The sequence below is a fragment of the Pectinophora gossypiella genome, unplaced genomic scaffold (assembly GCF_024362695.1).
Source record: "Pectinophora gossypiella unplaced genomic scaffold, ilPecGoss1.1 Pgos_56, whole genome shotgun sequence".
NCBI classification, from domain to species: Eukaryota; Metazoa; Arthropoda; class Insecta; order Lepidoptera; family Gelechiidae; genus Pectinophora; species Pectinophora gossypiella.
In genome coordinates this window covers 237,419-309,507 of record NW_026063266.1, presented here as the reverse complement: position 1 = coordinate 309,507, position 72,089 = coordinate 237,419, and the positions used below count along the sequence as shown (strand labels likewise).

The 72,089-nt window shown below is 40.2% G+C and overlaps 3 protein-coding genes across 3 annotated transcripts; 2 read left to right on the top strand and 1 right to left on the bottom strand.

Annotated features, from left to right (window-relative positions):
* Positions 1–690: 690 nt before the first annotated feature.
* LOC126381473 (uncharacterized) lies at positions 691–4,599 on the top strand. The gene has a single exon (XM_050030957.1). The coding sequence runs from the start codon at positions 691–693 to the stop codon at positions 4,597–4,599; it is 3,909 nt and encodes a 1,302-aa protein (XP_049886914.1).
* Positions 4,600–25,578: 20,979 nt separating this feature from the next.
* LOC126381472 (uncharacterized) lies at positions 25,579–41,718 on the top strand. Its single transcript, XM_050030956.1, has 2 exons — positions 25,579–25,951; positions 41,714–41,718. Exons 1-2 carry the CDS (start codon positions 25,579–25,581, stop codon positions 41,716–41,718), a joined length of 378 nt encoding a protein of 125 aa, XP_049886913.1.
* A 9,190-nt stretch (positions 41,719–50,908) lies between these two features.
* Positions 50,909–55,898, bottom strand: LOC126381471 (uncharacterized). The gene is made up of 3 exons (XM_050030955.1): positions 54,703–55,898; positions 51,858–54,259; positions 50,909–50,921 (listed from the first exon to the last, which is right to left on the bottom strand). The coding sequence occupies exons 1-3, from the start codon at positions 54,757–54,759 to the stop codon at positions 50,909–50,911; spliced, it is 2,472 nt and encodes an 823-aa protein (XP_049886912.1). The 5' UTR covers positions 54,760–55,898.
* Between the last annotated feature and the right edge of the window lie 16,191 nt (positions 55,899–72,089).

Genomic DNA, 72,089 nt, shown 5'->3' with positions numbered 1-72,089 from the left:
GCATGGGACATTCTAACCAAAAGATTCAATAATAAGAGAGTTATAGTGAATTCTATTCTTACGAGATTATTCAATCAGAAGAAGTTGATTGCGGGAACAGCAAAGAATATCAAAGAGCTACTAGATACAACAGTTGAATGTATGCACAATTTAAAGAGCAACGAGGTCAACATATTGAGTTGGGACCCTTTAATAATTTTCATTGTGGTGAACAAACTCGATGATGAGTCGCATAAAATGTGGGAAGAAGAACTTGGATCTTTATCTACAGACTCGCTTCCGTCCTTTGACAAATTCGTCAAATTTCTAGAGACACGTTTCAGAGTTTTAGAGATGATTAATCCATCTACCTCCAGAGAGAAGGTAGGAACAAAGACAAAAACGTTTCTCACTACGACCTCTACTTCATCAAGCAACATTACCTGCACCATGTGTAAAGAGAATCACGCTCTGTATTTATGCAAAGAATTTGCGAAATTGAATGTAAATGAGAAAGTACAATATGTCCAAAAGGAAAACTTGTGCTTTAACTGTCTTTCACCAAAACATAGTGCGAGATCCTGCAAGAGCAATTCATCATGCCATAAATGTAATAAGAGACATCACACACTGCTGCACTATACGAGAGCGAGAGAGAATCACGGAACTTCAGAGACAAATATATCATTAAATGAGAATGAGACGAGTACGATGCCAGCTATTCGGTCACACTTTGTAACTCAAGGTCAGAATGCTCTCATGGCTACTGCTCTAGTGAATATACATACAGGCAGAGGTTTACAACTTGTTCGAGCCTTGATTGACCCATGCTCACAAGAATCCTTCATCAGTGAAGCTACCGTTAAGAAACTTCAACTGCGACTAGAACATGTGGAAGGTCATGTGATTGGAGTTGATCAAATGTCAGCACGAATCAACCACGCTTCTAAATTTCAAATATCATCCAAAGCGAATGACTTTACATGCCCTTGTACTGCTTATATGGTGAAGCAAGTGACTGATATCCTGCCTGCTCAAAAAATCAATCACGAATCGTGGAGTCATCTACAAAACTTGGTATTAGCAGACCCTACCTATCACAAACCTGGTAGCATAGACATGTTACTTGGAGTGAATATTTACACAGAGATACTAATGAGCGGAGTTTTAAGAGGAGAACCAGGGTCGCCAATTGCGCAACAGACCCAACTAGGTTGGATCATATCTGGAGGAGCTTCTAAACAGAACAATCCGCATGGTATTGTCACCATGCACCTGAGCGTTGCACTGGATACCATGTTACAAAAATTTTGGGAAGACGAGTCATTGCCGAGTGAAGAACACTATACTCTCACTGATCTTGAGACGCGAGCTGAGAAAATTTACGAGAAGACTGTGGAAAGAGACACTGATGGGAGATACGTTGTGGCACTTCCATTTATGAGTGATAAACCGACACTTCCTGAAAATTCACGACAAATTGCAGCACAGAGATTGAGTCATCTTGAGAGAAAGCTATCTAAAAACGAGAATTTGAGACAAGAGTACAATGAGGTAATGAGAGAATATATCACATTGAGACACATGGAGCCTGTGGGTGAAAACGAGAAATATGAAGCAGCAACTTACTTACCTCATCACGCAGTGATAAGAAACGACAAACATACTACAAGGGTACGCGTAGTATTTGACGCATCGTGCAAAGGCACAAACGGAGTGTCACTCAACGATGAGTTGTTGGTTGGCCCACCACTTCAAGAAGAGTTACGCAATCTATTATTGAAGTGGAGATCACACAAAGTTTGCTTTGTTGCCGACATTATCAAAATGTATAGGCAAGTGCGAGTGAGGAGTGAAGATACAAATTTCCAAAGAATTCTTTGGAGATTTAACACAGAGGAAGAGGTAAAAGAGTATCGATTACTTACCGTCACCTTTGGCATGGCTTGTGCGCCATATCTAGCCATTAAGACATTAAGACAGATCGCAAAGGATGAAGGTAAAGAAGAGAAGTTTTTTCTTGCAAAAGAGATAGTAACTGGAGATTTCTATGTCGACGATTGTTTATCTGGAGCAGACGATGTAGAATCTGCAATTGTGGCACAAAAACAACTAACAGAGATGTTAAAAAGAGGAGGGTTTGAACTTCAAAAGTGGTCGTCAAACAGTACACACTTTATGACAGAAATAGAACCAGAAAAAAGAGCAAAGAAAACAGAGATAGATCTTAATAAGAAAGAGACGATCAAAACACTCGGTATAATTTGGAATGTGAGAGAAGATGACCTACAAGTGACAAACAAGATAGAAACTTACACTGACAAAAGTATTACGAAGAGAAATGTGCTATCTGTTATAGCATCCTTATACGATCCTATGGGTTGGCTTGCACCGACCATAGTAGTGGCAAAAATCTTCATGCAAAAATTGTGGATTCGGAAATCGCAATGGGATGAAGATCTTACTGAAGACTTACGAGACGAATGGATAAAATTCCGATCACAAATCGATAAACTTTTTGAGATAAAAATTCCGAGGTGGATCAAGGTGACCAAAGATTGCCAAGAAATACAGCTTCATGGATTTGCAGACGCCTCCACAACGGCCTACGCAGCAGTGATTTATGCTAGAGTGAAACAGAGCGACGGAACGATAAATACATCTTTATTAATGGCAAAGACCAGGGTGGCACCTGTTAAAGAGATTTCACTACCACGTCTTGAGTTGTGCGCAGCGGTCTTACTTTGTAAGCTGTTAAATCATGTTGCAAAGGCAATGAGAATAGATCCTGTCCATACTTACGCGTGGTCAGATTCCAAGGTGGTACTGGCTTGGATAAAAGGCGAACCGTCGAGATGGAAACCCTACGTCAAAAACCGAGTTATAGAGATCAGAAACACAATTGAGACAATCTGGTCGTATGTTAGCACAAAAGAAAATCCCGCTGATCCTGCGTCACGAGGAGTGTCATCTGAAAAATTGAAAAACAATAGGCTGTGGTGGGAAGGGCCGTCATTCCTGAAAGAGAGAGATCTTAAACTACTTACCTGTGATGTGCCTGAAACGAATTTGGAGAAACGAGAGAGTGTTCTTTGCGCACACATAATCAACCCAAAAGAAAATGAGTACTTACTTACCTTACTCCAGAGATACTCATCCTTAAAGAAACTGCTCGCTGTAGTGTCCTGGATCCGACGATGGCTGCACCTGAAAAATAAAAAGGAGATAAATAAGAACTTACCTACATTTATTACTAATGAAGAACGCGAAGAAGCACTTACCACATGTTTGAAGATTTCCCAGAGAGTTGATTTTCCCGAAGAGCTTGAGAACTTAGAGAACGGGAAGCACATCAAACGAGGAAGCCGTTTGACTTCACTCAACCCTTTTCTAGACGAAAATGGAGTTTTGAGAGTAGGTGGACGCTTAAAGCATGCAGACATAGAATTTTTGCGTAAACATCCGATAATTCTATCGAAAAACAACGTCTTGTTGTCTTTGATTTTAAAGGAAGCGCACGCAAAAACCCTGCATGGTGGACCTCAGATGATGGTAAACTATCTTCGTCAGAAATATTGGCTAATTGATGCTGGAAATGCAGTCAAGAGATTCGTGCGCAATTGTATGACATGTGCCAAACTAAAGGCTACTACGAGAACACAATTGATGGGTGCACTTCCAGAGTGTCGAGTGAAGCCCTCAAGACCCTTTTCAATTAGTGGAGTGGACTTTGCTGGACCCATCAATGCGAGAATGAGTAAAGGGCGTGGAGCTAAATCATTTAAGGCTTACATAGCTTTGTTTATTTGCATGGTCACCAAAGCCATACATATCGAATTGGTGAGCGATATGACTACAGACGCTTTCATGGCTGCGTTTAAAAGGTTTATTTCAAGGAGGGGTCCATGCAGGGAGATGTGGAGCGACAACGGAACTACTTTCGTGTCAGCTAGCAAGGAGATTCTTAATATTTGGAAAGAGGGTAAATCGAGCATTCCTGATGAGCTTTCTTCCTTGCTGGATAGTGAAGGCACCAAATGGAAATTTATACCTCCGGGAGCCCCTAACTTTGGTGGCTTATGGGAAGCCGGAGTTAAATCGACGAAATTCCATCTGAAACGAATAATTGGGGAATCCACCCTCACATTCGAAGAGCTGAATACACTATTGACACAGATTGAGGCTTGTCTCAACTCGAGGCCACTTTCACCTATCAGTGACCATCCTGATGATCTAGATCCGTTGACACCCGCACACTTTTTGGTTGGAGAATCACTTATTATTTTACCTGAGAGTGACTACACAGACCTGAAGGAACATTCCTTAACGAGATGGCAGTTGACACAAAGAATGATGCAATCGTTTTGGAAGAAATGGCAATCGGAGTACATGTCAAGATTGCAACAGAGACCGAAATGGAGGAGCCGACAAAAAGAGTTTAACATCGGAGATTTAGTCCTCATTAAAGACCCGAGGTGTCTGCCAAGTAAATGGCTTTTAGGAAGAGTGATGACTAAACATACAGGACAAGACAATTTAACCAGAGCATATGACATTCGCACGTCGACCGGAGTTGTGACGCGTGCTATTTCGAAGCTTTGTCCATTACCAAATGTGTGAAAGGACATGTTGTCCTTTGGGGGGGAGTATGTTGTGGTCGATGTTACCAATAGTTACCGCTAGATGTCGCTATCCAAAATTAGAACGCGGTATCGTTTGGACGCATTGATTCTTATTAGATTATCAAGCATGTTTTTTTTTTGAGTTTCGTGAAGTTAATAAATCCATCATATAGTGTAACAGTGGTTTCAATATACAGTCCATTCCAGTGTGAACAAAAGCCAAGTTAGTGGTTTGTGATCTGTTACAATTTTGAACTTCCTACCAAAGAGATAAGGGCGAAAATGTTTGACTGCCCACACTATTGCAAGCAATTCTCGTTCGATCGTGGAGTAATTTGATTCTGCTTGATTCAAAGTTCTAGACGCGTATGCTATTAGCAAATCTTTACCAATTTCACCTTGGGATAAGACAGCGCCGATCGCGTACATTGATGCATCGGTTGTCAAGACGAATTCTCTATTGAAATCAGGATATTGTAAAATTGGCGGGTTGATAAGTAGGTTTTTACACTCATCAAAAGATTTTTGTTGAGATTCGCCCCAAATAAAGGGGACGTCCTTTTTAAGAAGGCTTGTTAATGGTTTTGTGATTTTACTGAAGTTAGCAATAAAACGACGATAATAGCCGGTGAGGCCTAAGAAAGCTTTGATATCTTTACAATTTTTGGGTATGGGAAAGTTTTTGACTGCTTGAATTTTATCAGGGTTCGGCTTTACTCCTTCGCTAGAGATAATATGACCTAAGTAAGCAACTTCTCGTCTAAGAAACTCACATTTGTCAGGTTGAACTTTTAGTTCATATTGTCTGAGTCTCGAGAATACTTCGCGGAGTTTCTGATCATGTTCTTGAAGACTGGAGGCAAAAATAACAACATCGTCTAAGTACACAAAGCATCGTTCACCTTGAAGACCATACAGGACTGAATCCATGACACGTTGAAAGGTGGCAGGCGCGTTTTTTAAACCGAATGGCATTCTTTTGTACTCATAATGACCATAAGGAGTGCTGAATGCTGTTTTGGGAACGTCCTTAGGGTCAACTTCTAATTGATGGAACCCGGAAGCTAAGTCGAGAGTGGTAAAATACTGAGAGTGTCCCAGCTTGTCAAGTATGTCTGTGATATTAGGTAAGGGGTAACTATCTCCGATTGTAACCTCATTAAGCTTACGATAATCTATTACGAGCCGCCATTTTTGTTTGCCTGAAGCGTCTATTTTTTTTGGAACTACCCAAATGGGGCTACTCCAAGGTGAGGAGCTAGGTTGGATTATGTTTTGGTCTAACATTTTCTGTACTTGACTTTTAACTTCTTGTTCATGTATTTGAGGAAAGCGGTATGTTTTAGTATGAATAGATGTTTCCGATGTTGTCGGAATTGTGTGTTTAGTATGATTGCTAAAAGTGGGGGAATCGCCTTCTACGTAAAATATATCTGAGAATTCGGAAATTGCGTTATCTAATAATTCTATTTCTTCATTGTTTAAATGTTCTTTCCTGATTAGATTAAGGACTTGGTTCTGTCTGTCTAATGAGTTGCTTTTGTTTGAGCTACTAGATACGTAATTAATGTTATTTATTTGTTCTATTGAATTATCAAAAGGACTAACTTCAATTGTTGGAGTCGTAATTAACATATCGATATTGTTCGTATTGACACAAGTAATTAGAAATGAATGGTCTTTGATATGGACCAGCGCATGGGGAATGACAATACCGTTATCGAGATCTTGTTTATTTACAATAGCGGTTCCAGTTTTTAAATTTTTCGCTGTGCAAGTAATTACGGTTTCTGATCGACCATTAAGGAATTGTTTGTCAGTGTCTGTCTTGTTTGTTTGTTCGTTAAGGAAATGAAGTTTGTATGATTTGTTTCATACCAGTTGTTTTAGATTGGATATAGATGTGAACATTGAATTTGGACATGAAGTCATTGCCTAGAATTCCGTCAGCTTTTATATTTAGATTAGCAACATGAAAATTGAATTTAGGGAAGTCATCAAGAGAAACGTCTGCAGTGCCAAAAGTGCGAATTGGAGATTGTGAATTTGAAATGCCTACAATAGACACTATATTTGACGAGTTAAGTTTAGATGCGCCAATCTTGTCTCGACGTAGGATCGAAATACCTGCTCCAGTGTCTATAAGCAGTGTCACTGGATGCCCTTCGATATGAAACGTGCAATGTAAAAGGTTTTCGGGAGGTATATCATTTAAGGATGAAAGAGTAAATGATTCGATATGAGTATTAGGAACTTGAGAATTGGATTTTGAATTAGACTTGAACTTGGATTTAGCTTTTGATTTCGGTTTTGATTTGGGATTTGACTTATGATTTTGTTTGGATTTAGAGTTAGTAGAATTGGATGAACTAGAGGTTTGGGGCTGGTTACCCTGTTTGTTAGTTCTAGATTTGGGATTTAGTATTGATTTAGAGATTTGTGAGGAATTAGAGGAGCCGAAGGTTTGGGGCTGGTTACCCTGTTCGTGGGCTCGAGATTGCAAGACTTCAGTTTGAGTACTAGCATCACATACTCGTTTAGGACCTGTTGTGTGAGTCACCTGTCCTCGATGGACTGAATTGGGTGGACTACACGGAACATGATGCGATTTTACAACTGGATGTCGATGTCTAAATTCTGAGTAGTACTGCATGAGGCCTGGGTCATCATCGGGTAATGGGCTGTATCGGTTTCCATGCAAGGGCCCATTTGCATGGCCGGCTCGGAGTTTAAATTATGAATACTAGCGGATGTGTTAGTATTGGGCGGTGCGGGTAAAGCACGCTGATTTTGTGTGAAGTTTTGTGTTTGAGATAGATTTCGGAGGTTATTATTGTATGCTCTCTTTCTACATTCAGAGATAAGGTGACCTGGGTTTTTGCAATAGTTGCACACCTTATGCGCAGAGTTGGTGATAATTGCCCTTTGAGGTAGAGTCTGTTGTGGTCTAGGGTTAAATCGCGTCGGAACTGGGGCTTGTAGAGGGGGCTTAGATACAGTTGATCTAGATGCATTAGGTATGGTAAAGAATCTAAATAAGTTTTGTCGTGCAGCGTTCATACTTCTGATCTTTTCCTCGCGGATAGCGAACTGAGCCGTTTCATTTAGCGTTTTGAATTCGCGAGTACGCAACATCATCCCTATTTCGGAACTTAATCCGTTAACAAACACATTTAGTGCGGTCTCTTCTGTTGTGATTTTCCTACCTTCAAGCGACGCGTCTGTGATTTCAGTTGTCAATTTTTCTATGATTTTACTTCGACAAAGATCAACTCTATGGTAATAATCAGTAATGGATTCGTTCGTAGTTTGGAACATTGACTGTAGCTCTAGGCTTAAATGAGCGATCGTTTTTATATTAGAAAACCTTTGTATGAGATAAGTCTTAAGGTCTTGCCAGGTTGGATATTGTCTACTGTGCACATCGGATGCACCGCATCCGGTGATTTTATTAAGTGCATAAATTAAAAGCACTGATGTTTGGTCAGGTGAAGCAAGATCAAAGGCGGAGTCGCAAGATCTAATGAATCTATAGATCTGATCTGGAAATGTTGTATCAAATGTAGGAATAAGTTGTAGCAAGGTATCAATTTTAAGAGTTGGGGCCATCTCTGAGACTTCAAATGACGGGATTTCGGGATCTTTCTTTAATTCTAAAGGCATTGAATATATTACTGATAGGTAGTTAATATATATAGGTATATAAATACGGTGATATGGGAACACGGGATGAGATTTAGAGCAAACAGTTTTAGCCACTTACCACAATAACATGTACAGGATTCGCATGGTCTGGCGAAGTCTTTTGAAAGCCTGCAGCTACCGTTGACGCTACGCTGACCGATGGGCGATGCTGTCCCGCTGGCTCGAGGAGCGTCGAACGTTTGACTTCGACTTATCGGTGATCACTCTTCAAATTCTTATTGCAGTGGATCACGCGAGATCCTACCGACTGCGCCAAATTGTTATGCGGTGGAAGCAAAACTAAGCTTTTTAAAAACTAACTTAAATTTATTACACAAGAAATAGAAGAAATAGATGTTAACAGTCAGAAATTCGGGATAAGAGTGAGTCAGGATACAGGAACGTCTGGTTTTTATAGGAAGGGATGTTTACATAGGAACTTATTTATTAATGATACTTAGGACAAAGTTCTGTGGGAATAACATACAAAATTACTAAATGACATGCTTATCTCTAATTACTAATGTATAGGGTCATAATCTATACTTATAATAAATCTGTAGAGAGGTCAATTCTGTACATTAAATATTTTTTCAAAATAACTATCAGGGGGTGATAAGTGGTCGATACTGATGCCAAAAATGCAATCAGTAAAATTTTTGTCTGTCTGTCTGTCTGTCTGTCTGTCTGTCTGTATGTTCCTTATAGAAACAAAAACTACTGGACGGATTTTAATGAAACTTGGTACAATTATTCTTCACACTCCTGGACAGGTTATAGTATACTTTTCATCACGCTACAATCAATAGGAGCAGAGTAGTGAAGGGAAATTCTTTTGTATGAAAAATCTAAACCACTCAAGTTAGACGTTTGAAATTTGGCATGCAGGTACCTTAGATACCGTAGAGGTGCACTAAGAAAGGAATTCCCGAAAATCCTACGGGAACGGGAATTAGCGGGAAAATCCTTTTGTATGAAAAATCTAAACCACTCAAGTTAGACGTTTGAAATTTGGCATGCAGGTACCTTAGATACCGTAGAGGTGTACTAAGAAAGGAATTCCCGAAATTCCCACGGGAACGGGAATTAGCGGGAAAATCCTTTTGTATGAAAAATCTAAACCACTCAAGTTAGACGTTTGAAATTTGGCATGCAGATACCTTAAGTACCGTAGAGGTGTATTAAGAAAGGAATTCCCGAAATTCCCACGAGAACGGGAATTAGCAAGAAAATCCTTTTGTATGAAAAATCTAAACCACTCAAGTTAGACGTTTGAAATTTGTCATGCAGGTACCTTAGATACCGTAGAGGTGTACTAAGAAAGGAATTCCCGAAAATCCCACGGGAACGGGAATTAGCGGGAAAATCCTTTTGTATGAAAAATCTAAACCACTCAAGTTAGACGTTTGAAATTTGGCATGCAGGTACCTTAGATACCGTAGAGGTGTACTAAGAAAGAAATTCCCGAAAGTCTTACGGGAACGGGAATTAGCGGGAAAATCCTTTTGTATGAAAAATCTAAACCACTCAAGTTAGACGTTTGAAATTTGACATGCAGATACCTTAAGTACCGTAGAGGTGCACTAAGAAAGGAATTCCCGAAATTCCCACGAGAACGGGAATTAGCAAGAAAATCCTTTTGTATGAAAAATCTAAACCACTCAAGTTAGACGTTTGAAATTTGGCATGCAGGTACCTTAGATACCGTAGAGGTGTACTAAGAAAGGAATTCCCGAAATTCCCACGGGAACGGGAATTAGCGGGAAAATCCTTTTGTATGAAAAATCTAAACCATTCAAGTTAGACGTTTGAAATTTGTCATGCAGGTACCTTAGATACCGTAGAGGTGTACTAAGAAAGGAATTCCCGAAAATCCTACGGGAACGGGAATTAGCGGGAAAATCCTTTTGTATGAAAAATCTAAACCACTCAAGTTAGACGTTTGAAATTTGGCATGCAGGTACCTTAGATACCGTAGAGGTGTACTAAGAAAGGAATTCCCAAAATTTTCACGGGAACGGGAATTAGCGGGAAAATCCTTTTGTATGAAAAATCTAAACCATTCAAGTTAGATGTTTGAAATTTGTCATGCAGGTACCTTAGATACCGTAGAGGTGTACTAAGAAAGGAATTCCCGAAATTCCCACGGGAACGGGAATTAGCGGGAAAATCCTTTTGTATGAAAAATCTAAACCACTCAAGTTAGACAATTGAAATTTGGCATGCAGGTACCTTAGATACCGTAGAGGTGCACTAAGAAAGGAATTCCCGAAAATCCTTTTGTATGAAAAATCTAAACCACTCAAGTTAGACGTTTGAAATTTGGCATGCAGGTACTTTAGTAAACTTAAAGCTTAGTTGCAACAGGATATTACAAAATTCCCACGGGAACGGTAGTTAGCGGGAAAAAACATTTGTATGAAAAAATCAAATCTAAATAAAAGGAGAAACTGACTAACTCAGTGACTGACATATCAACGCATAGCCTGAACGGCTAAACGTAGGCATTTGAAATTTGGAAGGGACATAGCTTAGGTACCGTAGAGGTGCACTAAGAAAGGAATTCCCGGAATTCCCACGGGAACGGAATTAGCGGGAAAATCTTTTTGTATGAAAAATCTAAACCGCTTAAGTTAGACGCTTGAAATTTGGCATGCAGGTACCTTAGTTAACTTAAAGCTTAGTTGCAACAGGATATTGCAAAATTCCCACGGAAACGGGAGTTAGTGGGAAAAAAACATTTGTATGAAAAAATCGAAACCGCGTAAGATAGATATTTTCAATTCAATTCAATTAAATTATTTATTGCATTCCATGTAGTACAATGGGGTGTTACATAGGCATAGGAACTAAAACATGGACCCTGTAGGGCACAGCAACGTTGAAGGGAAGAGAGAGAGAGAGAGAGAAAACGTTTATTCAAACAAACAGCACACAAAACAAAAGCATAACATTAAAATAACACTTATAGGCTATAAACATTTACCAAAAGAAAAGAAATAAAATAAAATTAATAACAAAAGTGTTGTGTGAGATAGTGCGCATTTATTTGAAAAGGTAAAACGACTCAGCATGTGTTTGCCCCAAAGGGAAGCAAACGCTGATTTTCAGTCGCACCTACATCATTCGACAAATCCCGGGGAAGCAGCTATAGATACAGTTAGATACATAGGTATAATAATATGTTGGTTTGAATATGTAAATAATTAACTTAAACGTACAAACTGGATAAACTAAATATATATAGCTAATTATGATACTTTATTTTATAATATTTCATACTTTTATAGATATGTATTATTATATACTTATATAGTTATTCAACGAACAATGCATAACAACAAAATATATGTCTATATTTATTTATTTTTAAACATACAAGTATGTAGGTATTTTTTTTTAATTCTAAAAACAGGCCAGTTTCATTGTATAGTATAAATAAAAAACTTCGAAAGAATAATAAGTTCATTAATAATATGTTTTTTTTTATAATTGTAATTGTAACCCATTCCTGGAGTCCTAGGCCATCAGAGCAACATTTGCTTTTTGAGCAGAAAGACTTTTAATATTTGTTTGAAACGAACAGAACCCATGGAAGGTTTACGAAGTGGTGGGGGAAGATCATTCCAGCATTTAGTGGCCTGATGGCGAAAACTCCCCTCGAATGCTCTTGTTTTGTGGAAAGGTGTTACAAGGAGGAAAGTATTTACGTACCTAGAGTTAAACCTGAAAGATTTCCATGTGATTTTATCAAATAGGTATGGAGGCTTTTTATTTTTTATCACAGACAGAACTAACGAGGCCAAGTGAAGATTTCTTCTAGATTCCATATTGAGTAGTCCTTTAGTATTTAGCCACGGCGTAATATGACTACGGGGGGGAACCTTGTAGCAGAATCTGTAGTAAGACCACGGTAACATGATCATTATCTAACATACGGATACCTGGATATACATAAAGCTGCCTCAGGTACATGCTCTATAAATAAAACAACCATTGAAATAATAAATAATAAGTATATTGGTTACTTACTCCAAATTTCCAAAACGCACGCGTGCTCAAACACAAGTGTACACGTGTTCAAAATGGTACGTCTGCCTTCGATGCGTGCTCGAATCAAAAAAAGCCCCAATGAAAGACAAACACGCCTTTTTATACCCTTTCTCCTAGTGTTGCCATATGAAGGCAACACAAATTCGCACAAAATTACAGAAAACCTAACATTCGACCATCCTGACGTCGTGCATGTCCTCATGCACGTAGACAAAACGTCTAATGTTCAAACCTAACATTCGGCGGGCCAAGTGATTCCACACTCATCGAGAACAGTTACAAAGCTTCACTTAAAATCTAAAAGTACAACGACATTTAATCACATTTACGGGGTGAAACATCAGCTCTTCTTTCTAATCATAATATAAAGCTATTCAAGTTGTCAATAGTTCGCAAACCCTTCCTTCTCACGAACCATTGCAAAGCAATTGAGTGTGAACCTTCTTTCTCACACTTGTAATTATCGTATACAAACCTTCCTTCTTATATACGATAATTAAAATAATCATAATATAAAGCTACTCAAGTTGTCAATAGTTCGCAAACCCTTCCTTCTCACGAACCATTGCAAAGCAATTGAGTGTGAACCTTCTTTCTCACACTTGTAACTATCGTATACAAACCTTTCCTTCTTATATACGATAATTAAAATAATCATAATATTACAAAGCTATTCAAATTGGCAATAGTTCGCAAACCTTTCTTTCTCACGAACTATTGCAAAGCAATTGAGTGTGAACCTTCTTTCTCACACTTGTAACTATCGTATACAAACCCTTCCTTCTTATATACGATAATTAAAATAATCATAATATTATAAAGCTATTCAAGTTGGCAATAGTTCGCAAACCCTTCTTTCTCACGAACTATTGCAAAGCAATTGAGTGTGAACCTTCTTTCTCACACTTGTAACTATCGTATACAAACCCTTCCTTCTTATATACGATAATTAAAATAATCATAACATTATAAAGCTATTCAAGTTGGCAATAGTTCGCAAACCCTTCTTTCTCACGAACTATTGCAAAGCAATTGAGTGTGAACCTTCTTTCTCACACTTGTAACTATCGTATACAAACCCTTCCTTCTTATATACGATAATTAAAATAATTTTGTACCCTCCTCACAAAATTGAAAGTCACCTTAACTAAATAGCTATGAGCCCTCCTTCTCAAGCTATTACTAAATACACATCTTACAGTTTCATCCAACAAACAGTACCTCTACTTACTTTCTTTTGATTGTATATAATAATGACACAATCAGTCATCTTCATCACTACTTTCTTTATCATCATTAACGTGAATCCAGGGTGACATTCGATTTGTTAAATGAAGTAGTCATCAATCCCAACAAATTCAAACTCAAAAATATGTTTATTCAGTAGGTAACATTGTTACACTTTGAATCGTCAATTTTTACATCTTTAAGGGATTCCCGAACTGACAATAAAGTATAATTTTGCGTTTCGCATACTATTTCGTTCAACATAGGATTAATTTCCGCATCCATCTGAAGTCCAAACATTACCTCAGTCCGTCCCGTTGTCTTCCGACGGGTGTTGTTCATGCCCCATTGGACTCTACCTATCTTGTCATCCCAGACGTTCTTGTCAAAATTACGATTTTGCGCAGTTAACGACCCTAACATCGTGCGATTACACTGCTCTACTTGTCCATTGGACCTAGGACTTGCAACTGCGTACAACACGTGTCTAATACCTTTATCCGAGCAAAACGTTTGAACACGTACGATGTGAAGAAAGTACCGCGGTCGCTAATAATTCGATCTGGGTTTCTGAACGTATAGAAAATATCTTCTAATTCTCGCGTTGTTGTAACTGTTTTTGGTATTTCTGACTGGCCTGATAAATTTAAATTTCGTAAAGGCATCTACGACTACCAATAGGTAAGAGTTTTCCTCTCTTTGATCGCACAAAAAGGTCCAAGGTGATTGATGTACAGGGTGTGAAAAGGCACCTCGACTTTTCGTTTACGTGGAATAGGCCCTCATTTGAATTAGTTTTCTGTTATGTACTTTAACCCATCTGCATCAATATCAGTGGTAAGAAATTCCCGAATGCGACCCAGTTCACTATCACCTAATTGAAGAGTCTACAACCTGTCCCCCTCATTGATTGACATAACCGTCGGGTAAAGACCAGCGTCAATTTCCATTGAACTAAGATCCTCAATTGGGTTCCGAAATAGAAGGTCCACGTGCGTCATTTTCGTGCCAGCACGATATTCAAAAAGCAAAAACAGCCACCAGCGGGCAATACATCTAACCAAATCGCGTTTGGAAAGCATGGAGCGCAACGCACTACAATCGGTCATGATTTTGAAATTCTGACCCAGAAGATACACCCGAAACTTTTGAGCGAACTTACTATAGCAAGAGTCTCAAGTTTATAAACCTTTTCTCTTCTGGAGATGTCTGGCGACTATAGTACGCTACGGGATGGTAGGTGTCGTTTCCATTACGTCGCTGCATCAATATTCCACTGACGCCCACTTCACTGGCGTCAGTGTGCAACTGTGTTTCGGCGGTCGGGTCGTAAATGGCTAAGATTGGCCTATCTATCAGACTACTCTTGAGATCAACAAATGCGGCTTCTTGTTCCTCAGTCCAACACCATTTCACATCCTTCTTGAGCAACTTATTCAACGGATGTGATAAAGACGCGTAATTCCTTATAAATTTTCCGAAAATATCCTACTAGTCCCAGAAATTGGCGGACGGAGTGTGGACTGGTGGGACGAGGAACATCAAACACTGACTGTGTCTTTTTGTCAGCCGGCCGCACCCCAGCAGCGCTAATATCATAACCCAAATAGTTAATAATTCTGCTGTAAGAAATTACATTTTGCCAAATTCAGAGTTAGGCTTGCCTTTTCTATCAACTGTAAAGCCCTTTCTTACCTATCCAAACACTCTTCTACATCCTTTTCGTAAGTTAATACGTCATCGATGTAAGCAGTAGCTTCTGAGAACCTAGCGGAAACCAATACCTTATTCATCAGCCTTTGAAATACAGCTGGTTCGTTAGCCAACCCAAACGGCATACGATTAAATTCATATTGGTCGTCTGGGGTGATAAAGGGAGTTAAGGGTTTCGATTCTTCTGCAATAGGCACCTGGTAGTATCCAGATGCCAGATCCAAAGTTATAAAGTAGGCCTGCCCCACTAATCGAGCAATTTCGTCTTCAATCACTGCCATCAGGTACCTTATCTTAACTGTCATTGAATTCAGAAACCTATAATCAACACAGAGCCTCTGTTTACCGTCCTTCTTACGAACCAACATAATTGGACTCGCATATTCCGATACAATTTCTCGTACAATCCCCGCATTCATCATCTCACCAACCATTTCTCTTACTTGTTGTCGTTCCTTGTGCGACAATATGTAAGGCCGGTAAACCACAGGACGCTCAATATTCAATTCAATTTTCATTTTAGTCATATTTGTACATCCCAACTCCTCTAATGATTGCGCGAAGCAATGCTTGTATTCGTTCAAAATGTTAAAATAGACGTCGTTTATGTGGCTCTTCAAGCGTTTTTGCTAAAGTTAACATCTTTAGGCTCTATACCTAAATGCTCGCCAACGAGGTCTGTGGGTGATGTACAAATATGATTGACAATCTGAACTCTATTTCATCCACCCATAATATCACCTTCATCAATATAACAAAAGCTGACAATGGGGTAATATGAACAAAGAGCTGACCTTCCTCTACTTTGTATAACCCGCCGGCTATCGTGAATTCTCGGTTTGGCTTCCCCACGACTCTTCCGCTAAGCCTAACATATCAATTAATCACAACATCAGTATGAGCTCTGATAATCGCCTCTCCACTCAATCTTGCGCATGAAGCGGAGACGACCTTTACACTCGCAGTATCACCACTACCACCGTTAGCAAAAGGGAATTCATCATCATAATAAAACCTCAATTCGTTGGCATTCTTGAATACCAGCACCTGATTCTGTTCGGTGAAGGACTGTCCTACTAATATCGGACAATTGAGCAGATTACTGTCAACCACGTGACACAAAACATCCGCACTAACACCGTCGATGCATAAATTAACCTGTGTCCTGCCCATGGACAAAATAAAATCACTACCAAAACTTTTAGTGGAGTCGGGGATTGATCACAAGTCTACCCCAAAATCAGTGTCGTTGTTTGTTTTATGAGCGAAACTTCGCTACCGAAATCTATAAACGATATCATAGAGGTGTCATTTACCCTAACTGTATTGAAATATTTTGAGCCCGACTTAGAGGTAAGTATGCGCATGATTTTAGGAATGTTACCTAGATTATCACGGTTTTCAAAAAAAAAAGGGACTCTGCAAGTTTCCATTTTATGACCGAACCTACGACATCCTGTACATTGGACCAGAGGTTTGGGACATTTAAGATACGGGTAACCTTTTTCCCTACAGTTAAAACAAAATAATTTGTAAGTAACTTGAATTTTTTTTTTTTGAAGTCTTAACTGATTTATCCCTATTGTCATTATTACTTCCCGCTGTGGATTCAGTCGACTACTTTGTTTTATTAAAATGAAAGCGATCGGGCGGCGGTTGGTTCTCCTTATTACTCATCGGAAAATGGAGTTGATCAGGCTGCGTACATCGTAACGCTTATCGCTGGATCTAATTGTCTTGTCACTTAATCCGTGGATAATGCAGTCCACGGCTCGTTTCCCTTCGATGTCACACCGATTCACGATAGCTAATTCTTCATAATAATAAACCTCTAGCGGTTCACCAAACCTACTCTTTCGCCTAAACGTATCCTCCAGGGATTGGCCATAATCATGTTCAAAAGGAAATGCGTCTAACCACTATAGCTGCCATTCTGCCCAGCTGTACACAATAGAATTGAAGCTTTCATACCAAACTTTGGCCAACCCCTGCAGTTTCTGCATTGCGAAGTGGATAACGGTTGTTCTCATCCCATCCGTAAACAGTGGCACACTCATTAACTTCCTTTAACCAAGTATCAATCTTTTGACTTTTCGATGAGGGTCCAAATTCGGGTAACATGGTTCATAATACTACTGGAAGGATGTGATGTGGCGACTGCTGTCGGATTAGGTTAAGATCTTAAGTTAACTAATGATTCAACAATATTAAGAACATCTTTAGATGAAAATGTAGGGCTATCTGACCTTTCTATTCCCTTAGCTGCCGACGAACGTCGCACCTCCTGCCCTTCGCCGCGACGTCGTTGGCTGTGTCGCTCGTTGTGCCGACGCGTGAAGCGACGTCTCTCTCCGGCTGCACTCCCGGCTCTCTCTCCGGCTGCGCTCCCGGCTTGTATCGGCTCGGCTCGGCTGCGCTCGGCTCGGCTCGGCTCGGCTCGGCTCGGCTCGGCTCGGCTCGGCTCGGCTCGGCTCGGCTCGTCTCGGCTCGTTTCGGCTCGTCTCGGCTCGTCTCGGCTCATCTCGGCACGTCTCGGCTCGTCTCGGCTCGGCTCGGCTCGTCTCGGCTCGTCTCGGCTCGTCTCGGCTCGTCTCGGCTCGGCTCGGCTCGGCTCGGCTCGGCTCGGCTCGGCTCGGCTCGGCTCGGCTCGGCTCGTCTTCGTGGAACGATCTCGTCTTCAAGAGGCATAATCTGGAACTCGAAAACATTGGAACATGTAAATATTCTTCAGATAACCCTATATGTATATATTTATACAGATATATTTCCAAAGTAAAATATCTCAAAAACGGTGTATCCTGATTAACACATATGGATACGGTCCCACTTCTGAAATGTAGTAAGACCACGGTAACATGATCATTATCTAACATACGGATACCTGGATATACATAAAGCTGCCTCAGGTACATGCTCTATAAATAAAACAACCATTGAAATAATAAATAATAAGTATATTGGTTACTTACTCCAAATTTCCAAAACGCACGCGTGCTCAAACACAAGTGTACACGTGTTCAAAATGGTACGTCTGCCTTCGATGCGTGCTCGAATCAAAAAAAGCCCCAATGAAAGACAAACACGCCTTTTTATACCCTTTCTCCTAGTGTTGCCATATGAAGGCAACACAAATTCGCACAAAATTACAGAAAACCTAACAAATCTAATACATGCATTTTGTACTCGTTGTAGGGCGCGCTTCGAAGTAGACAAAAGACATGGACCGATAACTACGTCGCAATAGTTTAATTTTGATAAAATTAGTGATTCACATAACGTCAAACGTAGTTCTTCATTAAGGAAAGGACGAATTTTATATAATATTTTTAACCGAAACATACAATTCTTTACAACACTTAGTACATGGTCTTCAAAACGTAATTTACTGTCCATAAGTACACCCAAATTTCGCGCCCTAGCAACACACTCTATGGGAGTACCGACAACTTCTACTCTGGGATTCTGTTGAGTTGTTTTATCCACCTGATTTTTGGAACCTAAAATCATAAAATGAGACTTACTTGAATTAAGTAATAAAGCATTGTGAGCAGACCATTGGCTTATACTATTAAGGTCTTCATTCAAATTGTTTAAAGCAGGAGATACGTCATTCGGGTCAACATGTATGTATACTTGTACATCATCTGCATAGATGTGATATTTGCAGTATTTGATGTGCTTAGTTATGTCGGCAGTATAAATAATAAAAAGAAGAGGGCCCAGTATAGATCCTTGGGGCACCCCTCTATTCAGAGGTTCTACTTGAGAGCGGACAGTCTTCCCGTTGCCTAAACGTATTTGAACTAATTGAAATCTATTGGTTAAGTAACTGGAGAACCAAGATATTGTTGTAGCTTCAAATCCGTAATAGGACATTTTGCTTATGAGCAGAGGAATACTAATTGAGTCAAAAGCTCGTGAGAAATCTAATAAGGTAAGCAGAGTAGCCTGCCCTATTTCTTGTGCTGCCAAAACATTGTCTATAACATCCAACAGTGCAGTACTGGTGCCAAAACCCTTACGGAAACCAGATTGGTTACTAGGTAGGATGTTATTATCATTAACAAATTTTGACAGTTGCCAGAAGACAATTTTCTCAAGCACCTTAGAGAGAAAAGGTAAGATGCTAATCGGTCTAAGGTCTTTAAATTCGTTTGCATTACTATTCTTGGGGATCGGTGTAATGAGAGCAGTTTTCCATATGGATGGAAATGTCCCAGAAGTGATTGATTTGTTTATAATGGCCGTGATAAAAGGTAAAGTAAAAGGTAGTGTCATCAACACCATATCCGTGTTAATATCATCGTAGCTCTGAGCATTAGACTGTATCGACAAAATAGCCTTAGTGACATCACTTTCATCCACCTCACTCAAACAAAAGGTGGCTGCACCAAAAGTATGAGAATTAAAAAAAGAAAATTCTGTATCGGGGATATTTTCACAGTTGGGAAGTTGCAATTAATGCTTATTTATCTCGTTGGGGTCAGAAAATTTCGCAGGAAGACTTTCCTTATTTGAGGAATCGGGCAATATATTCTTTTTAAGATTCTTCCACAGGCTCTTTGGGTCTGCAGCATTACAATTGATAGACTGATTAAAAAAAGCACGTTTATCATTAAAAAACATAATGTCCATTTGTTTTTGCAACTGTTTATAATATAGTTTGTCACAGTCACGATGAGTGGAACGATATTTTTGTAATGCTTTGTTTTTCATATCCATAATTAAATTTGTGTTATCGGTCAGCCACGGGATTGGTTTATTTTTCAAGTAGACCACCTTTTTAGGAGCGTGGCGATCGAATATGTCTAGCACAAAAGTATTAACATGTCGTCAACTGATTGAACATGACTCAGAGAGAACCAGTCATAAGTTTGCAAGTCTTTATCAAACACTTTAACGTCTATGTCCTTAATTGGCCTGTTAGTAATATATCTGGGCACGTATTTGTCTTTCTTTATGTTCAGAGACGCAAAAACCATAGCGTGACCACGTAAACCAGAAGGGTAGCACAGCTCAACCTGCTTGTATTCTATATCAGTACATATAACATCCACAAGAGTCGCGCTATGATCTGTAAAATGTGTGGGTTCCGTTACAATTTGGGTTAGATTCACGGCTTGTAAAAAATTATGGAACTTTTTAAACTTACTATCCGCAATGGTCAGCTGATCAATGTTAAAATCACCCAATAAGATAATGTTATCGAAGTTCGCAAGAGTGGAGATTGTACACGATAAAACATCCAGAAGAGCATCGACAGTTACCCATTCTGGCCGATATGCCGTGCCAATTGCTATTTTTCTACCATTAATATTTGTTCTGAGCCACCATTGCTCAATAGAAGAGTTATCGTGCTTAATAATCCTAGTATTAATACCTTGCCGAATGTAATAGGCTAATCCCCCACCACGGCCGTTACGCATGCTTTGGGGTCGAGGTACCATTTTAAAGATATAGGATGGAATAGCAGGTGCTAGTTTTTCACAGCCCGTTCTCAGCCAAGATTCGTTAATAGCGAGGATATCAGGTGAATATTGTTGAACTAAAGCAACAAACTCATCACCGCATGTATTCAGAGATTGCGCATTGTACAGACCGATTTTAAAATGTTTATGCTTCTTAGGTAACATCAATTGTCAAAAATAATACGGAGAACTTTAAGGAGAACCATGCAGAGAACCAGTGCGCAATCCAATATACTAAACCTACCTGGTTGAGGTGACACCTTTTGCGGATATAAGAAACAAATAATATTGTTAAATGTGTGTATGCTAATGGAAAATAATTTGATAGGTATAGTATGATATAGTATAGCATGCAATATAATAAATATAATAAAAGTTATACACTGAATAAAAAACAACAGATCCGTTTTGAAGTGTTGAACAGACAGACTAAAATAAAAGTTTACGATACCTTTCAAACAAATAAATGCTGTATCTTTCACATAAGAGAGGAAGTGTGTATTAAAATTAAAACCCAATGAACAATCAATTAAAAAAAAACAATTCAATCAATTGATTCAATCTACCATGCATGCATACCTTAGTAAATATAAAGTTTATTTTTGGCTGTATTTTGAAAAATGGGAGTTATTGGGAAAAAAAAAATGTACTTATGAAAAAATCTAAACTGCATAAGTATGCACTCCCACACACACAAAGATCTCTCTCTTATATAACACGCCACGCGGACGAAGTCGCGGGCAAAAGCTAGTGTCCATAATATAACACTGTGGAGGCCTTCCTTCAGTGTACTTCTGTAGTTCCATTCCATAGATAGGTACATTACTTTTGTAGTAATTTTAAGTTCTTCAGGTCAAAGGGATAAGAAGAAGAAGCAGGCAGTGCAGCCTGCACTGCCTGCGCGCCTGGTAGGAGTCATTACAGTTTTGACACACACAGAGCTAGGTATGTGTTGATGTTACACGTTAATCGTTAATATCACTGGCATTGCATTGTTTCAAGCATCCACCACACGGTCGAGTAGTGTTTAAGATTGAGACAATTAGATTGTCCTCTTAGATAAATGTTTGAATTAACTTTGAAGATGATACTCATGCCAGAGATCATCATACCGACTAAGAATCTTTTGTTTCGATGGGGCCTCCTCGCCGTCTTCTTTCTTTTACTGGTCTTGGGCGGTAAACGACGTAAAACAAATATTTCTCGTTGATCCTTCTATTCGTATATTTAGAAGATTCTTTATCGCTATTTAAGCTATTTTGAGAGTGGCAAGGTCTTCCGCATGATCTGCAGGTGAAATCAGTGGCCGGAATTCACAAAAAGCGCCCAAAAAGTGCCGAAAAACTGATTCATGTACTTAATTTTAAGAAGTTTAATTTTATCCGGCAAGTTTAGAAAACCGTATAAAATTAATTTAGAATAAGAGTTTAACGTCAAATTTAATGTTTGCTAGAATAGCTTTTTGTCGCCTAAACCTAAATTGAGTAATTTAGAAACGTCATTCCTAAATTTAAGATTAGGCGTCAACTAAAATGTGCCGCCAGAATACAAATCCAGTTTTTGACATTTAAACCGTAATCTTAGCTAATTTAAATTTAAGTTTGCCTGCCGGAATCGGCACCATTGTTTAATTATATAAAACTACTATTATATACATTTTATTATTGCTATTTATACACTGTATAATACACTTCTCATCAAAAAAATCGAAACACTTCCGTTTTCATTGTTTCTGTCCGAATTTAACACAAAAAAGAATTCATACGATGAAAAAAAATACATAAATGTATAGTTGGCAGTTTGGCCATTACAGTAATAAGCGAAAATTCTAAATTCAAAATTAGAATTTCATTTGTTTATCTTATAAACGAAATGAATCACTGTTTTGAGACAAATGTGTGTTTAGGGTTGGAGTACATTTAGCGTTTAAAAACTAAAAATTGGCGCCTATCCTTAAACTTTTTGTTTTTTATTTCAATACTGTGACTTTGGGACGTCTGAAAAAAGGTTTTTTTTCTAAAACGTATGGATACTTCGCCCACAGAAGCCGCCCATGTTGTGGCATTGCTGGATTCTGGCCTTAGTCAGCGTGTTGTGGCTGCAAGACTGCATCTAAGCCTGTCATCTGTTCATAGAGTCTATAAACGTTATCGGGAGACTGGTTTGTTCACGCGCCGTTCAGGATCTGGCAGGAATCGGGTCACTTCTGAGCGAGATGATCGATTTATTGTAACAACTTCTTTAAGAAATCGACGCCTTAACGCTTTTCAACTGCAGCAGCGGCTTCGTGTTGTACGAAGGGTGGCTGTAAGTGACTCTACAATTAGAAGAAGGTTGAAGGATCGTGGACTGGTACCGCATAAGCTAGCAAATGGGCCGAAATTAACTGCAGACCATCGAAGAGCGCGCCTTAACTTTGCACGTGAGCACCTAAATTGGTCATACCTACAGTGGAGCAAAGTTCTCTTTTCTGATGAGTGTAAAATTATGCTGTATGGTAACGACGGAAGGAACAAGGTCTACAGAAGAGACGGAGAACGCTATGCACAATGCTGCATTGAAGAAAAGGTCAGCTATGGTGGCGGTTCGTGGACGGTTTGGGGAGGAATCAGCGCCGACGGTAAGACAGAGCTTGCTTTCGTGTCTGGGCCACGTCTGCCTGCACTAAACTGTCATCGGTACGTCGAAGAGTGTCTCGAGCCTCATGTGATGCCCTATGCACATTTTATTGGCAACGGCTTCATATTCATGCACGACAATGCTAGGGCTCACACCGCGGGCGTCGTACGAGATTATCTTAACGAAGTCGATATCTCTATTATGGAATGGCCAGCAAGAAGCCCGGACATGAATCCCATTGAACATCTGTGGGATGAATTAAAGAGACGAATTGGAGCAAGAGATCCTGCCCCAGAAACACTTAGCCAGCTGCAAGATGCAATCCAAGAGGAATGGGACAATATACCACAGCATGTGATCGTGACTCTCATCCGATCGATGAAGAACCGTATGGAAGCAGTAATTAGAGCTCGGGGAGGGAATACAAGTTATTAAATAAATGTATTTTAGCTTTTTTTTCATTTACGTGTGTTGTTTTATCCATTTCCTTTATACTCCATACGGAATAAAAATGACTCATTTAACAAAATACGAAACCTATGAAAAATTCATTTAAATTTAGAACATTAACATTAAGATTTGATAAGCTCATATTACTCACTATTAAACGACATTTAACATTTATTCCTAAATGTACACATTTTTCTGATAATCCTGACAAAACGTAAACTTGCAAGGTGTTTCGATTTTTTTGATGAGAAGTGTATATATATGTATATGTTTGTTTTAACAATTCTAATTTATTAATCTATATCAACAAATATAAAATGTAATGCACATGTTGAATAGTGGAATTCCAGTTATTCCAGACAAAAGTCAAATTTGGAATTCCATATTTTTCATGTGGGATTGTTAAATCGCCACAGCCTTACTAAAATCGACCATAATGGCCAATAATGTTTTCTTTCATTTAAGTGTTTGTTACCCACGACGGAACGGAGCAGGTATTTGACCTCGTCAGTTATCATGGATAACAATTGCGAAGTACTCTTCCCTCTTTGAAAACCGAATTGTTTCGCGTTAATGATACGAAATCGTTTATCTCGCGCCCAAAGTATTTCTCGATAATTTTGTCTATACAAGATAATATAGTAATTGGCCTGTAGTTGTTGGTGTCTGTATAACTTCCTTTTTTATGTATATGGCGAATTATGCCAATTTTTAGCGCATTTGGATATAACGACTTTGTTATACAGGCGTTAATGAAGTGTGTTAATTAATACAGGAGCTATTTGTTTCGAAATTAATTTGATATGTTTAGCGCGAATTTAGTCGTAGCCGGGGCTTTTTTATCATCTAGGTTGATTAATATTTTATATAGTATTTCTTCTCTAATTTTGTTTAATTTTAACGTTACATTGGGCGCGTTAATATACGATCTCTCATCCAGCAACGGTTCGTTACAGTTGTGCATAACATTTTTTACGTTAGTGTTGAAATCGTTGGAAAATTTATTTGTCAAGTTCTTAGGGCTTAATTTGAATGATCTAAGGATTATGTCATCTATTGCCTTTGTAGGTACACATGTGTATGTATACAGCAAATGCATGCGGTGACGTAACCGCGCTTGCAATAGCCCATCACCTATATAGCGATAATTATATGTCTTAATAAAATGTATGTAATAGTTAGTTCTTGCTATACTGAAATACAGTGCAGACGTATTTACATGTTTTATTTACTGGACCTTCGATTAGAGATAAAGAGTTGGATATTTGGACTATTGATCAATCAATATATTAACTCTAAAGTGGTGACCCCGTGGAACATTTTGTTGGTAAAATCAGTGCAGTGAAACTTTTTGTGCACGTTGGCGATTTCGATATAGCAAGAACTCACGTGGCGTGCCGGAAATAAGGAGTGACATCATCATGAATCCTCCAACACCAACACCATCAGCGGTTCCTACAACACCACCACCGGTTCCTATGGCGATGTTGGAGCAGATCACGGTGACGTCCAGAATCCCGGACTTCTGGCCTGACATGCCACGGGCATGGTTCCGGAGAATGGAAGCCACGATAAATCAGCAGAAGTTGTCAGATTTATCGAAGTATGATCTTGTCATAACCAAGTTGGACAAGGAGGTCATAGCTCAGGTGTCAGATATTTTGGACCACCCTCCGGACACTGATAAATAAGCTCTGAAAGAGCGATTATTAACTATGTTCGAAGAGTCTGCCAGTAGACAGGTGCAAAAGTTAATTGGAGAAATGGAGCTGGGAGACCAGCGTCCATCCCAGCTGCTAAGGCGGATGCGTGAGCTAGCCAGAGATAAAGTGCCAGATGACACGCTTAAACTGTTGTGGCAGCCACACCTACCAGCGTCGGTTCGAGCAATATTGGCGGTGACTCCTTCAAAGGACCTGGATGCGTTAGCGACGGTGGCGGATAAAGTGATGGAGAGTACGGGACTGGCGCACATTGCGGAAATTAAATCGACGACGCCGTCCGAGACATCGACCGCCGGACAGGGCGACGGGAACCAGATTTTGGGTGAATTAGCCAAGATCAGCGTTAGGCTGGAAAAGTTGGAACGTGGTAGACCGAAGCAGCGACAAGAGAATCGAAATTATAGATCAGGAAGTAACGGCAGATCGCAGAGTATCAAGAGAAAAAGTGCAAATTGGTTGTGTTTTTACCATTTCCGATACCGGGAGAAGGCAAAAAAATGCGTAAAACCGTGTAATTGGAACAACGGTAACCGTGGAGCTACGGGAAACTAAATGTGGTGCAGCCGATGGCGGCGGGACCCTGCACTATCCACAACCGCCTTATAGTTTGTGACCGGAATTCAGGTATGAGATTTTTAATTGATACGGGAGCAAATGTATCCGTGTTACCAGTTGATAAGACAACAGTGCATAAATATAAAAGTGATAAGTGGCATTATAAGCTATATGCGGCCAATGGTACAGTCATCGAGACATACGGCACCAAAACCTTAACCTTAGATTTAAGTTTACGGCGTAATTATACGTGGACTTTTATTCTAGCTGATGTTAAGCAGCCCATTATTGGCGCTGACCTTCTATTACATCATAAATTGCTTGTTGATCTGAGTGGGCGAAAGCTTGTGGACCAAACGACTAATTTGTGTGTTATGATGTGTTAGGCTCAATTGTGTTGTGGAATGGAACATCATTAAGCACGATCGACTGTAATAATACGTATTCGGATTTACTCGCAAAATTCCCTGAAATCACTAAGCCAGTTTCATTTAAGGAGAAGCCTCCTCATTCGGTGTGTCATTATATTGAGACCTCCGAACCCCTTGTGTATGCGCGGACTAGACCATTAGCACCCGAGAGTTACAATAAGGTTAAGGAGGAGTTCAGGCGGATGCAGGAATTGGGTATTTGCAGGCCATCTAATAAAATAAAATAAAAAATCGTTTATTACCTCCACAACATAATAGTAATAAGTTACATTTTGACTTATTTAACATATGTTTGTGGAGGCTGGAGCGTAAACTAGGTTACCCTGTACTATAGGCTCCAGGCCTCCACCTCCAGAAAAAATATGGATACTAGGGAGTATGTTTCTGCATAGAATAATTATGTTTAGCAAACTGAGCAATAAACGCGAAAAGAAAGAAAAAAAAAGAATATTAATAAAAAAAAATATCAGAGTTTAAGTAAAATATTAAAGTAAGTGTGAGTAAGTGTGTGTGTATGTTTGTGTGTGGGTGTGTATATATGTGTGTGTGCGAGTGTGTGTGTTTGTGTTAACATGAGTGCGTGTGTGAATGTGTGTGTGTCTGTGAGTGTGTGTGAGCGAATGCATGTGCGCGGAGGGGCGATTTAAGTTACCAATGCAGCCCTACGTCGTGTATGGACTTGGGATCGGAAAGGTATGAAGTACACTAGCCACTGCATTGGATGAGTCAAACCAAGGTTTGTAGAAGTAATTCAACTTCATCATAGTTTATAGATAGTAACCAGGAAGTTACACTTTTTTTACAGCGAATGTAATTTAATGGGTAAATATTATTATCTTTATTACACTTATTGTACAAATGGGAGCCCAAAAAACCATAGAAGTTATGAGAAAATTTAGTTTTATGCGGCTCAGTGGTACAAACAATATCAGATCGCCTTTTTGTTAAATGCATAGGATCGAAGGTTATTTGGGCATGTTTCTTTAAAATTGCTTGAAGAACAAATAATTTACGGACTGATAAGACTTGCCATTCATCATACAGTTGTGTAGTAGGGTGGAAATAAGACTGAAAGGAGGCAACTTTCAACACCGCACGTTGAGCAATTTCTGCACTTTTAAGGGTCGTTTTGTGAGTGCCTCCCCAAACAACGATACAATAGGAGATGATTGATTGACAGATTGCAAAATACACCATTCTAATAACTTCAGTGTCAGCTATATTTCGGAGACATTTGAAAAAATAAATAAGTTTTCTTACTCGTTTAGATAAAGTATTTATATGCACTTTAAAGTTTAGATTGTGGTCAAGATGAATACCTAAGTATTTAATAGTGTCTATTTTTTGCAAAGGTGGACACAAGCAATTAGAATTAGTATTTGAACAGTTGTGCGCGATCAGATTGAATTCATCAGAAGCTTTAACAAGGTTTTTTATTTTAAAGGACATGTATTTGGTCTTGTCGGTATTAATAGTTAAAAGGTTAACACGTAGCCAGGACAAAATTTCATTCAGACCGATTTGGGCTGTTTGGTATACCTCTTCCCAAGTTGGTGAGCGAAATATTAGAGCCGTGTCATCAGCAAATGAAATTATTTTGCCATTTGTGAGCCGAAATTGGCACAAATCGTTGATGAAAATTAAAAATAATTTGGGACCAAGTATACTTCCTTGGGGTACCCCGTAAGTGATCGGCAAATCACCACTCTCAAGATCATCAATCTTCACAACCTGTCTTCGGTTGCTTAGGTAACTTTCAAAAAGTTTTAGCTGGAGTCCTCTAATTCCTAGACGTTCCAGTTTATGAAGAAGTAATGGGATAGAAATAGAGTCAAACGCTTTTGCGAGATCTAAAAATATAGATATACATTTATCACCCGCATCGAGACCCTCAACAACAAAGTCGACAAGTTCACCAACCGCATCAGATGTTGACCTAGCTTTCCTGAAGCCAAACTGTTGGGAAGACAAAAGATTGTTATCTTCCAGGTATTTAGTAAGTCTACCATTCATTATGCGTTCAAGTATCTTAGATAGGGCCGGGAGAATAGAGATTGGGCGATAATTTGAGTTACAAGATCTGTCACCGGATTTGAAGATTGGTTTGACGACTGCCTTCTTAAATACGTCAGGAAAAACTCCTTTAGATATACTAAGTCTACAAACATGGGCATGTAAGGGGCTCCAAACGACACCTTTCGGAGCCCAAGCCAACCTCGCCTGCACGCGGTACATCCTGCTATTCAACGAAAGAGGCTCTGGCGACCCACCAACACGCACTGGACCAGCGCGGTGGGCTTATGGTCCAAACCCCCCCCAATATGACCTCAACACATAAAAAACGGCCCCCAGTCCCCGGCAGCCCCGTTGTCCGTGGCTACGGTAGCGGCTACGGTAACGGCGGGGCAGGGGGTGCGAAGAATCTCCGGGCTGGATTCGGCTACCACCAACGACGACTGTACCTGGCAACATACAACACGTGCACACTGAGGACCGACGAGAAGCTTACCGAGTTGGAAGAATCTATCAGCAAGTTACACTGGGATGTCATCGGGTTGTCTGAAGTCCGAAGAAAGGGCGAGGACACGATAACTCTGGGCTCCGGTAACTTGCTGTACTTCCGGGAGGGCGAACAACTGTCCATGGGTGGTGTCGGGTTTATCGTCCACAAGTCCCTAGTCAACAACGTGTTGACCATCGGTAGTGTTTCGAGCAGGGTAGCGTACCTGGTACTCAGAATATCATCGCGATATTCGCTGACTGTCATCCAGGTATACGCTCCGACCTCGGGACACCATGATGAAGAAGTGGAGACTATGTATGAGGAGATTTCTAAAGCCATGCATAGCCATAAAAGCCACTACACGATTGTGATGGGGGACTTTAATGCACAGTTGGGGAAACGTTGCGGTAACGAGCTGAGAGTGGGGCAATTTGGATTTGGGGTCCGGAACACCAGAGGCGGGATGCTTGCGGACTTTATGGAGAAGGAGAACCTCTATATGATGAACTCCTTCTTCAGGAAGCCCGCGACCCGCAAATGGACCTGGATAAGTCCCAATGGCAGGTATAAAAATGAGATCGATTTTATCATGTCGACGAAAAAGCACATATTCAATGATGTCTCTGTGATCAATGCCGTTAAGACGGGAAGCGATCACCGCATGGTAAGAGGCACATTGAATATCAATATCAAGCTAGAAAGATCGCGACTGATAAAATCCACGCTCCGACCGGCGCCAGCCCAGATCCAAAACCCCGAGCGCTTTCAGCTCGAGCTTCAAAACCGCTTCGAGTACCTTGAGAACTGCGCAGACGTGGACGATATAAACGACCTGATGGTGGATGCTGTCCGTACGGTAGGTTCTAAACACTTTAGAACCCGCCGTACCAAAACGCAGAAACTCTCCGCACACACACTCGAACTCATGGATAAGAGACACGAAATGAGGCTGCAGGACTCAGCGGATGTCGTACGTTATAGACAACTTAATAGACAGATCTCGAAGTCTTTGACGAGCGACCTTCGCCAATTTAATACTAAACGTATTAAAGAGGCTATAGAGCGGAACAAGGGCTCCAAGGTGTTCGCAAAAGATCTGTCTATTGGGCAAAGTCAACTAGCGAGACTGAAAACTGAGGACGGCAGAATCATTTCGTCGACTCCCGAAATCCTGAGAGAGATTGAGAGTTTCTATAGACAGCTATATTCCACGAAAACATCAGGCGAAAGCATGGCTCGAGACCCTCGAGCCAAGCTTACCCGACACTACACTGAAGATATCCCGGACGTCAGCCTGTACGAGATTAGGATGGCCCTCAAACAACTCAAAAACAACAAAGCGGCAGGAGATGACGGAATCACAGCAGAACTTCTGAGAGCGGGCGGAACGCCAATACTTAAAGTCCTCCAGAGGCTCTTCAATTCCGTCATATTTCAGGGCAAAACGCCGAGGGCATGGAGCGGAAGCGAGGTGATCTTGTTCTTCAAGAAAGGGGATAAAGCCCTACTGAAGAACTACAGACCTATCTCGCTTCTGAGCCATGTCTACAAGTTGTTTTCGAGGGTCATTACGAATCGTCTCGCTTGCAGGTTTGACGACTTCCAGCCTCCCGAACAAGCCGGTTTCCGAAAAGGCTTTAGCACCATAGACCACATCCATACGCTGCGGCAGGTTATACAGAAGACCGAAGAGTATAATTTGCCACTTTGCTTGGCGTTTGTGGACTATGAGAAAGCCTTTGATTCGATCGAGACCTGGGCTGTGTTGCAGTCTCTTCAGAGGTGCCAAGTGGACCATAGGTACATCGAGGTGCTAAGGGACCTCTACCAAAATGCCACTATGTCAGTTCGAGTACAGAACCAGAGCTCTAATCCGATCCAACTGCAGCGAGGAGTGAGACAGGGAGATGTCATCTCTCCGAAACTGTTCACTGCTGCATTGGAGGATATTTTTAAGCTTCTGGACTGGAAAGGATTTGGCATCAACATCAACGGCGAGTACCTGACGCACCTTCGATTTGCCGATGATATAGTCCTAATGGCTGAGACCCTGGAAGACCTGAACACCATGCTCGAGCATCTCAGTAACGCATCCCAACGAGTGGGTCTTAGCATGAACATGGCAAAGACAAAAATTATGGCCAACGACCATGTCGCACCCACTCCAGTTCAGGTTGGGAACGTTACACTCGAAGTTGTAGACCAGTACATTTACCTAGGACAAATAATCCAGTTAGGTAAGTCCAACTTCGAGAAAGAGATCTCTCGTCGGATCCAACTCGGATGGGCAGCGTTCGGGAAGCTGCGGAATATCTTCTCGTCCAGAATACCTCAGTGTCTCAAGACGAAAGTCTTTGACCAGTGCGTGTTGCCAGTGATGACCTACGGCAGTGAGACGTGGCCGCTTACTATGGGTCTCGTGAGGAGGCTCGGTGTCGCTCAGCGGGCAATGGAGAGAGCTATGCTCGGTATTTCCCTGCTGGATCGAATCAGAAATGAGGAGATCCGCAGGAGAACTAAAGTCACCGACATAGCTCGGAGAATTGCAAAGTTGAAGTGGCAGTGGGCAGGACACATAGCGAGGAGAACCGATGGCCGATGGGGCGGAAAGGTTCTGGAGTGGCGACCACGTGTCGGACGACGCTCAGTGGGTAGGCCCGCTACAAGGTGGACCGACGATCTGGTGAAGGTCGCGGGAAGCCGCTGGATGCGGGCAGCGCAGGACCGATCGTCGTGGAGATCCTTGGGGGAGGCCTATGCCCAGCAGTGGGCGTCATACGGCTGATGATGATGATGACAAACATGGGCAATTACAGGCACTAGTATATAAGAGTAATCTTTAAGAAACTTGGGCGATATACCATCCCATCCGGTTGCACAGCTACTTTTTAAGGATAGAATCAGTTTTTCGATTTCTTCATGATCTGTGTCGTAAAGTACAAATGAGTAAGGGGTGCTTGTTTGTAAACCAGGGTCGTAAGTAGAGGTATTACACTGAATTCGTTCAGCCAACGATTTACCAACGCTAACAAAGTATTCATTAGTCTTGTTTAACGCATCCAAAGGACAACTGGAAGAAGAAAGAAGGCTGCTAGCGGTATCCTTATGTTTAGCCATATTGGTACTACTCTGAATAACATTCCAGAGCCTCTTTCTGTCGGAACCAGCTTCCATTAACTCCTTCTTTTGAAACTCGTGTTTAAGTTTTTAAACGGTTTTATTTAGCTCACCCCGTTTGTTTTATTCTTGGGTCAAATTTAGTAATTCAAATTTCACCCTCTTCCTGTCAACCGATTAATCTGAAATTTTGTATACACTTTGGATTTTGGTGACAATACAATTATGTTTATTCATTATCATAATAAATCCAAGATGGCGGCCGCTACAAAATGGCGGATAACGTAGGTTTTATCAATCCTATCAATATGGGTATCAAATGAAAGTGCTCAACCAGTAGAATACAATGTACTATATAAAATTAAAATCCAAGATGGCGGCCTCTACAAAATGGCGGATAACTTAGGTTTTATCAATCCCATCAACATGGGTATCAAATGAAAGGTCTCAACAAGTAGAATACAATTTACTATGCAAAATTAAACGGTTTTATATTTAGCTCACCCCGTTTGTTTTATTTATTCTTGGGTCAAATTTAGTAATTCAAATTTCACCCTCTTCCTGTCAACCGATTAATCTGAAATTTTGTATACACTTTGGATTTTGGTGACAATACAATTATAATAATTCATTATCATTATAAATCCAAGATGGCGGCCGCTACAAAATGGCGGATAACGTAGGTTTTATCAATCCCATCAATATGAGTATCAAATGAAAGGGCTCAACAAGCAGAATACAATATACTAAAAAAAAATTAAATCCAAGATGGCGGCCGCTACAAAATGGCGGATAACGTAGGTTTTATCAATCCGTCGGATAACGTAGGTTTTATCAATCCCATCAATATGGGTATCAAATGAAAGGGCTCAACAAGCAGAATACAATATATTAAAAAAAAATTAAATCCAAGATGGCGGCCGCTACAAAATGGCGGATAACGTAGGTTTTATCAATCCCATCAATATGGGTATCAAATGAAAGGGCTTAACAAGCAGAATACAATATACTAAAAAAAATTAAATCCAAGATGGCGGCCGCTACAAAATGGCGGATAACGTTGGTTTTATCAATCCTATCAATATGGGTATCAAATGAAAGTGCTCAACCAGTAGAATACAATGTACTATACAAAATTAAAATCCAAGATGGCGGCCTCTACAAAATGGCGGATAACTTAGGTTTTATCAATCCCATCAACATGAGTATCAAATGAAAGGTCTCAACAAGTAGAATACAATTTACTATGCAAAATTGAAATCTAAGATGGCCGCCGCTACCAAATGGCTTATAACAATTTTTTATCAATCCCACCAATATGGGTATCAAATAAAAGGGCTTGACAAGAAGAATACAGTGCACTATACAACCTCAATATTTAAGATGGGCGCAGCCACTAAATGGCGTATAATAATAAGATTAAAATTTAGAAATTGAATCTGGGATGACGGCTGAAAGAAGAATGTTGCCTTTAATACTATCATGGGCTTCTACAATACATAAAATGCAGGGCAGCACTGTGGATCACGCAGTCGTATACTTAGGTGCGAAACTGTTTGAAGAAGGTCAAGCCTACGTGGCTCTTAGTATAGTAAGATCTTTGCAGGGACTACGTATAGAGGAGTTGGACTGCAATAAACTAACGGGCACGAAACCTTGCAATAATGAAGCACTAAATGAATTAAACAGAATGCGAAATAAAAACTAAAAACTAGAAAATAAAAATAGGTAAAAAAACTTTTTAAGTTAAACGGTTTTATGTTAAACATACATTGCAATGTTTAAGCTAAATGTACTAAAAACCAAAAAATAATAAAATAGATACAGTCGTGGGAATTATAAACATATGCATAGACTAGACTAAAATAAAACCGTGGGGCACGTCAATTGTCTACAATCGTTGATTAAAATGTTTGTTTTGTAATGTTACACTATAATTAGGCAGTTGTTCAACCGACAACGATGGACGTGTGATAAGTAGGGCTAGAATGTGTTATTATTTTTTGGTTTTTAGTACATTTAGCTTAAACATTGCAATGTATGTTTAACATAAAACCGTTTAACTTAAAAAGTTTTTTTACCTATTTTTATTTTCTAGTTTTTTTTAGAATGCCATTACAAAAATTTCTGTACCTCTTATAGGTAATGCATAATATATGGTTATTAGGATTTTCTCTTAATTTTATGTGCATTCTATTCCTGTTTCGCATGCATCTCACCATACCCACAGTGATCCAAGGTTTAAGAATTTTACATCGCCTGGGAGGTCTTAAAGTTCTGGTGTTCATGACCAACGCATTACTAAGTGAAGTAACGAGTAGGCTAGCTGCAGTGTTTGGATCGTTGCTCATTAACACAGGACCAAAATCCAAGGACTCCATTGTGAGTCTGAGAGATGGATAATCTATTTTCTTAAGGATGACGGGAGGACATTTTGGAGCTTTTAACTCAATGCAGAATAGAACAGCAACGTGATCCGTTATGGGAGATTCAATTACAAAAGTGCTACTGGTTTTATTGGATTTCAAAATTACATGATCCAGGCAAGTATTGATTCTGGTGGGAAATGTATACGTGGGTAACATCTTCTGAGTAGCAAGAAAAAGTAGATAGTCATCAGAGAATTCCTCAGTACTATTGGGTGTTATATCTATGTTAATGTCGCCTGCAATAATTATATTTTGGAACGATGATAAAGTGTTAAGGACACTACATAACGAAGTCAAAAACTCTGGAACATTACGCTTGAAACAGTAGGGTCGGTAAATACCTAAAATGGCTGTGTGTTTGCCAATTTTTATTACAAGGCAGTTTGTTTCCGGGAAGACAGGCTCGATTACAAAGTACTTGATTGAACGCTTGACAAAGATGATGACACCGTCATTACGGTTATAGTTCTCAGTCGTAAAATGAGTACAATAGTTATCTATGGGCGGAATGGATTCACTTGAAGACGCTAAAAAGCATTCGGAAAGAACTATGATGTCGGGCTCAAAGTTAAGTCTAGTAAAAAGAACAGTTAGAGCATCAAAATTCTTATGAACGCTACGAATATTCTGACAAAGTATTTTCATTACTTTGTGTGGGTTTGATAGAATAGAGTCAGAGGACACATCCTCGGCTGTACAGGTTTTAGCGTCTGAAATTTTAAAGTTATCGATATTATTAATTAACATATTTACATCCGCGAATTTGAATCTAAAATGTAGGCGTGAGCGGAATCTTGAGAGACAAAGAATAAAAAGTTTAAGAGGGCATGCGTGATGAATGTAAGTGATTGGGTGTAGAAAGTGTAATTATATGTGGGTGTATGTAACAGTGTGTGTGTATGTGTGTAAAGTGTGGGTGTATGCAACAGTTTGTGTGTATGTGTATATAGTGTGTATGTTGTACATAGTGTGAAAATATTAATTAGAACATTTAAAAAATGAGATTGAAATACTAGTCACAGTTCCTTCTTGAGCATCTGTATCTGTTCTTCGCTTTTTATTAGGATCGCATTTTGTCCATCACTTTTTCTAAGATAGATATTTCCGCCAGCAGTCCAGCAATACTTGAAGCCATGATCGGTTTTGAGTGCCTTGGCCAAGTAAAGTAAGCGTCTTCCCTTGGATGTAAGATATTCCGATATATTAATAATTTCAACATGTCCATCGAATCCGAGATCTGATGAAGTAAGTGATTTCGCAGTGGTTTTGTATCTGTTTCGGGCGGCTTGCAGTACTACATCCTTAGTGATGGTGCTAGAGAATTCCACAACAATGGAGGATGTACGGTTCTCTTTTTTACTGGGGAGGCGATAAATATCCCTGCAATCCGCGGTTTCAACCTTCAGATGTAGTCTTTGAGTCAAATTCAAAAAGTGATGATATAGATCTTCTTTAGATTCTTTAGAGGCCTTTGGAACATTTCTTATTTCGATACTCGTTTTCAGAAGCGCTTTCTCCAGAATATCACATTTACTATCGATTTTTGAAATTTCGATTAATAGCTGTTTCCGGTCCGCATCAAGCCGCTTAATAGTGTTTTGAACAGTTTCCACCCGCGCTGATATATCGGTGATAGATTTCTCTATTTCAGTATTAGTAGTCTGGATGGTAACATTCTGATTTTTTATGAATGAAATTTGCGCTTCAATAGCATCTAGACGCGCGGTTTGTCTCTTTTCGAAACTTTCCAACATCGACTTAAACATAACCTCAAGACTGGAACAACTTGGATTCACCGACGACGATGACTCGTTATCTACATGCGATCTGGGGCTGGAGCGGTTTCTCTTTTTATCACGCAAAGTAACATTCATATCGCACCCCCCGTGGAAAAACGCAGTAAGTGGACTAGCGACATTTTTTTTTTATTGCACCATTCAATTCAGCGTACACGAATACACCTTCTCACAAATTTTCATTACGATATCAGTAAAAATGAAGAAAATATTACAAAAATAATGAAATTGTGCAACATTCATAAAAATATTTTTCCCCCATAATAAGAAAGTAAGTATAAATACATGATTTTTTTTTCTAATTTTCCCATATCGTCGCTGGAAATTTCAATTGCTGTAAGGGACATTTGGCCAAATTTTTTTTATTGCATTATTCGATAGAGCTTGTTTTTCTCCATCGATTGATACATTTGAAATACCAATAGCTCTCATATTTTTTATTTTATTAACGATTGAATTTTCTGATATTTTTGAATAAAACGGCGTAAAGGACCCAAGATTTTGAAAGTATGACGTATAGCACAATTTTTTTTTACTTAAGTGATGTAAGGGTCTTGATTTATAAAAAAGTTATTTAAATTATGACAATGTCTTTTACGACACTAAAGCTAACATGAAATTATAACAAATAATATTGATATAGGGACGTAAGTAACTGTGGTTATTTATTTTGTCATTTATGTCTACACGTATTAACACGACGTAACTAGCAATGAGTCCGCTGTCTTAAAAATATTGTAGTTTTATATTTACCATACAACCTAAACTGGTATACTAATTATTATTCTTTCATTTAGAAATAAACAAAGATAGAACTTCGCTTAAGACCTTATTACACTACTCAACTCTTTCGCCGTACATTTTATGCCTACGCCCACGTGTACGTGCACCGAATCCCCTCCACACCCTTTTTTTGACGTGACTTATGTTGATTTGCCGCAGATGGCATTAACTACTTGGCCGGAAAAATGGCGAGCGCTGAAGGCTCTCACCCGGTACAACGTTTAAGAGAACAGGTCTGAAGGTGCCCAGTTGGGCGCGAACCTCGGCTCAGGGCTGAGGTCAGGTCTGAGAGGAAAAATATTTGAAGAAATTAATCGACTCTAGTGGGTCGATAGCGATTAAGCGCTGCTTGAGGGAAGTCGTCGACCACGCCGGTGGGGTCGGTATCGGGGTCCTGAAGTGTTTGGAGTCGCGAGCTGATTGGCTGCAACTATGACTAGAGTAATCGTGTCGTCGGGATCGTATATTACGTCCTTCGGACGCCGATACTTTTCAGTACCGTCCCTAAGCTGGATGTATTCAGAAGCCGCAACTACCAAAGGATTTGGGTGGTGCGGAGCAGAATCGAAAAAAGTTTTGAAGCTAATTTGAGCCATTCGGCAATGGTTGGCAGACTTAGGTCAATGTGCAGATTTTCATTTCGAAGGAACTACGGAGCTCCCGTGGCTTTCCGCATGAAACGATTTTGTATTACCTGTAGGCAGTGGATTTGAGAGGGTCTCGCGTGAGCAAAAACTACCCCTGCATAGGTCATGATCGGAAGGATGCAATTTACTACGCTTGTTAAGGAGACAATGAAGACGGCCCATTACACACGCGGCGCGATCGCGCACACGTTTGATATGGGCCTTGAAAGGAAGACGTCCATCTAAGACTACGCCGAGATATTTGACTTGCTTCTCCCAAGGGATCGGCTTGCCAAACATCTTGATGACTTTAAGTTAACGGCGTGACCGTGGCGTGTTATAATAGCCCTTTGAAAAGTACACCGCTGCACTTTTTTCCGGTTTTACCTCGATTCTCCATTTGCGAAACCACTTGCCCAAGGCCGCGCGTTGGAGAATTCCGGTCATCATAACTCGACCACGGCCCGAAGAATAGATGGCTGTATCATCCGCAAATAAAGCTAGTTCGGTCTTAGGGGATTTGGGAATGTCACTAGTATACCATGAAAATAGTAAAGGAGAGGACGGAGCCTTGTGGCATTCCCTACCCGTACCCGCTCGCGGGTTCGCGACCCACGGTAATGGCTCGGCTCCTCAGTTGCGTTCACAGTGGTTGTGTTCAAGCGCCATCAGAGTAGGACACGTTTTGTTTAGAATTCAAATCGAAGGGGCGATACTTTTTAATGATGCCGAAAGCTAAAAAGAAAAATGTGTCTGTGAAGTGCGATTCTGTCAATTCTGTCGTATGTTGTTCTCAATCTGATAACCTAAGACTATAGGTAATTTACCTGCATTTCAACAACACTAGATACAATAAGTTTAAAATGACACAAATGTTTAATAAGTATGTGTTTTTTAATTTGCCTATTATTAAAAATCGGCAAACATATTCAAGCACATGGTGTTTAGATGTCTCAAAGTAAAATTCAACTATAATTTCAATAAATATAAGTGATTTTAACCAATTGTTGTGAATTTTTACAGACCTTTACTTCAATATTTTACCAAAATATTTAAAAAACTGACCTTTACAACCCAAAAATACACAAAATATTAAAAAATCTGACTTTTACAACCCAAAAATGCAAAAAAAAATTTTTACCTAATATTTGTAAGGGAAGTTTTTTAAATAACACAAGGGCGTAAGGGTTAGTAACTTTCTTATTTTGCTAGTTATTAAAGTAATTCTATTTTTAAGTGGTAGACAAGAAAATTCTAAGAATTATGGTATTTAACGTGTTTCAATACGTTTAGAATGACGAAAGTTATGAGACTTTAAGTATCAAGAAATGTTTTTTGTTTCTCCTGAAAACCTGTCATTTGTCCCTTACGTCAATTGAAATTTCCAGCGACGATATAGTAAAGTCATAATAACACTTACGTCGATTTTACACGAATGTTTTTTAGGATGGTCGAGTCGTAAGTAAACGTACTGACATGTTTCACGACATTATACGACACGACAATGGTTGTACGTCTAGTTACTTCGTTCTTTCACGAATCTTGTAGCGTTACTTTTTGGTGTAACTCCAGCTACTTGCCTATTCTGCGAATCTTTTAGCGTAACGGTTTGGTGTAAATATAAATACGTAGTTTTTGCAAGCAAGGTTTGATATTACTATTACGTTATTTCAATTAACTTCATTTTTCGATGACATATTTTACACTATACTCTTCGTATTATATGAATACAACTCTTTTAAAGGCAATAATTTGAATCATTTGTCGTGTTATTCTAATTACCTACAAATATGATAGCGCGACAGCGAAATATTGAAAATCTAAATATTATGTTAACTGTAAACAACACGTGCGGCTAGCAAACAAACAACACCTGCACTTGTTTACGACACACGTGCAAGGTACGGTAGTGGGGACAACCCTTATAAGACGGCGAGTCGCACGAGTTGTACCATTCTTGTGTCGAACTCCGTACAGAGAACATCCAATAAAAGTAACCCGTGACAGTGAACCATTGTTTAACTGGCGCTATGCGTCCTCCACAAAGGTCACTGTTACCTTGGGATCAGAGTATAATATTCTTACTTTAACATCAGAAGTAGAGGATCGTCCTGCTGCCCACCCATTATATTGAAAAAGACGGCCACAAAGGATGAAACTAAATTTCAAATACTCGTATTATCCTGATAAGATAATAATCGTGGATGGAGTCAGGATCGAGGATAATGGTGCCTACCTGCATTTGAATACTATTGTTACGGTGAGTCGTTTTCATACTGGAACTTTATTGTTATTGACTTCATTGCTGGGTGTATTTTAATTTTTAATAATGAGGAAATTGATTTCAAATTAACTTGGAAAGTACTATTTCTCTTTATTTTAAAACAAAATTGACGAGACATATTCCCGCAATACGTGTCAATCATAATTCAAACCGCGTTTTCAAATCGGTTTTCATCATCGTCAAATCTTGGTATTTTGGTCTAAAAATGTTTTGAATTGGTGCAGACACGCTAACGCTGCGTGGTTTAAGCTGTATTTTCTCACTCCAAGCAATAAAGAAATGAACTTTCGTTAAATTACAACGTGATTTGTAATCTACCGTCATTAATAAAATAATCTTTATAAACCGATTGAAAGAGTCATGTGAATGTGATAATACACCTAGTTATTTTGTTTCATGTGACCACTGCTACATGACGACGAGTGAATGACAAACGGCGAAGGCGTTACAGCATGGCACAGTCTGAGAGTGGCAGCCGTGCCGCGTGTGTGCCGTGTGGTGGTGACTTCGTGGCAGCATATTGTATACTAAGCTGGCGCTTGATTGCCGATAACCGCCATTTCTTTTAATAGATTATCAGAATGACCGAACAATCTTCAGAAAGCAAGAAACGTTTCGATTCCAAATGTGCTAAAGTAAAATTATTTCATCCAGGAGACTTTGTGCTTTGTAAAGATACCCAATGGTCTAATAACAAGCTAGGTCCTAAATATTTAGGGCCATATCAAATTGTAAAAATTATTGGCAATGATCGATACGAAATACAAAGTCCTGGCCAAAAAAATACTACAATAGCTCATGAACATCTCAGATTAATACCAAACCTGAATTTAGAATGATCCGTGATAGCAGTTTTCAAGAAATAAAAAAAAAATGGTTGTAAAGGTCACTTGTCAAAACAAGCCACAAAATAGCCTCTGAGTTCATCGAATATTTCTGAGACTGGAACTGCTGCTAATCCAAGCAACTAAAGCCTCTGAGTTTGGCAAACGTCCCTTTCACCATGATGTTGTTGAAACAAGCTATATTTTCGGCCGCTGAGTTTGTCAACTGAACCTTCAGCCAGAACAAGCTTATAAAAATTTAAGCCTCTGAGTCTAGCGAAAAGTAAAATCACCAGAAGCAACAACCAACAAATATCAAAAACAAGCCACAAAATAGCCTCTGAGGTCATCGAATATTTCTGAGACTGGAACTGCTGCTAATCCAAGCAACTAAAGCCTCTGAGTTTGGCAAACGTCCCTTTCACCGTGATGTTGTTGAAACAAGCTATATTTTTGGCCGCTGAGTTTGTCAACTGAACTTTCAACCAGAACAAGCTTATAAAATTTAAGCCTCTGAGTCTGGCGAAAAGTAAAAACTATTTGGTTGATTAACATCTTCACCCATTTTAATCCGATCTTTGAACAAATAACGGACTAGGAAACTATTATTTTTTAATTTGTGAGATCGTATCAATGGAACGATATAGACTTACAACTGGGCGTAACAATGCAATTTAAAGAATGAAACGATTATTATTGAATTTGCCAATTGTAGGCTCGTGTCGATGCACCGATATAGACTTACAACAACTGACTTAACAGCACAAATACTTAGTTACAAATTGAATATGCTACTACAGTGAACTAAAAGATACCCTTGTTTCAGAATAAACGCAAGCTCAGAGCACGAGCTGCCTATCAGTATGGCCGTGATAGCGCGACAGCGAAATATTGAAAATCTAAATATTATGTTAACTGTAAACAACACGTGCGGCTAGCAAACAAACAACACCTGCACTTGTTTACGACACACGTGCAAGGTACGGTAGTGGGGACAACCCTTATAAGACGGCGAGCCGCACGAGTTGTACCATTCTTGTGTCGAACTCCGTACAGAGAACATCCAATAAAAGTAACCCGTGACAGTGAACCATTGTTTAACTGGCGCTATGCGTCCTCCACAAAGGTCACTGTTACCTTGGGATCAGAGTATAATATTCTTACTCTAACAAATATGTACTACTTATTAATGTCCTAAATAAATATACTTAGTTATCACTAGCGTAAATCTCTACGTTTTATTTGGTTACTGTACTTACGCCGCGCCGGCGATATTAGAGAGGTATTACATCTATCCACCAATTTTTTGTCAATCTCGACTTTTTATTCAACCAAAAATCGACCCTATTATTACTGTACTGTGATCGTTATTTGTAGGGTCGTATGCTGATCGTGGTTTTACCACGGTAAAACAAATATCACCCATAGACAAAATTATTGCCGACGAAGTTTATAAAAAAACGACCTTATTAATATTTCACTGTGATCGTTATTTGTAGAGTGAAAGCTGATTGTCTATTTGTGATCGTGGTTTTACCACGGTATTCCGTCAGTCAGCATACGACCCTACAAATAACGATCGCATTGTAGTAATAATAAGGTCGATTTTTGTTAGAATAAAAAGTCATGATTGACGAATGTTGGATAGATGTAATAATTATCTCTCTATTTAATTTGTTCATGGTGGCTACTCGAAGCGTGCATATCTTTGTGTGGAAGTAAAAAACCCAAGGATTATACGTATGCTCAACTTGGACAAAATCAAAGATGGTGAGTAATTTACTTATAAATAGACTAGCTAGATTTTAGGTAAGTACCTATTACCTTACCTACTTAGTATATTACTATTTATTAGACTATTAATATTATAAATATTTTGTTTTGTAAGGTTTACACAGAAGCATCAACTGTAGTATTTCGGCGTGGTTGTGAATAATCTACCTAGTTATATAAGTTAACTTTTGCAAAAACTCCCTTGATTTTGTTGTTATTTGTTCGCTTGAGTTTGATATGCATTTTATTATTAACGCATTGGTACTAACCTTCTATTTAATACCTAAATAACGATAAAATATCTAGGTTTGTGTCTAATTATTAGGGTGATTTGGTAATGGGTCCTTTTTATTTCTTAACGTCCATTATGTACCTACCTACAAACAATGTATTTAAACCATTGTTACAATTAACAGATTCCACTAATACTGCAACCCAATCCAGTACAACCCAGTGGAAGAATGACCAGAAATGCAAAAATATTTCAAGAAACTATGGGATATTTTCTCGTCGTAGTCAACATGAGACACATTCTCTTCAAGGTTCGTATGTACCTATCCGTATCCTACTAAAGTCGAGTAAACTTCTCCTTCTCTCATGTGGGTTGAGACAATTGACTGACCTCATCTACCCTGGTATCAGGGTTACTACGGAGCCGCCATAGGTCCTTGACATGCCTCATGTAACGACGACACACCTGCATACTTATTTAAGCCGCAACCGACTGCCTAACATGCCCTCCGACGCACAGATCATCTTACTTTTGGGCAATCCGGTAACCAGACTGCAATGTCCTAGTGATTTCGCCGCTCGGCTGCGTTATGGGTGTCACTTTGAGTACTTATGTATGTCGGTAATTAAGAAATAGTACTAATATTAAAATTAATATTAGTACTATTTCTGATTTACGACTTGGCCGGGAAGATAAGCAGCTGAAAACGTTCCATGTTTTGTATGCCGGAATATCCTTTCAGTATTTGTATTCTAGATTGATATAGGTATTTACCTACTAACCTGGAAGCGGCGCGTGGTAAAGTTTCTCTGAAATAGTCAGTGCCTGTGTATTTGTGGTATAATTATTCTGTTATTTTCCTCTTATCATAACAACCACAAATATTTTTGATTTGCTTAATGTAGTTTTTTCTAGAGTTATCTCTTATGCAAACCAACTGGCTTTTATGGGGTTTTAGCCAAGTTGCAAACGATTAAGTACGTAAAACGACAGTGATAGTGATTTGAGAGATTGACATGTAATCACATACATTTTTATCACTGACACTGTCGCTTTTTTGGATACGTTGGAAAATTGGCTCATCTCTAAGCTTACTATAATAGGTATTAATGGTTATTTTTCTTTTTAGTAATTTGTTATCATACTTAATAGTTTTTTATATTTTAAAACAAATTAGAATAAACACTTAATTTAACACTGATTTTATTTATTTCAATATACAGGCCCAAAAGTTCACGTTCAAAATGAAAAATTTGATAGAGGGGCTCATTAGCCACCAGAAACACCCCCATGTATGTTCAGCGATTATTTACGGTTTAGGAGATCTGACCCATTTTACACCTTTTTCTTGATTTTCTATCTTACTTCAGAAATCATCATTTTGTCGCTATCCCTTTTTTAATAATTCAATTTTTTTCTTTCTAATTTCTAATTATTTTGCTTCATAACTATACCTAAGGATGTGTATCGCTAGGTAAACAGTCGAATGAAAGATAAAAAGTCATTGGAAGTTGGAATTCAAAGTGAGAATTCGTCTAAATTGTTACAGTTGTTAAAACTTCGCCGAAGAATAATAAACACATGAGATTGTCATGAACCCTGAAAGTGTTTTTAAAAACTGTTCCATTTAATAGGCTTTTAGACACATCCAAAAAAGTACCCTTAATAGGGTCATCATCATCAGCCGTATGACGCCCACTGCTGGGCATAGGCCTCTCCCAAGGATCTCCACGACGATCGGTCCTGCGCTGCCCGCATCCAGCGGCTTCCCGCGACCTCCTGGGCATAAAACTAAGTAATTAGCCCTCAAAGATTTTAAGACAGAAAGATTTTATTTTAGTATCTCATAGTATGTATGTAGTAACGGTTTGGGGATACCCAAACTTTTTCCTTCATTACAATATGAATACCAAAAGTGACTGCAAGTTTTGTCTTCAGACTGTTGCTATGTCTACCCTGTTAGCGATTATGAGCGTGATTTTTTTTACCCACGACGGAACGGAGCAGGTATATGCGTTTAGGGTGAGAGATGTTTGTGTGTGCGTTTGTGCAAAGAAATGTTATTAATTATCTTCTAAACTAATAATCCGATTTTGATGCGGTTTTCAATAACGGGTTTGTGTTTGATGAGTTCATGTTATTAGACAAGTGTCATGTCTGTAACTCACTAGGGGGCGCCACAATATTAGTGTTTAGAACAAATATTATCCGAAACGCCTGTTCAATTTATAATAGCAATTTATTTGCAATAGTTTTTATTAGTTAATTGTTTTTGACAGGCGTTTTTTTTTCCGGTTCCATTGATTACACGTAATTACGTCGAACACGGTGCTGTTTCATTGCTACCTAAATCCCTTAAAAATCAGTAAAAAGGCATTGACATGCCTTTTTGCCTGATGGCATATTCATGGTCCTTCGAGCCAGATTTCAGAGAAGATCCCAGATCACAATCAATAAATTGTAGATAAATTAATACGAAGTGATTGGCGAAGATTAAAGAAAAATCAAGATCGACTATAAGTGGCACGTGGATTGTGTGGTCAAGTGAATCAAATTCATCCAATTAATCCTCATTTAATTCATAAAGTTGAACCCATCACTCAATAATCAGGTAGTATTAAGTAAACAGCCTCCGTGGTCTAGTGGTTAGAGCGTTAGGCTCACGATCTGGTGTTCCGGGTTCGATTCCCGATGGGGACATTGTCGAAATCACTTTGTGAGACTGTCCTTTGTTTGATAAGGACTTTTCAGGCTTGAATCACCTGATTGTCCGAAAAAGTAAGATGATTCTGTGCTTCGGAGGGCACGTTAAGCCGTTGGTCCCGGCTATTAGCCGTAAAAACACCTCCACCAACCCGCAGTGGAGCAGCGTGATGGAGTATGCTCCATACCCCCTCCGGTTGATTGAGGGGAGGCCTGTGCCCAGCAGTGGGACGTATATAGGCAGTTTATGTATGTTATGTATTAAGTAAAGCAAAGTGTTGTTAATTACGGTTAGTATAATTTTAATTACATTTATTACCCACGACGGAACGGAGAATTTATATGCGTTTAGGGTGAGAGATGTTTGTGTGTGCGTTTGTGCAAAGTAATGTTACCACCTATCTTTTAAACTAATGATCCGATTTTGAGGCGGTTTTCAATAGCGGGTTTGTGTTTGATGAATTCATGTTCTTAGACAGGTGTCATGGCTGTAACTCACTAGGGGCGCCACAATATTAGTGCAAAACAATGTTGCAATATAATCAAAACGAAATGTCCGATTACAATTCTGTTTTCGGCAATGTGTACGTGGTAGCTTATTGCATGTTCCCAAATAATAAAAATTACGTCTTTAACTCACTAGAGGGTGCTACAATATTAGTGAAAAATAGTATTGCAATAATATTAAAACGAATTGTCCGATTTCAATGCGGTTTTCAGCAATGGGTTCGTAGTTGAATGGTGCATGGTCTAAGATAAGTCTTATGATATTAACTCACTAGGAGGCGCTGCTATATTAGTGTGAAACGTTTATATTGCAATATTATTAAAATTAAAACGTATTGTCTGATTTCAATGCGGATTTCAGGAATGAGTTCGTGGGTAATTGGTGCATGTTCTCAGATGAGTGTTATAGAGGCAATTTTAAACAGAAAGCAACTGTATAATATATAATAAGGGACTTAATATTATGTGGTAGGATGAATCACACTTATTGTTTTGCGAGATCTTACCTACACATTATATAGATTATGATTCGTATATGCTCTCTGAAAAGTCTGAAATAAAATTAAGCAAAATTAAAAATTTTGAAAAAACCCACGACGGTAAAAATCTCATCGAAAAAGAATAAAATAACTCAAAACCCCCGACTTAACCCAATTATTATGTAACGAAATATTATATTAGACTTAAAAATACTTTCTAAAAAGAGTTGATATCTCGAGATATCGGTAATAGATATACTTAAGTACCTAAACAATGAATATGGATGTTTACAGTTTTTTCCTAACGTGTCTGTTTCTCGAAAATATACTTAAATGTAGCGATAATAATTTTACCATAATACATAACCGAGGAATATCCGTCGGGGGCTGCCTTTTCTATATGAAATTTCAACAAAAATTTAATCATACTCATAAGTGTATTTTATGTCGTCGTTAAACATCTACAATTCTTCAATAATTGTATTCACGTCACTAGAAAAACTTTAGCTGGGTTAATGGCAGCCCCCGACGGATATTCCTCGGTTATGTATTATGGTAAAATTATTATCGCTACATTTAAGTATATTTTCGAGAAACAGACACGTTAGGAAAAAACTGTAAACATCCATATTCATTGTTTAGGTACTTAAGTATATCTATTACCGATGTCTCGAGATATCAACTCTTTTTAGAAAGTATTTTTAAGTGTAATATAATATTTCGTTACATAATAATTGGGTTAAGTCAGGGGTTTTGAGTTATTTTATTCTTTTTCGATGAGATTTTTACCGTCGTGGGTTTTTTCAAAATTTTTATTGAAAATGTGTCTTTGAGTTCTTTTTTTTTTTTTTTTTTTTTTTTTTTTTTTTTTTTTTTTTTTTTTTTTTTTTTTTTTTTTACAATAGAATCAGCCAATTCGTTGGCTTTTAACGCGTCTGCTCCTATTGAGCAGCCTATTTTTATTTCTGACATTTGTAATTTAAATTAAATTTAATGACAACAGAGAAAAACTTTGGCTGTAGTAAGTTAAATGAGGACATATTAAATATAAAATGCAATAAGAAAAATACAAATGTAATCAACCTGGTACACCAAAACATACAAGGAATATTGGGCAAGGAACTTGAAATTGAACTTTTTTTAAACAGTAATTGTGTTGATATTATGTGCGTAACTGAACATTGGCTAAAAAAACATGAGTTCGTTTGCTTCAATAATCACCAGGTTGCCAGCTCGTACAGCAGGGAGACGGCTATCCGTGGCGGTTCATTAATATTAGTACGTAATTGTTTAAAATATAAGGAACGAACGGATATTGTAAGTCTCTCAGTTGAGCGAACTGTTGAGCTAGCCTGTATTGAACTCAGCCGGCTTATTGTATTGAGCGTATACAGACCCCCCGCTTCATCTTATGATCTATTTGAGAAAGTTATTGATGAAGCTTTATGCAAATTATGTAATAAAAGCAAACATGTTATCGTCTGCGGTGATTTTAATATTGATATTCTGGAAAATTGCTCATTAAGTACTACATTCAAATCTTTATTTCTGTGTTATAATCTTGTAAATCTTTTTTCAGAACCAACCCGAATCACGTCACAGTCCGCGAAATGTATCGATAATATTTTTAGTAACTTAGAACCTTGTGATAAATTAATAATTAATAAATTAAAGTCAGATCACTGTGGACAACAAATATCTTTCAACTTATTTGTTGACCGCTCACTGAAAAAGGATGTTACATGCAATCCCATATCAAGTAGTCGTTTAGAACAATTCAAAGATAATATGTCAAACAAATTACCAGAACTTCCTTACTGTGATGACCCAAATTTGTTACATAACTCCCTATTTAATCTAACAAAATCGGAATTTAATAAAGTATTTAAGGCAAAAACAATTAAGAAAGCAGACACACCAATTTTTAGTGACTGGGCGACGGTAGGAATTTATAAGAGTAGAAACAGGTTGTATGAACTTTACGAAGAAAGAACATACAATCATAGCGTAGCTTTTCACGACTATGTAAAACAGTATTCAAAAGTTTTCAAACGTGTTTGCGTTACCGCGAAGGCAATGTTTGTTAGCAGTAAAATTAAAGGTAGCTCAGATATTATTAAAATGACTTGGAAAGTTATTAATAGCGAAACTGGGAAAGTCAAAGCACGCGATCTCGAGTATCAATTACAAATTGACGGTAAACTACTCACAAATGATAAGCAAGTTGCTGAAGCTTTTGAAAAATTCTTTACTGACATTCCATTTTCGACTACCAAGGACTTGAAGTCATCTCCTGCACTCGCTCAATCACTTGTAAGGGAGCACATAGATACGTCCAAAGTAGATAAACTAACATTTACACACGTGAGTCCTAGGGACGTCTTAAGAGCTTTTAAATCTTTAGAAATCAAAAAGACTGCAGATCTTCATGGTCTCTCTGTTAAAGTCATTAACTCCGTGATTGATTGCATAGCTCCCTATCTATCATGTATATTTAATAAATGTGTAGACAATGGTGTGTTTCCAGATTTAATGAAGCACAGTAAAGTCATTCCATTGTTTAAAGCTGGTAGTACTTCTGACCCTACTAATTTTAGACCAATATCTATACTACCCACGCTTAGTAAAATATTTGAAAAAATTTTATTACTGCAATTACTTCAACATTTCAATTTAAACAATTTAATGTCTAATAAACAATTTGGTTTCACAAAGGGTCGCTCAACAACCGATGCTGGTGTTGAGTTAATAAATCATGTTTTTCAGGCTTGGGAGGAGTCCAAAGATGCTATTGGTGTCTTTTGCGACCTTTCCAAAGCCTTCGATTGCGTTTGTCATGATATCTTGATCGCGAAACTTCGTCACTATGGAATAACTGATAATGCCATCGCTCTTTTGGAGTCATACCTTAGTGGCCGCGTTCAGAGGGTTGATGTGCATGGCTCCAGATCGTGTGGATCTAACGTCACTATAGGCGTCCCGCAGGGCTCAATTCTAGGTCCATTTCTATTCCTAGTTTACATAAACGACCTACCTAGTCTTGTAAAACATGAGGTGGTGCTGTTTGCAGATGATACCTCCTTACTTTTTAAAGTAAAGAGACGACAAGATTCCTTTGACGATGTAAACAACGCCATTTCAGAGGTAGTGGATTGGTTTACTGTAAACAACCTGCTACTTAATGAAAATAAAACAAAATATGTTTATTTTACGTTATCGAATGTTAGTAGGCCCCTCGATTCTATTATTGTAAAAAATAAGGAATTGGACCTCACGGATACTGCTGTATTTTTGGGAATTACTTTGGACGCTAAGTTGCAATGGAGTCCTCATATTGATAAGTTGTCCAAAAGGCTCAGCTCAGCAGCATTCGCGGTCAAAAAAATTCGTTTAATAACCGATGTAGAAACCGCGCGATTAGTTTATTTTGCCTACTTCCACAGTCTAATGTCGTACGGCATCTTGCTGTGGGGTCATGCTGCAGATATGAACAGCATTTTTGTTCTGCAAAAGCGAGCCATTCGGGCGATTTACAAATTGGGACCCAAGATGTCACTTAGAAATAAATTTAAAGAAATTAATATTTTAACTTTGGCATCACAATATATCTTTGAAAACTTAATATATGTAAAAAAACATATAGGATTATTTGCAAAAAATAGCGATCGGCACATTGTTAATACCAGGAACAAAAATAAACTTGCTTTACAAGTCAGTCGATTACATAAGATTACTAAATCTTTTAAGGGGCAATGTATACGTTTTTACAATAAGATTCCCATTGACATTCAGAATTTGCCTTTCAACTGTTTTAAGACAGTAGTTAAACAAAAACTTTACAAAAAAGGTTATTATAAAGTTAGTGATTATTTAGAAGATATGAATGCATGGGATTAACTGTCTGAGAACTGATATTAGGCAGCTAAATTACTCAATTGTATACCAATATTTTATGTTTTATGTTTATTTTTATTTTTTTAAAGAACGTCTAGGGCCCTGTGCCGAGGTTTTTCTTGCAGCTTCTTTTCCCCGGCTATACAGGTTGTGAGAAGCTGCAGTAGTTTTAGGCGGATGAGACGTTCGTTATGTAAAATTGACGATTCAAAGTGTAACTATGTTACCTACTGAATAAAGATATTTTTGAATTTGAATTTGAGCACCTTTAACAACGTTAGAAAGAAGCAGCTACCTACATTGTATGAGAATGTAATTTTTCCTTCAAATCTGTCTATCTTGCAATCTTTGAGGTCTAATTACTTAGTTTTTTGCTTCTATTAAGGGTACTTTTTTTGGATGTGTCTAAAAGCCTATTAAATGGAGCAGTTTTTCAGAGATACTTACTTTCAGCGTCCATGCCAATCTCATGTGTTAATTATTCTTCGGCGAAGTTTTAACAACTGTGACAATTTTGGTCCAATTCTCACTTTGACTTCCAATAACATTTTTTTTATCTTTGATTTGACTGTTTTTATTTTTTTACCTAGCGGTATATGTCTTTAGACATAGTTATGAAGTATAATAAGATAATTATGAAGTAAGGGATAGCGACAAACTGATGATTACTGCAGTAAGCTAGAAAATCTAGAAAAAAGGTACAAAAGAGGTCATATCTCCTAAACTATAAATAATAATAAATAATGGCTGAACATACATGGGGGTGTTTCTAGTAGCCAATGAGCCACTCTATCTAATTTTTCATTTTGAACTTGAAGTTCTGGGCCACCCCGTATAATGTATGAGCATACATACTTCTACATTCTAGACAAACCCCTGCAACAAACATGTATTTAAAGATACATACAATTATTTTGAGATATTTCCTTATTAAAAAAGCAATTTCTATAGTTACACTATCAAAGATCATTTACTTTCACGTGGAACAAATAGGTTTCTCAACTTACGCAAAACATTTTGTTAAAATTTTTCGTGTAAGAACGAAGTAACTAATACTTACAACATCCGAGTACGATGAAATCGGAAGGTGAACAACGTTGTAGGTAAAGTTACAACTGTCAATGTTGTTTGCACTACGTAATAATAAAGCAGTGTCTGTACTTACAACGGAACGTTTGATTATAGTTTCGTGGAATATCTACGCAATCGTGTTTTTTTATTTTTTTTTATAAATATACACAATTAATTAAAAATTAATAAATGTGAGTCAATCCGGGCTACATTTTGCTATTATTTTCTCTTTGAAGGTTATTTCCAGGACTTAAAACTAATTAGTAGGACAGTTTTTTTTAGCTCCTGAAAAGTTGATAAAATCAACTTACTGCGTTTTTCCACGAAGGGTGCGATTTGTGTATTGGCTGCAAATGACTTGTCGGGGAATGTTCATTTTATTAATTGAAAATAAACTGTTATAAAAATGTTCCCATTCCTTTATTAAAGGTGGTGGTACCGGGTCATCCCAGTTGGTTTTATCTTTCCATAACTGTTGGATGAATATTTTTCCAGTTACTAAAATTGGCCCCAATAGCCCAAGTGGATCAAAAATACCTGATATTAATGACAATATTTTACGTTTGGTAATGGGTTTTTGTATTGGGGCCGGATTAAATATATACTTGAGATTATCAGTGTCGGGTGACCATGCTAGGCCTAATACTTTATGTGTTTTGTCTCCAAATTGAGTGGTTGTATTCGTTTGATTATTATCACTGACCTGATTTAAAATAGAAGTGGAATTTGATTTCCATTTTTGCAGCTTGAAACCGGCACCGCGCAGGATGGCGTCCACCTGTTGGGCTGTTTCCACTACCTGTTCCTCGGTCTCCATGCTGGAGATCCAATCATCAATCCAGAACTCGTTTGCAATAGCGGCGGCAGCTGCTGGAAATGAGACCAGGTTTTCGCGTACTAATTGTGTTAGACAACGTGTCGCTAAGTGCGGTGCCGACTTCAACCCGAAGCTAAGTGTCGTTAATGTATATATTTGTATAGGGTCCGTCGGATTCTCGCGCCATAAAATCGATTGTAGGTATGTTTGGTTTGGAGATAAATATATGCAACGGTACATACGAGATATGTCCGCACTAATAACGTATTTGTGTTTTCTAAACCTTAGTAGTATATTGAATAACTCATCTTGTTCTATTGACCCTTTGTATTGGATGTCGTTTAATGAAGTTCCGGTGTCGGTGGGGCAGGAGGCGTCAAAAACTACTCGGATAGGGGTTGTAGGGGAGTCCCGGGTGACGGCATGGTGGGGCAAAAAAATTAATGGGCCATCATGTGTATTTTGTAATTTAATCATGTGGCCTGTTTGTTCGAACTCACGCATAAAGTCAACGTATTTTTGTTTAAATTTCGGATCTCGCTGAAACTTTAATTCTAACGCTTTGAAACGTCTGTAAGCTGTATTTCTTGAATTGCCCAAAGTATTTGGTGGGTACATTAGTGGTAGTTCTACTACAAAGTTACCATCAGAGGTGCGTTTGTGAGTATTTATAAAAATCTCTTCGCATGTTTTTTCATCATCAGGTAACGTGTGCAACTCTGTACAATCACTACAATTTTCGATTTCCCAAAATTTTTTTATTTGATTACTTAAAGAAATATTACATTGTATTTTATTTGCGAGCGAGTCAACCGGTCCCGACACTACCCATCCGAGTCTTGTTCGCTGTAAAATCGGTAATCCGTCACCTAAACGGTGTTGACCGATACATAATAAAGAGTAAAATTGTTCGGCCCCTAAAATAATGTCTATATTGCCTCCTGAATAAAAGTGCTCATCGGCTAATTTTATTCGTGCCGGTATATGAAAGCTATCCTTCGGTATTTGTATCGTTAAACTACAAATGTTGGGCACAATAAAACAAGATAGATCTATAGAAAAGGTATCATCTGTTTTGGATCGTAATGTTAATTGACATCTATGCGTAATGTGGGATTTTGCGTTATTAAAACCAGTTACCTCCATGTTAAATTCGGTTTTTGTTAACTTTAGTTTGTTAAATGCGGTTTCGGTAATGAAATTCGATTGCGAGCCGGAGTCGAGCAACGCGCGTAAAATGTGAGGTTGTTTGTTCGAATCAAGAATGCATACCTGAGCCGTAGACAATAGGACAGCTGACGGGGGTTGCGTAATCATGCATGCGCCCGCGCCGTTATCGGTGTTCTCGATTGATTGTGTAGTTAATGTCGAATTTACTACTTGGTTATTAGTATGAATTTGGATAGGTGTGTGATTTGAATTAATATTATTTTGTTGTTTTGTGTCTGACTGTGTCGGTAAACTATTTGTTTGTATTGAAGTCGTTTCAGAAGTCGGATTATATAAAGTAGAAGTTTGATTATATGCCGGTCCTTGTGAAGTGTTTTTATAAACATGTAGTAGGGTGTGATGTTTGCCTTTGCACACACGGCACACAGTCGCGCGACAGTTCGGTAGTAAATGGTTTGAAGCTAAACAATTAAGACATAAACGCAATTTGGTTGTAGTATGAATTCGAGTTTGTGGGGTTTGCGCTAAAAACTTGGGACATTGATTTATATAATGACTTTGAGAGCAAAGGGGACACTGGTTAGGATTACGTGTGGGTTTTACCTTCAAGTTGGAGTTGGACGTGGTTACCATGGTCCTCCGTGATGTACTATGTTGCAGTGAGCGATCCGCCTGACCTGTAGTGTCTAGTAGATCAGCACGAGCGCGAAGGAAAGACTTGAATTCCTGTAATGAAGGCAATTTCCTCGAATCAATTTTCTCCTCCCATTTTGTTTGTAAATGTTTATCAAGTTTGGTTGTCATGAAAAATATAATCACAATGTCCCAGGTCTCGGTACATACATTTAACGAATTTAAGGTTCTAACATGTTTTGTTATGTTATCTAGTAAACCCCTTAGACCCTGTGGCGTCGATGGGACATGATCTATGTTGAATAATGCCCTTAAATGATTGAAAACCAAAAGACGCGGGTTGTTATAACGTTCACATAACAATTGCCACGCTAAGTTATAACTATCATTATTATAGTCAAGTGAGCTTATAACCTCTAATGCACTGCCCTGTAAACTGCTTCGGAGATATTTATATTTTAAAATTGGTTTAAGGGTACTCTGATTAATGAGGGCATCGAAAGTATCACGGTAGTCTAACCAAGATTGTACATTACCATCAAACGAAGGGAGCGATATCTCAGGGAGTTTGATACACTCGGCTGTCGTCCCATGTGGGTCGTGATCGAATGACGACTGGCGCGGGGGCAGGGCTTGCTGCATCTGCGGCGGCGCCGCGACTGCGCTCGCGCCCGCGTGGTTACCAAGGATTACCTTCGATTTTGCATAGGCCGAGTAAAAAGAATTTTCAAAGCGCTCACGTTCACCACATTCCACTTCGATTTCCGCACTTATTAGCTCGATTTTATCCTGGATGCCTTGAAAATCGCAAATTAATTTAGAAAAATTATCTACTCGTAAAGATAAATCCATTAAGTTGTCTGCCGTTAATTTCGATGAATCTAATGCATTGAGATATTTAACAAACAAAGTAAGCTTGCGTTTTAATACGCCTCGTCGTTGTATTAACAACTTAAGACTAGTATCTTTTATTTCCGAGCGGCTATTATCGCTTTCACTATCGCTCATTTTGAAATGAGAGGTACCTATTAGTGCACTAAAACTACTATGAAAAATGGTTGGGCAAGTCAGAAAGGTGAATTTTTACGGATTTTGGAAAGGAATACCAGCTCACTTACTTGGCCTCGTAGGATGCGTTGGTTCGTCGTTGATCCGCCGTAAAGGCGATAACGCCGTGTTCGTCGCAGTTGGTTTCTTTTTTGGACTTCGTTAATAAGCCTCGGTGTTGTAGGTGAAGTGGAGAACAATCGTCGGTGATCGAGTCGGATTGCAGAGCGCTGAAAGGTCACTCTCTCCTTGAACGTAAAGCAGAAATCTCTTGAAAATGTTGTGAGGATGGGAAGCGTCTTTCTCTCCTCGCCTTATTCGTCGCAGGATGCGCTGTTAAACGCGTAGAATGGTTGCGTGATGCGTAGTTCCCGGCCTGCTCCACGTGCCACGTGTATAATGGCGGGCGTGTCGGTTCGCCGCGAAACGGAGTATCGTCTGTCTTGCGGACGTTCACGCGCGTGAAAACTAAGTAGGAGCTCGCGAAGATCACGTCGGGGTCACCATATGTTTAGACCCTGCTTTCACGTAAATAAAAGGGATTTCGGTAACTTGACTCAATATTTATTCACCACGTTTAATACAAGAGATTCGAATTGAAGGGAAAAGTAAAAAAGAGTAGGTACGGCGCGGATCGCGCCTCATATTTATAGTAATGGAGAAACTACGTCACTAGGTGGCGCTGACGGTCGCCTTGGTGAAGTAACAGCTGAGCTGAGAGACAGGTTTTGGAAAGTGGGGACGTCGCGAGAGCGCCGGAGACTCCACTGCCGTAACTATAATGTGGGCAAATTAAAAGCCACGATTTATCGGCGACATCAAGAGCCGATGTCTCAATTTAAATAAACAACTTAACCGAGATGGTGAGTCCTCGCAATTCTTCGTGCATATTTTTGCACCAACTTTGTGATAACCTCGAGGTCCTTGTTTTCAGCAACATCACTGAAATCCCATCGCCGAAGGTCCAGTGGGTGGGTTTAGGTTTCATCCGAGCGATGCCCAACTATCCCGGATGAACCTGTAAGTTATTTTCTTTGTTTTACACTCGTGAGTTGCCTTGCCACGCTGTCAGCTGAACCACATGCTAATCATTGCCATTCCTTGTTGCAGATGGGGTTTTTCTTTAAGTTTTTAACGTTTTAACGTTTTTGCAAGTTTTTAACGTCTAACGTTTTGCTAGTTTAATGTAAGAAGAAGTTGATTGGATCAGATGATTTCAACAATGTTTTGTGAATGAAGATTCCTGCTGTTTTCTTCTGCATTTGAGAGTTATTTCAAGCTTCATTTCGGCGGAGCTTGCCTTGGTTGTTTGCACGTCGAAGCTTTATTTTGTGCGGCGCGCATGTGGATGTGCCGCGCCTCTCCTTTTTTCAACACTCCGGATAAGGCCCGGTTAAGGACTGCGAGGTTGATCGGTGGACGTGCAGCCCGCCAGCTGCGTAACAGTTTGCCCGCTGCGCCGCCATCGTCCAGCACGCCCTGGCCTGAGCCGGCCTCAACTTATCACCTGTACGGTATTCCGGAACGCCTCAGGTAGGCCTGATAGTCGGAGGTCCTCGAGTAAGTGAGGTTCCTACAGGTGTACGGACAGTGTTTTTAAATATAGTGATATCCCATGGTTGTTACGGAGTGACAATTAACCTGACGGACCAAAGCGCGACCTGTCTCCCTCCATAGGGTTTTTACCTGCCCATGGTTGTACCTTAATATTATATTATAAAATATACATTGTACAAATTCAAAGGGAGTTTTCTTTGTCTCATGCTCACCGGTCTATAACATCTAGCTGTGCCCTTCAGGTAAACACCACTTTATAAATTTTCTGAAACATATCAGTATTTTAACTCCATTTCCTATTTACCTACCTTGCATAGGTAGCAAAAGATATTTTGTTTCAGTTTACAATTAAAACGTTTATGACCACTTTCCCCGCAAATAAAACACTTTATTCTACTATCAACAGTAATTAATTCATTATTAATTATATCGGACTTCTTTTCGACGGCTAGAGAAGGTCGAGAAGCTTGCTGTTTTACAATTGAGCTATTGTAATACCTTTGGGTCTGTTGGGGCCTTGAATCGTGGGTTGTATGAATTTTACTGTGCAAAAAGGACGCTAAATCGTCACAATAACGAAAATTACCTGCTTCTGCTGCAGTACTGATATTTTTGTCTCCAATTAATCCAACAATAATTGAAATTATATCTTGTTCAGAAAAAGATAAATTTAGTCTATCGATACGACTCTTCTGCTGGAAATAGAATTCATACAACGACTGACCCTCAACAGGTTTCATTTGCATTAGTTGTTTAAGCATTATATACATATTACGTTTAGTTTCAAACGTGTCTAATAAAGTGTACCGCCAATCCTTCCATCGCCATGTGGTCCACCGCGTTTCAGTTTTTAACATCGAATCATACCACGTTTTGGCGGTATTGCGTAATTTTTGCAAGGCTTGGAAAATTATTTGTTTGTCTGACCAACCAAAAGCTCGGGAATTAGCTTCAACGACATGAATCCACATTTTTATATCGTCAACCAACGGATCAAACTCAGGGATTACCGACGAAAGCATTGCATTTTGACTTACGGTTGGAGATCGGTGACGATGACGTGACCGTTTTACCCTTTTGCGGCTACGTCCACGGTCCGAACTGCTACTTTTGTTACTGCTCGTCGTGCTGCTCGATGACGTTGATGACGACGAGCCGCTACTGCTTGACGACGACGTCGACGATGAGCGCGCACGGCGCGACTTGTTACGGCGTACACGACGCGATGAGGAACGCGCGCGGCGGTGGCGCCTTTTCCTCTTGCGACCGGTGTCGCCAGTTGGCCGAAATGGAGGCATAGCGTATGTTCGATCCCACTTCTGATATCAAATAAAAGAAGAGGTCACGGTATAATGCCTTTAATATACAATAGGTATCACAACTAGAAACTTTGGCTACGAACGTTATCGCGCGGAGGTTGCCAACCGACTGCCTCCGAAAAACATCTTTCCCCCGCTCAGCCGTTTGCTGTGACGTTAGCGCCCCTACTTCATGACTGTGGCGCCCCCTACATCCGTAACTCAATACAACTATTTTTTAATTTATATGTACAGTAATGATTAAAATTACGACCTGACACTTTACACAATAATTTTCTATAAATTAATCGGGAGCGACAACAAATCTAAATTACTTGGTACTGATTCCTCCTGTAATGTGTAATGTATAGTGTCACTGTCACTTGACCAGGCGAGCCCTAACACCTTGTGAGTACCTGGTCCTAGCTCAGTTAATGTGCTACTGGATGGGGTATGTGTGTTGTCACAAAACTCAACCACCACCTCTAGTCTCGTTGCGCTGTATTACTTGCTTAACAACTAGACGAGAAGGCAACCACCAACAACGCTGCGCATACGCACTTGTTAGCATATTAATACCTCATAATTCTGTAAGAGGGCGATAGACATATATGAGATTATAAGAAGAATAAACCTGTTCAGAAGCAAGATCCCTTTGTCTAGACAATTTTTCCCCATTTCCCAGTATCAGTGAAAATACAATATTCACTCATAATGTATGTGCGAATATGGACCATACAAGAATACTTGACAATATGTACAATAGCATTGTAAGGATACTTGTAAAAGGCTCTAAACTCTGTCATCGCCACATGGAACGTAAAAAACATAAGTATGTCACTGGCTGGAATAAATTTGTAAGCAGTGCTCATAGGGAGGCTCGGATTTGGTATCAGGCGTGGGTGACTTATGGTAGACCTACATATGGATATATTTATGATAAGATGCGAGAAACAAGGTGTGTATTTAAATCTAAGCTTAAATATTGTCAGAACCAGGAACACCAAATAAAAATGGACATATTAGCAAAAAATCATAAGGAACGAAACTTTTCAAAATTTTGGAAGAATACTAATAAACTAAACCCGAAACCGAGCCTTCCTGTGAGTGTTGCGGGGGTGCACGAGCCGAAGGACATTGCGAATGCATTCCGGCGGCATTTCCAAGTTAAGTCGTCACTCGTACAGCGGCCTTGGGTGCCCGGGACGGAGCCTCGGGTCGGGCGACTTTCCGTTAATTTTAGTGCCAGGGAAATTGCAGCAGTAATTAAAGGTATGGCAGGAGGCAGGTCTCCGGGTTGTGACGGTCTTAGTGTCGAGCATCTGAGGTACGCTGGAGTGCACTTGCCGCGGGTGTTATCAATGTTCTTTAACCTATGTGTCGGCCACGGGTACTTACCGGCGGAGCTTATGTACACTGTGGTGGTGCCTATTGTCAAAAATAAAACGGGTGACACTTCCGACATGTCCAATTACAGGCCTATATCCTTGGCAACTATTATAGCTAAGGTATTGGACGGTTTGCTTGATCAACACTTAAATAAGAGCCATTCTTTGAACGACGCGCAATTTGGTTTTAGGCCAGAGCTGTCAACCGAAAGTGCTATAATGTGTCTTAAGCAGACTGTTCAATATTATGCGGCTAGAGAAACGCCTGTGTATGCTTGTTTTTTGGACCTGTCGAAAGCGTTTGACTTGGTGCCTTGTAATCTGTTGTGGAGGAAGCTACATGAAGAAACTAGCCTGCCTACGGAGCTGGTAAATATATTCCAGTATTGGTATAGCAACCAGCTAAACTATGTAAGATGGGCAGGTGCGCAGTCGGGCATGTATGGGTTGGAATGCGGGGTGAGGCAGGGATTTATTCATGAACGGTCTGATCGAGGAGCTCAGGGGTACCGGGATAGGCTGTCATGTTGGTGGTGTCTGTATCAATAACATCAGTTACGCGGATGACATGGTGCTGCTGAGCCCCTCGGTTGGTGCACTGCGTAGGCTGATAGGTGTATGTGAAACATATGCGGAGTCCCATGAGCTCAGATATAACACATCGAAGAGTGAGCTGATGGTCTTCAAGGCTGGTGCTAAAACCTACCGGAATGTACCATCAGTGACGCTTTATGGCACGGAATTAAGAAGGGTGGATAAGTTTAAATATCTGGGCCACTGGGTCACCGAAACTTTGACTGATGGAGTGGACATTGAGAGGGAGCGCAGGGCTCTGTCTGTCCGTAGCAATATGTTGGCACGCAGATTTGCACGTTGTAGTGAGCAAGTTAAGATCACGCTTTTTAAAGCATTCTGTCAATCCTTCTACACGTGCAGTCTGTGGGCCAACTATACGTCGCGGGAATACGGAGGACTGCGTGTCCAATATAATAACGCGCTCAGGGTGCTGTTGGGGTTGCCGCGTTTTTGCAGCGCATCTTTAATGTTTGCTGAGACGCAGACGGATTGTTTCTTTGCAATAGTAAGGAAACGTTCCGCCTCAATGATGCGTCGCTTGGAAGCCAGCTCCAACGGCATCCTGGGTGTGTGGGCGGACCGCTGGGAGTCGCCATTGATGGCGCGATGGTTGCGACTGCACGCACACATACCTCCTCCCGCTAGACGACTCTAATTTGATTTCATAAATATATATTAGTCTACTAACATTAGGATTAAGTACTATGTTACTAATATCTATGGACAATAGTCTGAAAATAAAGATTTTGAATTTTGAATTTGAATTTATTATTTTATTATATAGTCAGTATAGACAGCCAACCATAACCATATACTGACTCATTATGAATAGCACAGACTCAGATGTGTCTGAAACAAAACAAAACACATGGACTGATTTCTGCGGCGACCGACATACCACCAGAACAAAATGATCTACTAATTTTACATATAAACATCAGGTCAATGATAAAAAACTTCTCCCACCTAGAATACATTATTTCCTCCAGCCCCGTGATAGTTCATCTTTTTTTTTTTTTTTTTTTTTTTTTTTTTTTTTTTCACTGCGATCTGCCATCGACTTGTAAGTCTTTATCAGATAGTTTGTGGTTGTATTTATTTATTTAGAGGTGCAGTCCAGTAACTGCTATCCTCAAGGCTATGTTTTACCGGAATTTGATATTTATTTATTTTCTTTTTTCTAGTCTCTCATCCAGGGAAAGTATATTCCATCTTTTCAGACGTCTCAACTGATTCAGCTGTAGCAGATCTCTAGCTAGCATGTTGGTGTGGCTTTCAAGTCTTTCCTTGTATTTTTTACTGTAGCTTACAACTTCCTCTTTAATAGTAGGCATTTCCAGGTATTCATAAATTTCGGAATTCCTTGTGTACCAGGACGCACCGCTTATATCTCTCAGAACCTTGTTTTCGAATCTTTGTAGGATTTCTAGGTTAGAATTACTAGCTGAGCCCCATAATTGAATTCCATAGGTCCAGATTGGTTTGATAATACATTTGTAAACAAGTAGTTTATTGTTTAGAGACAATGGAGACTTTCCACCGAGCAACCAGTAAAATTTTTGGTATTGCAAAGCAGCTTCAGTTTTCTTCATTTTTATGTGATGTGCCCAAGTCAGTCTTCGGTCCAAGTGCAGGCCCAAATAGCGGACACAGTTTTGTTTAGGCAGTTGCTCACCTCCCATAGCGACAGAAGCGCAGTCCCCTTTGCGTAGAGTGAATGTTATTTGTACCGATTTTGTAGCACTTGATTTAATCCTCCACCTAAGTAGCCACTGATCAATCTCATCCAATTGTCTTTGAAGTCTCTGTGATGCAACATCAGGATCTTTATGGCTTGCAAGGCAAGCTGTATCATCAGCATAAGTTGCTGTCAGTACATCATTGTTGCACGGCAGATCAGCTGTATATATTGAGTACAGCACAGGTCCAAGAACAGAGCCCTGTGGTACAGAAGCTTCAATGTTATAAATATTAGATGTTGATTCACCAACTCTGACTTGGAATTTTCTATCTAAAAGGTATGATTTTAGCACCATGAAGAATGAGTTTGGCAACAAGGTTTTAAGTTTATACAAAAGGCCAGTATGCCAGACTCTGTCAAAGGCCTGTTGGATGTCCAGGAATGCGGCAGCACAATATTCCTTTTTTTCCAGAGATTTGCGAATTTCGTCGACTACTCTGTGCACCTGTTCGACAGTAGAATGGCGCTCTCTAAATCCAAACTGATGGTCTGGAATGATAACTTGCTCTTCTAAGACCGGTTTCAGGCGGTCTAAGAATACTTTTTCAAACAGCTTCGATATTGTAGGTAAGAGGCTGATTGGTCGGTATGAGCTGGGTTCATTTGGTGGTTTGCCTGGTTTTAATATCATACATATGTGAGATATCTTCCACAGCTTAGGGTAGTATTGCAGTCTCATTATAGCATTAAATAACATTGTCAAGAAGACAACCACTTTCCTTGGCAAGTGTTTAAGGACCTCACCAGAGACCAAATCATATCCAGGAGCCTTTTTGTTTTTCAAATTCATAATATTTCTATGAATTTCCCTTGGCGTCACCAATCTTAATGGAGAAGAAAGTTGTTGATCACTGTTTATCACAGCAACCAGATCCTCTTCAAATTCCCTCATTGTCGATGGGTTTGGTTTGAACACTTGACTGAGATGCTTAGCAAAGACTTCGGCTTTATCTTGTGGTGTTTTGGCCCAGTCACCTGACGATGTTGTTATCGGTGGCACATGCTGTTGAGGTCTTTTAAATCTTTTTGTAATTTTCCATAGACTATAATTATCCTTTCTGGTGCCCGATAGTGAGGTAATTTTGTCCTTAAATGTATCATTTTCATTATCATCAATTAGTTCCTTCAATTCTCTTGCTGCTTTGTTGAGTTTTTTTCTATCACTGGTGAATCTCCCTTGTTGCCATTGTCTACGTAATTTCCTTTTTTCCTGTAGCTTCTTTCTTATTTCCATTGGAATATTTATACTCTTACGGTTTGCGCTAATGTTGGGTGTGGAAAGCCAAGCTGCTTTTTGTATTAGGTTTGTCACATAGAATGTGGCTTCATCAATATCATGTTCGGTTTTAAGTCTTATTTTTAGATTAATTTCGTGCTCTAAGTACTCCAGATAGGCATTCCAATCTGTTCGATGATTGTATAAGGTTAGAGGTGGTTCCTTGAATATAATAGTTGTACTGAATATTCCAATAATGAGTGAATGATCAGAGGTTGTATCTAGACAGGGCTCTATTTCACAGAATACATCTGACAGTCCTTTAGTAACAAAGAAGTCTATCAGATCAGGAATCCTGCGTCTGTCTGTAGGCCAGTAGGTAGGTTCGCCCGATGACAGGGTGGTAAGGCCCAATGTGTCAATACATCTCTTTAACTCTCGACCTCTTGTAGATATCAGTCTGGATCCCCAGTCCGTGTGCTTACAGTTCCAGTCTCCACCACAGATAAATCGTTTCCCTAGAGTCTCCATATATCGGGAAAACTTATCACCACTGACACTATTCCCGGGCGGACAGTAGACAGCACTTACATCGATAGATCCACATCTATCTTCCACTGTTATAGTAGTCCCCTGAAGGTAGTCTTCCTGGAATGACCCACAAAAGTGGTGTTTTATATTATTCTTAATGACTACTGCTGAGCCTCCATGTGACTTTTGGTTAGGGTGGTTGGTCCAGTAGACTTGATAATTTTCTAGATTGAAATCTTTTTTATTATTTAGGTGTGATTCAGATAATAGCATTATATCAATTTTATTTGTTTCTAGTAGAACCTTTAATTCATTTTTACTTGAAGTTATTCCGTTTATGTTCCACAAGCCGATTCTGAAACTGGTCATGGAAGTTTGCTTAGCAGTGTAGTAATGAGATTAAATAACAATCCCATGTTTTGAAGAAGCAGGTCAAGTTTTTCAAACAGTTGTCTAATGTTCATGACATCTGTGTTTTCTACCCCATATTTAGGGTTGTATGTCTGTGATCGAAGGTCAACATTATTCATATTACATTGTGATTTTTCTTTATGTTTTTTAAGTAAGATATCTCTGTAAGATTGTTTTTGTTTGTTCTCTTGCTGTAGAGTACTGGCCGGCATCTGGGTACTGGTAGGCATCTGGGTACTGGTAGGCATCTGGGTACTGGTAGGCATCTGGGTACTGGTAGGCATCTGGGTACTGGTGGGTATGTGGGGACTTCCTGGCATCTGGGTATTGGCGAGCTTGCTTGTAGGTTGGTATTTAACATTCTTTTTGTTTTTCCTGTTCATAATTTCCTTGTAAACCTGGCATCCTTTGTAGCTGGCAGGGTGATCTCCATCACACAGTGCGCATTTAGCTGGAAAGTCTTTTCCTTTTGTGCACTCTGTGGTCTTGTGTGATTGGCCGCATTTGACACACCTGAACGGACGCATACAATTATTTTTTGTATGGCCATATTGCTGGCACCTAGTGCATTGAGGTATGCTGTTGCTTTTCTTAGGGTCTTCTATAAGGACTCGCTGATGGAAAATGTATTTGATATCTTTAACACGTTTGTTGTTCTCGTTGGGTTCGATATTCACAAAGAAGACATTGAACGGTTCTTTAGTATCTCGTTTGAGGGCATTTACAATTTGTCCACGTACTTTGTTGCCAGTGCATTCGATTGCCTCTATAATAGCTTCTTTGGGGGTTGAATAGTGGAGGTTTTTTATTACAATTTTTTGACATTTGTCTTCTTTGCGGGTAAATGTGTGTCCTATGAGACCCTTTGCACGGATGTGGTCTATTAGCGTTTTATAGGTCTCAATAGATTCAGTAGAGAGTATGAGCTGGTTTTTTGAGATTATTTTGTAGGTATAATCATTTTTTTTAACTGCTATTTCAATACATTTTGTTAGCTCATTTAGATCTTCCACTCCATACAGGAATATGGGTGGGGGCTTTGTGATGCCTTTTGGTTTAGTTATTTTGGGAGGATTTTGCTCAGAGTCACTGTCTACCTCCTCACTATTGAGAAGTGAAAAACTGTTGCTTGTCTCCACATTTAGGTGTTTTTCACTGGTTTGTCTATTGTTATCGTACATCTGTTGTCTTGATTGGTTGGTTTTCTGTACTTTGCTACCTGTTGTTAGTAATTCTGGAGAGAGGATTCTTTTTTGTCTCGGTTCTGGTACGCGTTGCCATGGTACAGTATGTGGTGGATGTGGGGTTTGTTTCTCGGCTTCGCTAAACGATGGATTTCTTTGCCGTGAGTTAACGTCTGGTCCCTTGGAGTGAAACAAGCTTTTGTGGAAAACTGTTTGGACGAGTTGTTTACTTGGCGTGATTTCACTTTTATTTTGCGAGGATCCATTAGAATCACATCGTGTAGGGGTATGATTTTCACTAGTACTCATTATTTAGCCGTTATCAATAAGAAAAGTTTGAAACATATTCAGTTTTGATTGTTTTTGTACGAAAATTACTGTTACAAATTTGAAATTTAGAGGTTATGTTTCCGAGTTGTGGTTTTTAGTCACTTTTAACTGTTTTTTTTTATTTCTTCAATATTTCACTTTTATTATTTTGTATTTTGAACACTTTCACTATTTTTAGAGGGAATTAGATCAAAAAACTTCAATAAAATATGCAAGTTCGAACTGACGCGATCGCGTTCCGTTTCACACTAGTTCATCTAATAATAATATGTGAGGCTAATATCACTAACACGACAAAATGTTTGTTCGAACTGAACGACTACGCTATGCACACCGAGCTAAGAAACGGTAGAAAAGGAGGCGGCATTATAGTGTATGCTCATAAAAGCATAATTATCATTCAGAAAAAAACAAGTTACAACTTACGTATTTGAGTGTTTAATGGGTGATGTGGAATCGTTTGATGGCTACAAAACAACATTATGAGCGGTATATAGATCTCCGAGATTAAATAAGTGCAGTTTCATTGCGGAATTACGTGATTTATTGCTAAATTTACCTGTTAAAAATAGCTGTGTTTTATTGGGAGACATCAATATAGACATAAAAAACCCCGACGGAACTGGTAACTCCTACCTAAATAACCTTCACGAACTTGGTTTCCAATGCTGTATTACGCAATATACTAGAATTGAAAAAACTAAAACAGGCATATCCAAATCATGCATCGACCATATATTCTTACGAAATCATTCATTATGAAATCATTGACGACCTATATAATAATATTGTATTAATTTTACAAAATGCTGCGGTGCAAACTTCCTCTTTGTGTCTCGGTCAAAGAAAACGAAATTATATTGGAAAGATCCCTGGGTGGAACTTCCATGTCAGGAAGGCTCATCAGTCCTATAGATTTTATTTTCAGTGTTGGGTCTTAGCAGGAAAACCGTCAGCCGGTCCATCCTACGAGTTGATGAAAAATAGTAGAAACATGTTTAAAAAGAAACTTAAATGGTGCCAGACTAATGAGGAACAAATAAAGCTCGATATTCTAGCCAATGCTAGAAATAAGAAAAATTTTGTAGATTTCTGGAAGGCGACAAAGAAGTTTAGCTTCAAGCAAAGCCTTCCTGTCAGTGTTGGTGGTCTGCAAGATCACGCACAAATAGCTGACATGTTTGCTCGCCAGTTTAGGGTGGAGCCGCAGCCAGTTCCATTGATCAGGACCGGGCTCGAGACTGAGTCTGCATTTACTATTAACAACGATCCCGCGGGTTCGAGTATTAGATTTACGCCAGACGATGTCGCCAACGTAGTGCGGCGAATGAAGCGCGGTAAGTCACCGGGACATGACGGCCTCAGTCTCGAGCACGTTCTCGCAGCAGATGAGCCGTTGTACAAGAGACTTTGCATATTATTTAATTTATGTATGCACTCATCATACCTGCCAAAGGCTTTAATGGAGACGGTTGTGGTTCCTATCGTGAAGAATAGGACTGGCGACCTGGGAGATGTGACAAATTACCGTCCTATTTCTCTCGCAACTGTAATAGGGAAGGTGTTTGAGAGATTGTTGCAGCCGTCGCTGCTGAATCATATTGGGATAGACGATGCGCAGTTTGGTTTCCGTCCTGGTGTTTCAACGGACTCTGCCATAGTAAGCCTTAAACACATTACAGATTATTACGTTGAGCGTAATACCTCTGTATATGCATGTTTCTTGGATTTGAGTCGGGCGTTTGATCTTGTGAATTATGATATTCTATGGAGAAAACTGCTCGACTCAAACGTTCCTCGGGAGGTAGTTAGTCTGTTGAGGTACGGAAACCAAACTAATTATGTAAAGTGGGGCGACGCGACTTCTAGCGTATACAGGCTAGACTGCGGTGTACGTCAAGGGGGGCTTACCTCGCCGGACCTCTTTAATCTGTATGTGAATGGCCTGATCGAGGAGCTGAGAAGTGCCAAAATTGGGTGTCACATAGGTGGCCTATGTGTCAACAATTTAAGTTATGCGGATGATATGGTGCTTCTCAGCCCCTCTATCAGCGCACTGAGAAAGCTGCTGGCGATCTGTGAGGGATATGCAATCTCTCACGGGCTGAAGTACAACGTGGCTAAAACGGAGATGATGGTGTTTTCAGCTGGGAGAGGTCCGGCGAGGGTGCTTGAAGTATTGTTAAATGGTTCAGCGGTTAAGGTTGTGAAGCAATTTAAATACCTTGGTCATATTCTGACCGATAATAGAAAGGACGACTTAGATATCGAGCGTGAGAGGAGGGCACTGTCGATCCGGTGCAACATGCTCGCGCGCAGATTTGGCAGGTGTAGTGGCGCTGTCAAGTTAACGCTTTTCCAAGCGTACTGTCAGTGTTTCTATACCTGTCAACTATGGACCAACTACTTAAAAAAGACCTTTAGCAACATGAGGGTACAGTACAATGATGCGTTTCGTATCCTCATGCGTTTGCCACGTTGGTGCAGCGCGTCGAGCATGTTCGCCGAAGCGCGTGTGCCGGACTTTTTTGCTGTCGTACCTAAACGTGTGGCGGGATTTTGGACGAGGCTTAGGGCTTCAAACAACATCATTTTGCAGAAAGTGTGCGAAGGGGTCGCCAGTCCTATTTTTAAACACTGGTGGTCTTTGCACCGGGACGCAAATAGGAAATAGGTATTTTATTTTATTTTATTTTAATTTATATTGTATGTTCATTTTAATTCAATTTATATATTATGTAATGTGTGTGAGTCCTATTGACTTTTAATAAAGAATTATTATTATTATATTCATTCGTGATGTTTACAATGGGCAATCGTCGGCCAGTATCGTGCGCTCACTTCGATCAGCTGTTGTGTGTGATGCGCTGGCTGACCACTTCATAACCGGTCTTGCAATTGTTAGTTCCCGCGCAACTAATCAGTATAAAACCATTTACAAACTGAATAATGATAAGGTTCGGGAGGAATTAAGCAATATTGATTGGTCACCGGCGTCAAGTATGGATGATCCCAATGATATACTATTGTTTATTATTGATCAATTTAGAAATGTATACAAAAAATGTACTATAAAAACAACATGTAAAGGTAGGTGGATTCATAAAACGCCAATTGACAGTTAGTGTTTATATTGCAGACAGTAATACTGACAAATCATACAAGTGTTCCTGAAAATGAGCATCCCTAGCTGGAGGTTACAGGACGGACTGCCTATAGCTATCGCGAACCTGGCCTCAACTTAGGTTTTCAAGTGGACTGCCTATAGCTATCGCACTTGTCAACCTTCGACCGATCCGTAGGACTGCTATGCTATCGCAACGGAGGCCGCTAGCTAACTGAGAGAAGCGTGTGGTTTCTTCACAGGGAGAAATTTTCGGGGCATAGCCCCTTTAATGTGGTGGCGCTCGCCGCCCGCAGAAACGGGCGTGGCACGGAAGTGGGACACGGCGGGCGATGGTCGCCCCTCCGTGAGCCCGATGGTGAGTCAATCCGTGGTACCGCTAGCGAGGTCGAGCCCACCGGGTGGTTCCCCATTGGGAGAGGCCCAGTGAGCGCCCGTCAGCTAGCGGTGGTGTCAGGTCCGGTGGAGCTGCTCCGTCGCCGGGGCAGCTGGTGTCAGTTGGGCTGGAGGGGGGGAGAGGACTGCTTCCACTGCCACTGGAAGCGTCAACTCATCCCCCGGGGGGTGGCCACGATCCTGACTACTCGACGGGGAGTAGTGGATGTGGGCAGCCCCAGTCCAGTCCGGTGTTGGTAGTCAGTGCCCACCGGTGAGTTGGCCCAGCAACGATGCCAGGCCTCCCACGATGATGGGCACTGGGTCAGTCCGAGTGCGAATGGCCGCTAGAATGTCGTGGAGCAGCTGAATAGACTGCTCCAACACTTCCAACTTCTCATCCTCGTTGGAGGAAGCCGGTGGGATCTCCGCGCGGGGCTTCGCCTTCTTCCCCTTGGTAGGGGCGGCGACCGCTTGGTTCGGCGTCGGAGTCGGTATTGGTTTCGGCTCGTCGATGGTGGTATCAGTGGGGGCGGGCTTCGTCCTCTTGCGGACCCGCTTCGGCCTTTGCGGCTTAGGCCCGTCTGGGCCGTTCGCCGCGGCCATGAGCGAGTTTTGCGCGGTCGGCTCGCTGGAGTGATCCACCACGGTGGAGGGTGCTGGTGCGACTCTTCTTGTCCTGGTCAGGGGCGCAGTACCCGCCCTCGTGTTGCGCAGCTCGCGCAGTTTGACTGGGCACGAAGGGCTGTTCGCCGGGTGCATTCCCCCGCAGTTGGCGCAGGTTGCCGGGACCTCCCGGGGGCGCTGACAGTCTTTGGCCGCGTGGCTCTCGCCACAGCGGACACAGGCAGCAGGACGATGGCAATTATGGCTGCTGTGCCTAAATTGCTGGCAGCGGTGGTATTGAGCTGCACCTCTTCGCCCTCTCCACGCCTCGACTTTGACGCCGGGCATACAGAGCAGGTCGGAGATCTCGTAGACCCGCTGGAAGCCCAGCGTCCTACGGATCTCCACGAAGTAAATGCAGCCCGATCTTCCCTCTCTGGCCTGGATGGGGCGGATGTAGTGGGTTCGAAACCGCGAGTCCGCAGCTCCTCCTCCAACTCGGCGATGTCGGTGTCCAGGGGTAGGCCACGGATGGCCAGCTTCAACGAGCGCTCCACCGGTGGGGCGTACGCGAATCAGGAGAGTCCCGTGGCTCTCTCCAGGGTGGTGAGGTACCGCTGGTACAGCCGGAACTCGTCCTCGGTCCTCGCCAGGAAGCGGACGCCCTTCCCGTACGGGCGCGCGTTGGGTACGTGGCCCAGCAACTCCCGCAGCTTGCGAAAGTGATGGGGCCAGTTGGGCAGCTGGTCGACCACAATCGGCGGAATTTTCTTGCTCGCGGGTGCGAGCGGCGGCTGGTGGTGAACGGGCTTCAGCGTGGGAGTCGTCCGGAGAGACGGACGTGGAGGCGCATGCGGTGGAGACTCCGGGTTCGTATTGAGAACGGCCGCGTACGAGCGCGGCGGTGTCGTCTCCATGTCCAACAGGGGCATGGAGAGTGCGGTGGGCGGCGTGGTCCTCGCTACGGGCTGCGGTGGACGACGTTCAGGCGGCGTCGTGGTCCTCTTTACCGCGGCTCCTGCTCCCGGAAGTTTGGGCAGGGGCAGCGGGAAAGAAGGCGGTCGGCGGGTGGCGCCAGCTAGGCATGGCGGAGGCGATAGCCTTCTGGTTGCTGCTGCACTGGTGGCAGCGAGTGCGGTGGATAGGCAGGAACGCACGAATACGCGCGTCCTGCGTTTCGCGACTCCAGCTGTTGGGGGATGCTCACCCCGTTACGGCCGAGGCGCGGTGAAGCGGCGTTTGGGCTGCTTGCGTGCGAAGCTTTGCGGTCCGCCTGGCAGAGCACACGTCACCACACCCTCCCCGGTGAGACCCGCTGGTGGGAGGCCGGGGGTGGATAGGGTGGTAACGGTGGTACCGTTTGGAACCGCGGTCAGGAGGGTATTTTGGTAAAAATACCCCCCCCCCCTGCTTCTGGACGTCTAGGCTGCTGAGTGGGTAGACGACTTTTTTTTTTTTTTTGACGTGACTTATTGTAGATTTGCCGCAGATGGCATTAACTACTTGGCCGGACAAATGGGGAGCGCTGAAGGCTCTCACCCGGTACAACGTTTAAGACAACAGGCCTGAGGGTGCCCAGTTGGGCGCGAACCTCGGCTCAGGGCGTCGTCTGAGAGGAAAAATATTTGAAAGAATTAATCGACCCTAGTGGGTCGATAGCGATAAGCGCTGAATGAGGGAAATCGTCGACCACGCCGGCGGGGTCGGTATCGGGGTCCTGAAGTGTTTGGTGTCGCGAGCTGATTGGCTGCCTCTATGGCGGTAGACGACGAAAACTTCCGAGCACTTCGGCAAACAGAGCGATCCAACTGAGAGAAGGCGCGCGCGCTGCGGTATTTATAGGCGTCGCCGCGCCGCTCGTAGGTATTTGCTGGTCGTCGGGTATGTTCGTCGCTGCATGACCGCTTGCCGCGAAGATGTCATGCTACAAACATTAAATATGAGTAAAAGACACCAATGTACATGGATTACAGATAAATTAAAATACATGTGTAATAAAAAATGGAATTGTTTGATATATGGAAAAGAGATGTTAATAATATGCAAAATAGACTTATGTATAACAAATACATCACTTCAGACCCTTTACTTCGCGTATGTCAGAAGCATCATGGAGTATGCGTCGCCGATCTGGTCTCCGTCTTACGTTACACATAAGGCTCAGTTAGAATCTGTCCAACGAAGGTTCACAAAAAGATTAAGCTATCGTATTAGGAGAAAATTGGACTACGACGATAGGCTCATACGTTTTCGTATGTGGTCCCTCGAAAATAGGAGAGTAATTGCGGACATGAAGTTTCTATACGACGTTGTTAACGCCCTGCTGGATTGCCCCGCGCTGACGGAGCGGGTTGGCCTCTGTACCTGGACTGCTCGTACCAGACGTAAACGTTCCTTGTGCTCTGGTATGTCTCGGACTAATTATGCCAAATACTCTGTCATACACAGAATAGTTTCAACCTACGAGGAGAGTTTTGGTTCCGCAGATGTCTTCTTTTTTAAACGAAATGAATTTATAGAATTCATCGTCAGACAGTTT

Coding starts and splice junctions, on each gene's coding strand:
- LOC126381472 (XM_050030956.1), top strand. CDS start 25,579: ATGGAGCTGGGAGACCAGCGTCCATCCCAGCTGCTAAGGCGGATGCGT.
- LOC126381473 (XM_050030957.1), top strand. CDS start 691: ATGCCAGCTATTCGGTCACACTTTGTAACTCAAGGTCAGAATGCTCTC.
- LOC126381471 (XM_050030955.1), bottom strand. CDS start 54,759: ATGGGACGACAGCCGAGTGTATCAAACTCCCTGAGATATCGCTCCCTT. Junction 54,260..54,702: donor ATCGCTCCCTTCGTTTGATG/GTAATGTACAAT, acceptor CCTTCATTACAG/GAATTCAAGTCTTTCCTTCG.